The sequence below is a fragment of the Nicotiana tomentosiformis genome, chromosome 12, assembly GCF_000390325.3.
Source record: "Nicotiana tomentosiformis chromosome 12, ASM39032v3, whole genome shotgun sequence".
Lineage (NCBI taxonomy): Eukaryota > Viridiplantae > Streptophyta > Magnoliopsida > Solanales > Solanaceae > Nicotiana > Nicotiana tomentosiformis.
The window spans coordinates 130,940,194-130,993,339 of record NC_090823.1 but is presented as its reverse complement, the minus strand read 5'-3'; the positions used below and the strand labels follow the sequence as shown (position 1 = coordinate 130,993,339).

Genomic DNA, 53,146 nt, shown 5'->3' with positions numbered 1-53,146 from the left:
ATCAGCTTACTTAGTCTTAGAGACTAAGTGCCATCACGACGCCTGTGGTCGGATTTTGGGTCGTGACAAGTTGGTATCAGAGCTCTAGCTGCATAGGTTCTACGAGTCATGAACGAGTTTAGTAGAGTCTTGCGGATCGGTACGGAGATGTCTGTACTTATCTTCGAGAGGCTACAGAGCTAGTAGGAAAATTTCCACTTCTTTCATTCCTTATCGTGCGGCATTTATTGAGCTTGAAGCATATATCTTATGTTTTTTTGCATCCACTCGTGTATGAAATTGCGCACTCGGTATCAACTATGCGCCAACGGTTTGTGATACTACAGAGGGGTTATAAGGGAGCTAAGGTTTCTCAACCATTGTTATAACGTGTCGTCCAGATCGAGGATGCGAAAGTATTGAGAGATCATTCAGTTGTGCACATGGAAGTGTAATAGGTTCTGACATTTGGTTGATAAGTACGATCTTAAGAAGGTTTAATTAGTTTCCTAATCGTTACAATCATGGTTTGGTCATAGGGTGGATGTAGTTGTGAAGATAGTTGGTGGTATTAGGGACTATGTGGTTTGTATGGTATTTCCATTTAGTGATGGGTACATACTAGTAATCAAGTCACTGGAGGAAGCGAGTTTAACTGTCACGAGGACGACATGAGCCAAATAAATGGCTTGAGGTGTCTTATGACTGGTGCTGTACGAGCGGTGAAGGTTAGTATTGTGGATCATCGGATTATGTCCTATGACTTCGTGCCAAGTGAAGGGAGTACACTATCAACGATCAGATTGCGGGGTCATGTGTTATATCAATTTTGGCCTGAGATGTATTTATGCGGCATTGAAAGTTCCTCCGAAACTTGTATATGATTAAGAGCTGATATTTGTATAGGATGATGTTGGGACTTACGGTGTTCCCGCGTCCTTAATAATTCTACATTTCAGTATCAACGGGGTCATGAAAACAATTTCAGAATACTCGGAGTGTTCCAGTAAGTCCTTTTAATGCACCATCGACATGGGGTTCCTATAATGGTTATTCCAGTTATCCGGCACATACTCAGTATGAGCAGCCGAACCCGCAGAGGGGTTGTTACGAGTGTGGTGATACTAGACATATCAAGAGAAATTGTCCCAGACTTGGGAGGGGTAGATTTTATCAGAGCACTCAAGCTACAAGCTTTATTCCAGTTAATACTCCACGTGCACAACGAGTTAGAGGTGGAGGACATGCGGGTAAAGGGTTCCCTAGAAGAGGAGGCCAGCCCGTTGATATATTTGCTATGGTGTGGCTGAAGCCACTACACCAGATGGTGTCGTTACAGGTATGATCCTGATCTGTAATAAAAGAATATTTTTCCTTAATTTGATTCGGTTCTGAATATTGAGGCGAGTCCTCCTATTATGCCTCGCTTATGGATGAGCTTCGTAATTTTGTGAATCACTTATATGTTATCCCTGTTGGGAGATTCGATGAGGTTAGCCCATGTCTATCATTTTTATTTTGTACACCATTGAGGACTATAAGTCCAAAAGTGACTTTCTATTACTCTCTACAATGGGTTTTGATGTGATTTCAAAATAATTGAGTTCAATTTTATGAATTATATGCCCTATCGGTATGAGAGTTCATTATGTATTGTGAAAATTATTTACGAAATTTATTGAAAAGAAGAAAGAAAGGAAATTAAAAAAATATTCAGTTGGCACGATGTGCAAAATACTTGTGATTCAGAACTGAGGACGAGATCCTCGCATTTTAATATAAATTGATATGTTTAAACCGGGCTACGAGCTGCGGTAAAAGTTATATAAAGACGAGACCCTTGTGAGAAAAATTCTTGTGTTTAGGTTCTCCCTTGTGAAATTAAATTTGTACTATAGTACTAATAGGGAGCCATGCCTGTTAGGCTTATTTGAAAATTCTTATATGAAATTCTCTGTTGCATACTTGCCAAATTCGTGTTATAATTATTGAGTTTTAACCTACGAGGTAGGTGCCCGCCCAGGCGGCGTTAGATTGGCTCGTTAACCCGAGTAAATAATTATGAGGTATTCATGCCTCGCGTGTTACCGTCAGTGTTGTGAAAATTAGATGTGAGATTTTGGTTAAGAAAAGATTAATTGAGGATGCTGAAGTTAATTATAAACAGCTATTATGACCAGAGATGTGGTTATGGACATACATATGATGTGTTTCATGTCCAGATATCATTATGATAATACAGTGCTTGTAATACTGAGATTAGTGTTATTGATATATACATTGTGGTGCTTTGTTGGGTTGTGGATGTGTTGTTAGGAGTTGTTTTTGTATTACTTTGACAGGTGGATATGCCCAATTACAGGGGAGACTCTGCCGAAATTTCTGAAAAATTTGGGAGTTAGTAAAATTTGGGAGATTGAGACGTGCGAAGGAAGAGATAAGTTATGTTATGTGTTTGAGGGAGGACTCTACTTCTCATTCAAGGGCAAATGATCCTAATTGGGGGAGAATGTAACACCCCGAAATACTTCAACACTATCAAGAAAGTTGATGTGTGCGTAGGCACGAGTTACTATAGCCAGTTGAGACTAATATCGTGCGTTGATGTGAAAATCAGGCCTTTTGAAAATGTTTGGAGTGTAAGAAATTGATTTTAAAGTTTATAAGTATGGATAAAAGAAATAATCTCAACTAAGATGGTGTTATCGGATCCATGTTAAATTGCAAAACATAGAATCACCCGTGGGTATGTGTGTAATAATACACTCGGTAATTTAATGTCCTCAGAATAATTCTTGGCACGTTCGAGGTCGAACGTATGTTTCAAGAGGGGGAGAATGTAACGACCCGACTTGTCATTTTAAGAATCTATGTGACGTTCAGCGACGTAAGGTCCCGAGTAACTTCGTAATATGTATTATGACTTGCGTGTACAGTCGAGTTTGGTTTTCGGAAGATTCAGAATTTAATTTAAAGAACAATTCTCATTTTTGAAGCTTAAATGGAAAGAGTTGACCGGAGAGTTGACTTTTGAGCAAACGACCCCGGAATAGAATTTTAATGATTCTAATAACTCAGTATGGTGATTTTGGACTTAGGAGCGTGTCCGAAATTTTATTTGAAAGTCCGTAGTTAAATTAGGCTTGAAATGGCTAAAATAGAAATTTAAGTTTGGAAGTTTGACCGGGGAGTTGACTTTTTGATATCGGGGTCGGAATCCAGTTCCGAAAATTTTTATAGCTTTGTTATGTCATTTATGACTTGTGTGCAAAATTTTAGGTCAATCAGACTTGATTTGATAGGTTTTAGTGTCAAATGTAGAAGTTGAAATTTCTTAGTTTCATTAAGGTTGAATTGGGATATGATTCATGGTTTTAGCATTGTTTGATATGATTTGAGATTTTGACTAAGTTCGTATGATGTTTTAGGACTTGTTGGTATATTTGGTTGAGGTCCCGAGGGGCTTGGGTGTATTTTATTTTTTTGATCATTGGTGGAGAGACTAGTAAGGTTAAGAAATCTGGGAGTTTGACCATGGTCAATATCGGGGCAAATGATCTCTTTTCAGTATTTTGAGTGCGCGATCAGATCCGTCGAGTGTTTTATGATTGAAATTCATATATTGTTTGTGTTCGGGTGAGTTTCGGATGGTTAACGGATCAAAAGTTGGACTTAAACAGTTGCTGTAATTTTTATTCTGCTGGAAATTCGAAGGCCAAAGACCGAGGTCTAGTATCGAGGCCGGGGGTCGAAGGTCGAAGATCGAGGCCGAATATCGAGGCCAAGGATCAAGGCCGAGGATCGAGGCCGAGGGTCGAAGGCCGAAGATCGAGGCCGAGGATCGGAGGCCGAGGATCGAGGCCCAGGATCGAGGGCCGAGGACCGAGGGCCAAGGGCAGCCTGGACAGAAATGTCACTTATAAAACAGGTCGTCCCATTTTCTATTTTTAACATATTTGGAGCTATGGAGCTCGGATTGAAGCGATTTTTGAGGCAATTTTCACCATATGGATTGGAGTAAGTGTTCTATATCCAAAGGTGATTATATTTCATAAATCCATGGTTATATTCATCATTTATCTCGGATTTAAATGGACGAAATCAAGATTTTTGAAAAAAACGTTTCAAGAACTAAAATTTTAGATTTGGAGGTCGAGTTGTTATCGGAATTTGATAAAATTGGAATGGGTGGACTCGTAATTGAATGGGTTGTTGGATTTTGTGAGTTTCGTCTGATTCCGAGACGTGGGCCCACAGACAATTTTTGAGTTAAATTTTAGATTTTTGTTGGAAAATTAGTATTTTCATATGGAATTAATTCCTATAATTAGTATTTACTGAATTGAATTAATTTGGTTAAATTTGAGCTATCGGAGGCCAATTCAAGCAAGAAGACGATTTTGGAATATCGGCCTAACTTCAAAAAAGGTAAGTATCTTGCCTAACCTTGAGTGGGGGAATTACCCCTTAGGCATTGAGTCTTATGTAGAAATTGTGTTATTGAAAATCCATGTACGCGACCGAGTACGTACTTGGTTTATATGTGCAAATTACATTGGTTGAAATTCGTAGACGCCCGTATGTATTAGATTGGAAAATTGTTGGAACTTAGTTAATCCTTGATTTGAAATGCCTCATTTCTTGTTTGTTGAATTTGTTTTTATATGATAATTTGGTGTGATTGTCACTTTTGATTTTTATGTGAATCCCGTATTTTTGTTGAGTTGTTATTTCTTGGAGATAATTTTATTATGGATCTTTCATCTGCATATAATTAATAAAATTTGTGATATGTTGTAATATTTGAGCACTTGATGAGCCATTTGTGATATGTGAGCACTTGATGTGCAGTTGTTGAAATCATATTTACTTTGGGACTACAGAATGGTAATCCGGGAGATCCCCCTGCATATTTACTTTGGGACTACGGAACGGTATTCTGGGAGATCCCCCTGTCCTGCATATTTACTTTGGGACTACGGAACGGTATTCCGAGAGATCCCCCTGCGCTGCATATTTACTTTGGGATTACGGAACGGTATTCCGAGAGATCCCTCTGTCTTGCATATTTACTTTTGGGACTACGAGATGGTACCTCGGGAGATCCTCCTGTCTTGAATATTTACTTTTGGGACAATGAGGCGGTACCTCGGGAGTGCCCTTTTGTTGATATTTTTCTATGGATGCACTTGCCTTTGGTTATTTTATTTTTTCGTGATATGTAAATTCTTGTCTTCTTCGGTGATTTACTAGTTGACTTTATTATTATATGTTTTGTGCTCCTTGTTGTATTGTGTTGGCTTGGGTTTTTTAGTACGAAACTCTGAAGATTTATATTTCTGGTTTTTACTGATTTTTGATGACTGAATTGTTTTAAATAAAAGAAAATTTCTATTATGTTTTAAATTTATAAGCATTACATACAAATCAGTAGTTTATCTAATGCTTTAATTTAAGTGCAAATATTATTTTTTCTTCACTCAAACTATTTCTATAGTAAATTGATCGTGCAGATTCTTTTATATATTGATATTTTTGGTACGTGAGTTGTCCGTGCAGTTGTGATAGAAACATGGGCACGAGGTGCCGTGAAAATATGAAAGGGGTTGAGATCCATATTTTTAGGAATATGAAATGAGGTGTCACAAGGTGACTTTTATTTGAAAGAATTATATTCAAAATATTATTGGAAAGAATTATATTCGAAAGATATCTATTTGAAGGAATTATATTAGAAAGAGATTTATTTGAAAGAATTTTATTCTGAAGATTATTATTTGAGAAGCATATAGGCGAAAGATTTATATTTGAAGGACTTTATTTAATTGGATGTACTTGTATTTATTATTTGTTGAGCAATATTAATGGTGTTCTTGTTGCCATATTGTGCATATCACTGGTTGATTTGTGTTGCCCTTATTGTTATTTGTTTCCTATTATTTTGTATATTATATTGCACAGGTTATTAGACTAGTGAGTGTCTTGACTGTACCTCATCTCTACTTCACTGAGGTTAGTCTTGATACTTACTGGGTAACGACTGTAGTGTACTCATACTACACTTCTGCACATTTTTGTGCAGAGCCAGGCATTGGAGATATCAGACTCAGACAGAGTTAGAGTGTGATCGCAAGGATTCAAGATAGAGCTGCTTGGTCGTCGCAGTACCTTGGAGTCTTTCCATTTTATTGTACTGTTAATTATTAATCAAATAGTATTGAGTATTCGATCCTTGAGATCATTTCATGTATTCAGTTAGAGTTCGTGACTCAGTATTACCAGTCTTGGGAGGTTAATAGAATTATTTCCGTTGTTGGTTTGACACTAGTATTTAATTATATATAATTTTTTAAAAATGGCTTGAATTATAATTATAATCGGCTTACTTAGTCTTTGAGACTAAGTGCCATCACGACGCCTGTGGTGGGATTTTGGGTCGTGACACGAAGAGGTACCCGATTTTAGAAGTAGTTCTTTTTCAATCTCAGATACGAAGGCCGGCGTAAAGTCAACCACGAAGTCCGTCAAGATTTGAGATTTGATGGAATTTCAGGGTCGTTACTCAATATCGTACCCACTAATTTCTATGGCCCATTTGGCCAATCGACCCTAAAGTTCGGGTTTGTGTAAAATATTTCAAAGAGGGTAAGTTCTTACAACACATATCGGATGATATTGAAAATATGGTTTTAGTTTTCTAGAGGCGCTTATTAAAGCAAACGCTAAGTTTTCTAAGTGTGGATATCTAGTTTCGGCCTCGCCTAAGGTCCGACTGACATAATAAATAGGGAATTGCATACCTCGTTCTTCTCGAACCAGGACTCTCCGAGACAGCTAAGTACAGGTAAAGCTGCTTTTCCACTTTCAGGGTATAAAGCAGCGGCGGGCTCGATAAATATCGCTTTAGTTCCTCCAAAGCCTGCTGGCATTCCGGAGTCCATGTAAAGTTGCTCTTCTTCTTAAGTAGTGAGAAATATCAGTGGCTCCTATCTGAGGATCTCGAAATGAATCGTCTTAGGGCGGATATCCGTCCCGTTAGCCTCTGCACGGCCTTTACATTATTCACTACCGTGATATCCTCGATAGCTTTGATTTTATCGGGGTTGATCTCGATTCCCCGATTGGACACCATGAAACCCAAAAACTTGCCCGAGCCAACTCCGAATGCACATTTTTTTGGGGTTGAGCTTCATATTGTACTCCCTTAGTATATCGAAAGTTTCCTGCAAATGCTTTAAATGGTCCTCTGCTCGCAGGGACTTAACTAACACGTCATCAATATAAACTTCCATTGATTTTCCTATTTTCTTTTCAAACATTCAGTTTACTAGGCATTGATAAGTTGCACCAGCATTTTTTAGACCGAATGGCATTACATTATAACAGTAGGTACCGTAGATAGTGATAAACGAGGTCTTTTCCTGGTCCTACGGGTTCATCTGTATCTGATTGTACCCGGAGTAGGCATCGAGAAAACTGAGAGTCTCGTGGCCGGCCGTGGTATCGATCATACGATCGATATTAGGCAAAGGAAAAGAATCCTTAGGGCATGCTTTATTCAGGTCTTTATAATCTATACACATTCTATGTTTGTTTCCCTTCTTAGGGACTACCACCACATTTGCTAGCCATTCATGGTATTTTACTTCTCGAATGGATCCTATTTTAAGAAGTTTGGTTACCTCGTCCTTGATGAATGCATGCTTTACCGTATGGAATTTCGGATCCAAGCTTAGTCTGTGAGTGGTTATTTTCGGTGGGATCCCTGTCATGTCAAGATGGGATCAAGCGAAACAGTCCATGTTAGCTATAGGAAATTGAATAAGCTTTTTCCTGAGCTCGGGATTTAACCCCGTGCCCAGGTATACCTTTTGCTCAGGCAGATGTTCGATTAGCGTGAATTGCTCCAGTTCTTCGACCGTTGATTTGGTAGCGTCGGAATCATCGGGGACCATGAAGGATCGAGGGATCCCATAATCATCATTTGTCAGTTTTCTGCTTCTTTAGTTGGGTCGAGGCTGACGTTTGTGATTTCTATTTGGTATCCCGTTTCTCCTTCGAACCTGATCCCTTTGTCGATGATAGTGATGATATCGGAATCACTTCATCGATGGAGAACATTTCCTTTGGGGCCGGTAGCTCCCCGTAGACCGTTTTGATTCCCTCTGGTGTTGGGAATTTTAGAACCTGGTGAAGGGTCGAGGTTACTGCTCTCATGTTGTGGATCCACGGCCTCCCGAACAGGGCATTATATCTCATGTCGCCCTCGATCACGTGGAACTTCATTTCTTGGATGGTCCCAGCCACGTTTACTGGCAAAATTATCTTGCCCTTAGTAGTTTCGCACGCCATATTGAATCCGTTTAGTACTAGGGTTGCGGGCACGACCTGATCCTGTAGACCGAGTTGCTCTACGACCTTTGATCGGATGATGTTGGCCGAACTACCTGGATCAATTAACACACGCTTAAATTGAATTTTATTCATAAGTAAAGATATTACCAGTGCATCGTTATGGGGCTGCATGATTCCTTTCGCGTCTTCCTCACTAAAGGACAAGGTTGTATGTAATCCTGAGTTCGAGATCGCTTCTCTATTATAATCGACATCTTAGTGTGTTTAAGCACCGGCCCCTGGGGGACATCGATCCCTCCGATGATCATGTGGATCATGTGTTGTGGCTCTTCTTGTTCGTTTTGTCTATTGAATTCTCTATTTTTGAAATGGTTCTTAGCCCGGTCACTTAAAAACTCTCGAAGGTGCCCTTCATTGAATAATTGGGCTACCTCCTCTCTCAACTGCCTGCAATCTTCCGTTCTGTGGTCATGGGTGCCATGATACTTGCACATTTGATTGGGATTTCTCTAGGCTGGATCGGACTGCAGAGGTCGAGGCAATTTAGTATCTTTGATGCGTCTGATAGACGACACAATGGCGGATGCATCAATGTTGAAGTTATATTCTGATAACTGCAGTGCTTCCTTAGGCCCGGTATGCCTGTCGAATCCATTCTTGTTCATCATCCCTCGAGACCCTTGGCCCCGTACGGAGTTACGTCCCCGTTCGCTACCCCTACGATCTCCGTTATACGGCTGGTATCGGTCCCTGTTAGACCTTGGTTCTCGGTCGATGTCCCTTTTAATAACAGACCCAGAACCCAGTTGCTCATCTTCGATCCTAATCTTCGATTGATATCGATTGTGTACATCTGCCCAAGTAATAGCTAGGTACTCGATCAAGTTTTGCTTCAACTGTCGTGAAGCCATCGAGCTTCGTTCGTTCAGTCCTTGGGTGAAATCTTGAACGACCCAATCGACCGCGATCGGTGGTAGATCCATTCGTTCCTTTTGGAAACGAGATACGAGCTCTCTTAGCATCTCATTATCTTTTTGCCTTACCTTGAAAAGGTCTGACTTCCTGGTTTCGACCTTTATGGCTCCGGCATGTGCTTTTACGAAAGAATCTGCAAGCATAGAAAAAGAATCAATAGAGTTAGTCTGTAAATTATGATACCATATCATTACTCCCTTTGACAGGGTTTCCCCGAACTTCTTTACTAATACAGATTCGATCTCGTCGTCTTCTAGATCATTCCCTTTAATGGCATATGTGTAAGAGGTGACGTGTTCATTAGGGTTGGTCGTTCCATTATATTTAGGAATTTCGGGCATGCAGAACTTCTTGGGGATCAGTTTTGGAGCTGCGCTCGGGGGGGAAAGGCTTTTGTACGAATTATTTGGAATCCAAGCCCTTCAATATTGGTGGTGCCCCCGGGATCTGATCAACCCTGGAGTTATAAGTTTTCATCTTTTTATCGTTTGCTTTAATCTTCCTTTCTCCTGACTATATTCGTTTTGTCAGTTCCTCGAGCATCTTAATAATTTCGTGATTAGTCCCCGATTCTTGTTCATTTGACCTTACTACAACTGGCCCCATTTTGTGGGTGACTTCTCGGGGTGGACCGGGCTCGGGCTTGCTCGGTGCCTGGGTTTGGCTCTGCAACTGAATTATCGCTACCTGATGAGCTTGCAACATTTCGAAAATCATACGCTGGATGATCCCGTCTTCTCCAACATTTTGGGTGTTTCGAACTGCAGAACGAATTCCACCATGAATGTTGTTTTCGGGGTCGAAATATTGGTTCGCCTCAATGGCCTCTACTGCCTGAGTTCCAACGGGGTCAACGGGTGGCCTTTCATCTCCGGGTGTCAGGTTGTTATTCTCATTTTGAAGGCCAGCTTCGTTGTCGATAGGTAGGGCCATTAATTTAGAGTTCGTCATTTTTAACCTGAAATCAAAGACACTTCCAAGAGCAAGTGTAAAATAGTATATTTTACAGAGATTCGTATCAAATAACCACTATTATCCTTAGCCCCACGGAGAGCGCCAAACTGTTTACCCGAAAAATGGATTGAGTTGAATTTATACGTAGTTCTAAGGATATGTAGTATAAATTGGTACAAATTGGAAAAATAAGTGAAGATATATCGGATTTTAACTGTAAAAAGAATGAATACAAACTCAAATTGAATAGAGAGTGATTGATAAGAGAACAAGATGAATCAATATCCAAGCCCAAAAAGGATAATACTTGCTAGATGTAATGGAAATCTCAGTGAATCTGAACGTGCATGAATCAATGTCCCGTTGTACATATGATAACAACTCTTGATAGAGTGGGGGAATCCTACTTTGTATATAATAAAAAATACATAGTGGGGATCCCATGATAGATTAATTAATTAGCTTTTCATTGATTTAAGTCGTGATTTCCGCCGAAATTCTCTCCCCAAATGCGGCTATAACGGCTTTTTGCTCCTTGACTCAGTCTCAGTCTTGGCCGGTCTTGGTATTGATCGGTCTCTGGGTTTCGAACTCGACAACCCAACTTCACATCACCGCTCGATATCATAATGACGAATCTCGGTCCATCATGCTCCAATCTTGATTAGTCACACGAAGGGCAAACTCGGTTTTGACCGTATACAACTTATTTTCAGCATTTTATATTCAGAAATATTTAATGATTTCCAGGCATTTCAACTGGTACATATTTTGGACATAGCATAATTATTTATCATTTCACTTGGAAATAAATAGATCTAGACAAGACAAAATAAAAAAAAAACAATAATTGAAGTTTCACAGTACGTTTATATAATCAATCACCAAGTTGACAATTTGTTTAGTATCTTTTAAAATGAGAAAGAAAAAGTCTAGAAATATTATAAGACTGCTCATATAACTATAGTTCAACTTGGAGGGAGGTAGTAAGAAGATAAAATAGAGAGAGAGATTAGGGACAAAAATATTGTGTTAGAGAGAACCAACAACCTGGAAATAAATTTAAAAAAAAGAAGCAAAAATGACATTGCATAGCCACTCTCAAAATAATAACCGAAAAAATATATATGTTTTCTATATATATACATTCTGTATATTATATACAAAAATTATATAAATTTTATACACCTTTTTCGTTACGGAATGTAAAATAATTTCTGAGGCGGACAAAAAGTAAAAAAAGCCCAATAAAAAATTACTCCCTCCGTTTCAATTTATGTGAACCCATTTGACTGGGCACGGAGTTTAAGAAAAGAGATAAAACTTTTGAACTTGTGGTGTAAAATAAGGCACATATATTTTGTGTGGCTATAAATCATTGCATAAAGGTAAATTGTTTCCAAATAAGGAAAGAAGTCATTCTTTTTGGCACAGACTAAAAAGAAATTAAGTTCACATAAATTGAAACGGAGGGAGTATAATATAAGGAACTAAACAATAAGCAGTATGGAATCATTCTACAACTTATGCGGCTTTTATTTCCAAGTCTTTTTTATAAATCTACTTGTTTTGTTTTGTAAAATCTAATATGTTCCCCCTCTTCATCAAATGTATTGGTAGCCCAATGTTGTCACCGAGTCAGCAACTTGGACTCCATTATCAGATGTAGATCCAGGATTTAAATTATATTAGTTTAATATTGTAAGGTGCTTAGCATTGAATCCATTATGTTTTTAAAGTCATAAGTTCATATCTACTCCTTTTTATAATTGAAATAAATTTTTACATATAAATTTATATCGAAAGTTATGATTTCAATTGAACCCGTATTTATACGGCTACATCCGCCACTGATTATGGATCACTTCAGACCTCAACTTACGGTTTGAGTTGAGTTGTGTTGGTTCTTAATTATAGAATATGAACTATTTCACACATTTCACCAAACAGATTAGGGGCATCTCAATACCGACTAAGCAAGTAAAATAATCTGTTTAAATGTGATAAAGATGACGCGACCAGAAACAATGTAATTCCACTTGTCAATTACATTAACCAATTAAAAGACTAAGAGCCGTTTGGATTAGCTGATTGTAAATAGCTGATAAACTTGTAGTGCTGAAAAATTTTTTTAAGTGCTGAAACTGATTTTTAAAATAAGCATTTACGTGTTTGGATAGAAGTGCTGAAACTAATAATAAGCAGTTGATGTGTTTGATTAAAAAGTATTGATAAACTATTCTTTTGTTAAAATGACTAAAATACCCTTGAATTTTTTTCAAAAGATTATAAATTAAAAATTTCTTTGTAAAGAAAAGAACTAATAACAAATACGGAATGAAGAGAAAGTCAAGAAATTTATTTTGGGAAAAGTATTTTGTAAATTAGAAAATATTATTAAGGATAAACCAGTAAAAGTGTTGGTCAAACTAAAAGTGCTTATAAGCTGAAAAGCCATAAGTTGGGGGTGACCAGCTTATGACTGATTTTAGCTTATAAGCACTTTGAGTGTTTACCTAACGCGTAGATAAGCCAAAAGGTGCTTATAAGCCAATTTAACTAGCTTATAAGCTTAGCCAAACACTCTCTAAGCTTTTACCTTGTTTTTTGTGAGGCACAATTATAGGCGGAGGAAGACAAATTGCGTCAAAGCCATTTAGCTTTTTTTAGTTGGTAATGGTGTAGAAGAGTTGGAGTAGATGGTTTAACAATTTAACTTGAAGTACTAGAATGGACAAGGAAAATGACACTATATAGCTGTTCTCAAAATAATAGTCGAATATATAACTTTTATATATCGGTCACCGAATGTAAATAGTTTATGGCGCAGACTAAAAGTGAAAAAAGTCCGACAATTATATGAAAGCAATAACTAATTAGTGGACAATTTTATATTATTTGTTTAATAATAACCTAATCGTAGGAGATCGAAACACTAAGTATAAACCATCCATGTTATCTTGATCCACATAGGTAAAAGCTTTGAAAGCAAAATGATCTGAGCAATTTTTGAGCCCGTTTGGACATAAGAAAAATTTTACTTTTTTTCGAAATCAGTGTTTGGCCATAAATTTTTAAATTTTCACTCGAAGATGGATTTTGGAATTTTTCGAAAATTTGAAAAACTCCAAAAAACTGTTTTTTCAAAATTTTCACTCAAATCACTCACAAAAATTAAAAAACAACCCAAAATTATATTCATGTCCAAACACAACTCTAGTTTACAAATATCATTTTCACTTGAATTTATTTTTCATTTTTTCCCGAAATTTTACAATTCTTATGTCCATACGCCCAGTATAAGTACTTTCTCATAACACTAGAAGAATATCGAAGTAAAATAGACATGTAGTACTAAACATTAAACACAAATAACAACTTAGCCTAAACCAAAGAAAAAATTACAAGATTCAATTGTTTCCATCAGAAACCTTAAATGAATATGGAAAGCCTCAAGGTTTAGAAATAGAAGAAAAAAAAAGAGATCGCACTAGCTTAAAAGTTCACGATCTTCCAAATTGTGTTGTCTAATACTCATCCTCCACTTCCTCCTCCTCCTCCCTCAGCTGGTTATAAGAGCAAAGGACTGAAAATCTTGTGTCAGTGGTTCGAATCCACTTCTAAGCAGGCTGGTACTTGGCGGCTCACGAGCAACATATAGACGAAGGTTGCCCATCACTCCCTCGCTCTTTTTTGAAGGCCCTTTCAATTCTCTTTCAAGTATAATTCCTCCATAAGAACACTGAACGCCCCTCCTCCTCCTCCTCCTCATCATCATCGTCATCACCACCACCATCATCATCATCAACACCGTCATTATCATAATCATCATCGCCATCATCATTACCATCATCAACATTGTCATTGTTACCATCATCAACTAGCTTACCTCTATCTACTCTTGTAAAGATGGCATGGATATACCCTCCTTCAATTGTAATCTCTTCAAATGTAGCAATAAAAGCGTGACTCGTTTAAGGTAAAAAAGAATCTCGCTAGGTCTTGAAGTATTTAGATTTACTAGGACTCTTTTTGGTTGAATTTATTCGTTGTTCTCTTCTAGTGTTTTTATTGCTTTTGATGTTTCATTTGAAAATCAGGAAGAGGCATCTGCCACACAAGTGAATATGCTGCTATACTGCCTTCTGTTTTATTTTAACAAAAGAAGTAACAAGCTAACATATTGATTTAAAAAACTAGCAGAGAACAATACATGTGGCTTGCACATTTGTTGATGTGGGGAAAGAGTTCAAACTTAATCCGAAAATACTTACCTCAACATAATGGAGCTTAAAATACTCAATACTCAGAGAGGTTTTTTCTTAATATAATCCTTAACGATCGAAAGTTGAAAGTCTTCACCCATGACGAACCATGAGTGAAAGAGATCTGAACTTCCGCAAATATACTCCTAACTACTAGAGCATAAGTTAACCACCGGCTACTTTACTGCTTTGACCCATTCTTTAGCTAGTAGCTAGGATTTTGTTAGTCTTTTATTTTCTCAAATAAATCTCCTTATTCAAGGAATTTGTTTAGCAAGTAGTTTAGTCCAGTTAGTTTAGGGAATTAGTTTTTCACTCTTGTATTTAAAGGTTGCTTTGATTTAATAAACATATCAGCTTTTTGTGTTTATCTTGTTCTTATATGGTATCAAGAGCCTCAACAAACTCTAACGAGTAAGATCCTATATTTTTTCTCTCCCACCCACCCTCCACAAATGGCCAACACTACTGGAGTTGTTATAGCCTGTTTGGCCAAACTTCTTTTTGGGCCAAAACTATATTTTTGGCCAAAAATTGAGGTGTTTGGCCAAACTTTTGGAAGGAAAAAAGTGCTTTTGAGGAGAAGCAGAAGCAATTTTTGAGAAGCAGAAAAAAGTAGCTTCTCTTCAAAAGCACTTTTCGGAGAAGCACTTTTGAGAAATATACACTTAGAAGCAGTTTTCAAAAGTTTGGCCAAATACTAATTACTGCTCAAAAGTGCTTTTCAAATTAATTAGCCAAATACAAACTACTTCTCCCCAAAAGTACTTTTTAAAAAAATACTTTTGAGAAAAGCACTTCTCAAAATAAGCTGATTTTAGAAGCTTGGCCAAACAGGCTATTAATGCTGATAACAATAGTGGTGTGATGGTCGTCCAATTTAATCCTGCATCACAATTGCCAATAAAATTACAAAGCAGCCGCAACTTTGCAACTTGGAAGGCGCAATTTTTCATGCTTATGCATGGTCATGATCTTTATGGTCATCTAGATGGGTCTCCCCTTGCTCCATCTCGCACTATCACAACTGGCACAGTCCTTAGTGCCAATCCTGCATTTGTTCTTTGGTTTCGTCAAGACCAACTCATTCAAAATGCACATATGGCATCCGTTGATCCAACAATTGCCACTACTGTTGCAGCTGTTGATTCAGCAAAAAATGCCTGGGATGCATTGCACACTGCATATGCTAACAAGTCCCAAACCAGAATTTTCAGTCTTTGCGATCGACTTGCGCGACTCACAAAAGACTCCCAACCAGTCACTAAATATTTGCAAAATATTCGATCCATGGCTGACAATCTCTCTACTACTGGTGCCCCTGTCACAAACTCTGAACTCATTGTTAAGATCCTGAGTGGTTGAGGACAGAGTTTCGTGAGATCTCGTGCTCGTGACTCCACTATTACGTATGAAGAACTCTATGAGAAGCTTCTTGATCATGAGCTTTTCCTTAGACATGAAGAGTCAAAGAAAGCTCATAGCCAGATTATTGCTGCTACTGCTACTGCTACATTCAATAAATCTGAAAACTCGAACAATCGCAACAATCGTCGCTCCAACAATAACAATGGCAGCAACCAACAATGGCGATTTAACAATCGCTTTAATTCACAAAATTAGGGGCGATCTTCGAACACCAACAACTCTTATGATGGTGTTCGCTGATAGTTGTGCAACAAACCAGGTCATGTTGCAAGTGTATGCAGATCTAGATCTCATAATCATTTTGAGGCCAAGGCCAACTATGTTTCGGGAATGCACGCATCAGCAAATCCCTGGATTCTTGACTCTGGAGCATCTCACCACATAACTGATAATCCTCACAACTTGCAGGAATACAATGGCATGGAGCAGGTCTCCATGGGCGATGGTAACAAAATACCAATAACTCACACTGGTTTAACTCAATTACATGCATCAAAAATGCTTTTAAACTTTTTAACACTCTCTGTGCTCCTAGAATTAAACGTAACTTACTCTCCGTTTCTAAATTTTGTCAAGATAACCTAACCTCTATTGAATTCTTTTCGTTTTACTTTTCTGTGAAGGACCTCGAAACGCGGAATCCGTTGGTGCACGGTCGGAGTAGAGACGGTCTCTATGAGTGACCAACCTCACCTTCCATATCTTCTTCCTAAAGTACATTTGGCCTCCACTAACACATCCATCTTCACCTGGCATCGTCGATTGGGTCATCCGCATGCAAGAGTTTTAAATTTTGTTTTGAATAAATTCTCGCTACCTTGCTCGCGAGATAAATTTTTAGTTTGTAATTCTTGTTCATCGAATAAGGCTCATCGCCATCCTTTTCAGAATCTTACTTTATCAAGTTCCAAACCGTTTCAAACAATATTTAGTGATTTATGGGGTCCCTTTCCGATTTTATCAATTGACAAAAAATCATACTACTGCATTTTTGTTGATCAATATACCAAATATACGTGGCTATATAAATTGAAAAGTAAAAGTGAGGTTAAAGACCTTTTCAAAAATTATCAAGCATTAATGGAACTTCGTTTCAATACAAAAATTCTTTCTATCTATACAGATGGTGGTGGTGAATATAAAAGTCTTGATCCATACCTAAGTTCTCAGGGTATTGAACATCTTTTATCTCCCCCATACACCCCCCAAAGAGTCGCTTTTGCCGAAAGACATCACAGACATATTATTGAAACGACAAGAACTTTACTTCACGAAGCTTCGCTTCCAGCGACTCTTTGGTCTTTTGCTTGTCAACATGCGGTTTATCTTATAAATCGCTTGCCAACTTCACTTATACAAAATAAATCACCTTTTCAAATATTGTTTGGTAACGATCCAGATTATAATTTTTTAAATATTTTCGGGTGTCTCTGTTATCCCTGGCTCAAACCCTATTCAAAAAATAAATTAGAGCCACGGTCAACACCTTGTGTCTATTTAAGTTATTCTTTAAATTATTATTGTCATCAATGTTTTGATCTGAAATCTTCCAAAATATACTCTCGAGATGTAAAATTTTTTGAAAATAATTTTCTTTTCAGAATATCTTTTCAAATATTTTCTTAAATTTTAAAACTCTGGGAAAACCTAACTGAAACTAACCCAACAAAATCTACTATTTTTTCTCCTCCCAGAATTAGTGAATTACCCAACCCTATACTTATTCCAAATATCGAAACCCGCGCTCACAAAGACACCATATCCTCTGCCTGCGCTCCAACAGAATCTGCAACTACAAGTACGTCTTCTACTTCTCCTCCTACAAATTCTGTTGTTCCTCCTGATCTTAATGATACCCAATCTTATCCCCCATTACCATCCCCAATAGTTATCCCAAGAAATTCAAATGTCTCCTCTCCCCCACAATCACTACGTACATTATCACCACCCCCTTCCTCAAAACCTATATATTCTCAACAACCATTCACCTCAGTCCCATAACCTCAACCACCATCTTTTCCAATTGTATACAGTTGCAGAATGACCAAAATGACATCTACTGGCCAAACCACTATTGCTCGTACCACTGCCTCAACTCCACAACCTACACAACTTTCTCTCCCTTCTCCAAATCGTGTTGTGACTCGTTCACAAAATAACATTCACAAACCGAAAACAATCCTTGACTTCATGGCTCACTTATCGCCCACCATCATCCCTACCAATTTTAAATAAGTTAACAAACACCCAGAGTGGCAGAGATCAATGAAAAGTGAATTTGATCCATTATTAAATAATCAGATATGGGAATTGGTACCATATGACCCCAAAAAAAATATTGTTTCGTGTAAGTGGTTATACAGGTTAAAGAGAAAAGCTGATGAGACAATCAATCGTTACAAGGCTCGTCTTGTTGTAAAGGGGTTTACACAACGCCCTGGAATTGACTTTCATGCTACTTTTAGTCCGGTTGTCAAACCAACTACTGTGCGCTTGGTGTTTTCGATTGCTGTCCAGCAGAATTGGCCCATATGTCAGCTTGGTTTCAACAACACGTTCTTGCAGGGTCACCTAGAAGAAGAAGTCTACATGATCCAACCTCCGGGTTTTGAAGACGAGCAGTTCCCCTCACATATATGTCGCCTAAAGAAAGCTATATACGGACTCAAGCAAGCTCATCGGGCCTGGTACAATGAACTTAAGACGTTCCTTCTTTATTTGGGATTTGTCAAGTCCGAATCTGATGCATCAGTTTTCATTCGCAAAGTGTCGAACTACGTGTTGTATGTGCTGGTTTATGTCGACGATATCATCATCACCGGAAGCCATAGCTCATATGTAAATCAGGCTATATATTGTATTGCTGTCCGTTTTTCCATTAAGGATCTCGAAAACCTTAATTTTTTTCTCGGAGTTGAGGTGCTTTATGTTGTAGATGGAATTACTCTATCACAATCCAATTACATCAGTGAAATCCTCTCTGAAGAAAATATGAAAGACTGTAATTCCGCAAAAACTCCAATGAGTTCCAGTGAAGTGTCAACAAAATGATGGAGCGGAACTAACTGATGCCACTCGCTACATGAGAGTTCTTGGAAAACTACAGTACTTGTCGTTTACTCGTCCAGACATAAGTTTCTCTGTGAACAAATTGTCTCAATTTATGCACTCCCCATCTAAAGTACGCTGGAAAGCACTCAAACGAGTACTCAGGTATCTTCAAGGAACAATTCAGTTTGGTCTTCACATTCAAAGAGATAATGATTTCAAGCTACACATATATTCTGATGCGGATTGGGCAGGAGATGCGAGTGATCGAGCCTCCACTACTGGCTACATGCTGTTTTTTGGCCAAAATCCTGTGATCTGGTCATCCAAGAAACAAAGAACAGTTGCTCGCTCATCAACCGAAGCAGAGTATCGAGCGGTTGCAAGTGCACTTGCTGAAACAAATTGGGTGACGAATCTGCTAAATGAACTACATGTTTCACTTCCACAAGCACCAACCATTTACTATGACAATGTTGGTGCAACTTATTTGTGCGAAAATCCAGTCTTCCATAGCCGCATGAATCATATTGCAGTGGACTTTCACTTTGTTCGAAAGCAAGTCCAACAGAATCAAGGTCGCATTGTTCATATTCATACTGCAGATCAGCTCGCGGATACTCTCACCAAAGCACTACCAAAGCTAGCCTTTGACAGACACTTATTCAAGCTAGGCATAGTTACACACTGCCTAACTTGAGGGGAGTGTATTAGAGCATAAGTTAACCACCAGCTACTTTACTGCTTTGACCCATTCTTTAGCTAGTAGTTAGGATTTTGTTAGTCCTTTATTTTCTCAAAATAAATCTCCTTATTCAAGGAGTTTGTTTAGCAAGTAGTTTAGTCCTCCTCTTCCAGAGGAGTTAGTTTAGGGAATTGATTTTTCACTCTTGTATTTAAAGGTTGCTTTGATTCAATAAACATATCAGCTTTTTGTGTTTCTCTTGTTCTTATACTAACCACAGGGAAAAATTTCGAAGGCACATTATGCTTCTTCATAAGGTACACAAAGGACTTGCAACAAATGCATCCTTCATCTTCCTCTGCCTCCTCCCAAGACTATTAATTAACATACGACATCCCACCATTTGAAGTTGACGTTGAACGTGTAGCCTGGCAACTTAAACACACACAACTTGCACCATTTGGTCCTTTCAGCATAGGAGGACCCATGTTAGCCTCGGCAATTTCAACTGCAAATATCTCTTTCCAAATGTTATAATATTCGGGCCCTTTATTTAGAAATTTTCTATTACCCCAAGGGACCTGTGAAAGAAAACAAATTAGAAAAATGCATAGAGTAAAAGCTTAACCCTAAAAATATTATAAAACTAAGTTACATGACGGTTAGACTGCCATGTGACATCGCTACAATTGACAATGCTTGTATCACAATCCCAATTAAAACATTTGATCTTCAAAAGGCTTGAGAAGAGAAGCACATCCTGTTCAATTTTGGCGTAGATTCTTAAGAGTTTCTTTAAAGTAACTTCATGCTCATTATGACTATTGTGCCGACGAGTAATATTGTCCCAGTTCAGGGATGTCAGGAGTTTTCCCTTAACTACAACTTTGTGGTATAATCTGCCCCTCAACCATTGAATCGTTTTTTGATGTTGCTCATTCTTTTCTGCTTCTTAATATAGACAACAACAATAAATTATGAACTTGAAACTATTGATGTTCGTTAATGCAACTAACACAAATGCAAAACATAAATAATTACCTTGTTTCGAGGAACATGATTATTTGCTGATAATCTATCTAAAATTTTAGGGAGAGATGTTGACGTAAGAATTAAGAATTATAGGACAATGTAAGTTATACTTCCTGAGCAGAAAAGAGCATGTTGAGTTACAACATATGCTAGAAGATAGTAACGTAGCACTCTTAATTACGAACACAGTAAATTACATATAAACGCTTTGTCGCTTAAAGCGGTGATGCAAGGTGAGGCGAGGCCATGTGCTTCACATAAATGTGCGCTTCAAAAGGTGATGTTCAAAGTGTCCCTATGAGAAACGGTTCTTTAAACCTCAACTTTGAAGAGTCTGATTAATAAATTGAATGCCAAAATTTGATTAGTATAGTAATACTTTCATATATATGTGGCATTTTTTAATTTCCGTAAGTAGTGCGCTTCATTTTTCGTTTTTCGCTTTAAGCCCCATTGACCTTATCGCTTCTTTGCGCTTTTAAAACACTGCAATGCACCAAATGACTACTCATATTGTACTAGTGCAAGATTTTCTCTCTTTTCTGCAATATAACAAAAACCTTGCAACTTCATCAATCACCAGCAAATGTCATAACCAACATCTACTCTACTTATGCGTATCTATCCATTTAGCAATTAAAAAATGGAATAAATAAAGTGTGGCAAGTGTCGATAGATTCAATTCTTGGTCACAAAGCTGTGTGCAATACAGTGGCAGAAGCAAAGATTTTTCTTTTTTTTTTGGTTATTTCAGCCTCTTATGTGAGTAAGGTTTTCCTTTAACTTCCTCCTATTTATTATCATCTCTATATCTTGATGTATAACTAGATAAATTGATGCTCAATTCACAGGTTGAGGTAGCACTCCAATCAAACAGAAACAGTGTAAGACCATCTAAAAGCTAAAGAACCATTGATCAATTTTAGAACATCACTATGTAAAATAAAACACCAGCAAACTATAAAACAATATTACTGGACAGCAAAAAAGATTGCCGTTCCCTTCAAATAACTGCTAGAATGATGCTTGATAAGCAACATCCGGACTTAACATTGCTTACTTGGCAACACTAGCAAACCCATTAAAGTTTATAGTTTAATCGGTTGCTTTTTATGAGTGTAGATAGAGATTGAAAATGGGAAAAGGCCTTGTTTTTTAGCAGATTTAGAAAGAGAAAGGAGAGTGAAGAACGAGAAAGCTGTGATTACCCGTAAGAAGAACCGTAGGGATGGCCAATGGGGCGGGGCAGGACAAAACCTAAATGGGGCAGGGCAGGGGAGCATCTAAATGGGGCGGGACAGGACAAAACCTTTATGGGGCAGGGCAGGGGAGCATCTAAATGGGGCGGGGCGGGGCGGACGGGGCGGGACAAGGCAAAACTTCATTTCTAGAAAATTCAAATGGGGGAGGGCAGGTAGCAAGTCAAAATTTTATCCAAAAATAAGGTTTCCTCTTAGGAAAAACATGATTTACAGCTTGTTTTCATGAGCTCGCAAATGGGCCTTTCATCAGAATCTCCCAAATGGGTCTTGCGTCAGAATATTTTGAATTGGATATATCACTTATACATTGAGCATTTCTTCTAAGCAACTTAAATGTTTGAATCAAATAGGACTTTCTTGTAACTTTTTCTTCATCTTTTAATTAGGTTATGCAAATTGCCACACCATCACAATAAGAAAAGTAACAATTTAAGCAAGAATATGTTGATTTTGGAAATAAAATGAAATGGGTATGAGAATAAAATTTCACCATCTTGACTTAGGAAGTAATTCATTAAATGAGAGTAAATTCATTAATGAAAACAAATGGGTAGGAGTAAAAAATTCACTATCTCCTCCTCTAATTCGATTTCACGGAGATGGGAGAATAAAGAGTGAGTTGGCAACGGGACACACTCTCTCTTTTCTTTTCTCTTCAATTATCTAACATAGTCCTAGTGGTTAGTGGTATGAGTGAATTGCTCTAGTGATAAGCACATTCCACTTCCAACCAAGATGTTGTGAGTTCGAGTCATCCTAAGAGCAAGATGGGGGGAGTTATTGGAGGGATGAAGCCGAGGGTCTATCGGAAACAGTCTCTCTACCCCATGGTAGGGGTAAGGTCTGCGTACACACTATCCTCCTCAGACCCCACCAGTGAAATTATACTGGGTTGTTATTGTTGTATTGTTGTATCTAACATAGTCCCTATTATACTATGAAAAAAATTAAAACTATGAAAAGGGACCTATAGTTACAATTTACTCCCTCCGGTTCATAATAAGTGATTTTTTGGCCTTTTTGTTTTTGTCTAAAATAAGCGATTTTTCTAGATTTTCAGAATGAATTAATTATTTTTTTCTTACATTACCCTTGAAGTAAATAATGTTAGAGTACGTGTTAGGGATGTTTACGTGAAGATATAATAAATATTAATATGATTAATTTCATTGTTAATTAATCTTAAAAAGTGAATTTCTTAATTTATATGAAAACATCTAAAAAAAATTACTTATTATGAACCGGAGAAAATAACAGTTATAAAAATAAAAATGGACCACATTTCCATACATAGAACCAACAAAAACAGTAGTAATCTATTTCCCATAAACAATTCGGCACCCAAAACCCAATACAACCATAAACCACATAAAATTACACATGCAAATAAAATATAAACTAAAACAGTACGCCAACCAGCATAAAACACATATAAATAAAGAAATTTTTAGATTTGATCCAGCACCCAAAACCTTAGAATCTGAAATTCATAAAAAATTTAGCTGAATCCCTAACAGAAATTATACAGTTTCAGAACTACTTAAAACTTAAACAAAGATTGTATCAAGTAAATTTCTTACCTTTGTAGTTGAAACCCTAAGCAGCAGACATGAGCCTTTCTTTCTGATACAAAGGAAAAAGAAATTTTCAGAAATCACTATTGTTTAATAACTATTAACTTGTTATAACTATCATTTACTTAATTACTTCCTATAGCTATCTTTTCAGTTGTTATGGAATGTATTCGATGTATTCAAGCTACTGTATTCATGAATACAGTAGCAAAACTCGGCGAAAAAATAGGACAGTCCAGCTATCATCCGTTGTATTCATATGTATTCGCGAGATGTATTCAAGAATACAGTAACGACAATCTGCATAAAAATAGGCCTCTCCAGCTGTTTAAAAACGAAAAGTGAATCAATTAACGTGATAAACTCCTAATATAACTCAACAAACTCAATTATAACACGCAAAATTATTAATCCAGTTAATGAAAACATTTCTCAGACGAAAAACACCCAAAAAACAGAGCAATCTTCAGAGATTCAGTCCATCTTTTTTTTCGTCGTATCGTTCGAGGAATTTTTATCGCGTTGATATTGTACGAGGTTCTGCTAGGAATTCATACAAGTATCTACAGAAATAGACTGAAATTCGATTTTTCAGAAGGCAAGTTTAACCGTGCTACTGCGTCATTCTGGCAAATGGAACATTGAGAATAGCTATGTCGATTATTCGATTGATGGGATACTGATAAAGGAGTATGCGTTGTACAATGATTTGGTTGCTTCAATTTCGAAGCAACTTGCCATAGATTTGAGCTCAAAGTCAATTAAAATTGAATACAAAGTGGAAGAAAATTGCACGCCAATGAAAATACACAACGACATGGGTTACAGGGTGTATGTATAGTTGAAAAAGGAGAACAAAGAATTCGGGATGTATCCATTGTGTATAACAACAATGGGTAAAAAAATTGTAGCCGGAGAAAGCTTAATTCAACGCAACCTAGTGCAACTAGACGAAATAGATGGGGTGAATAAATTTAATACACTTGCTCTTGAGTTAGTAAACTCAGGTGAACCAATTGAGGTTTTCGAACCGGAAAGGGATTTGATTATTTCAAAAACTAATCAAAGAGAGATCATGGCTGGACAAGTATATAAGGATAAGGCCACATTGAAGGCGGTGATGGAGCAATATGCAATTGCTGAAAGGTTTCAATTCCGGGTTGATAGGTCTAATGCTATCAGGTTCGAGTGTTTTTACTTTCAACCTCTTTACCAATATGTTGTATTCAACTGTATGGATATGTATTCTCTAGTTGTATAATGTATTCATGGTAGAATTTTAAAAAATACAGCATATATAATCTTGTATTCATAATATATGCTTTCTTTCATGTTATGTTTCTGTATCAGTATTTTTGTAATTGAGTGTTTTGAAACATTTATATGAGAACTTAACTATTTATATTAATGTATGTTTATATATTTTTTTATGCAATGTATTCAAAAAATAATTATAGTATATTTAATAAGCATACATTGTATTTTGTTGTATGTTTTTATATACAAAAATTTATTGGCAAATGAAAATGTTGTGTGTATGTAGCCAAATCAGTTGTAGGATCTATTTATATTTTATATCCATATATAACCAATCGTATGTATAACACAAATGTATTTGCAGCTATATATTATTATGTATTTCAGAGGATTGTGAATGGAGATTTAAGTCTTCTAGTATTAACAAATCACAAATGTTCAAAGTGAGGGAGTTCAATGATAAGCATACATGTCCGTTGAAGGATAAGGTGTATGAGCAATGTCAAGCAACTAGTAGGTTGATTGGTGGTATGATTAGGTCTAAGTTTATTAATCATAAGAGGAAATACACGCCAAAGGATATAATTGATGATGTGAAATCAGACTTTGGTGTAGATGTTAGTTACATGTTGGTGTGGCATGCTAAAGAAAAGGCAGTGAATTTTTTGAGAGGTGAACCAGTTGATTCATACAATTAATTATCAGGGTACTTGTATACACTGGATATGACATATCCTAGTTCGCATAATAAAATGGTAAAATCACAGAAAAATGAGTTAATGTATTTGTATATATCGTTGTATGCTTTTATAAAGGGGTTCGATTACTGTAGACCCATCGTGGTTGTGGATGGCAGCCACCTAAAATCGGCATACATAGAGACATTCGTCTCGGCTAGCACGTTGAATGGTGCAGGTGAATTAGTTAAAAAAAATATATACAGATTAACATAAAATATTATAATTTGACTTCTCAATACAACTTGAATGAAATTCTTTTTTTTTATATATATATACAATTATATTTACATGACATATATTGCCACTGGCATATGGTGTTATTGATTCAGAGAACGATGCTGCTTGGTTGTGGTTCTTTAAGCAATTCAAGGTAGCTTATGGTGAGCGGGAAAATATGTACATCGTTTCAGATAGGAATGAGAGTATCATCAAATCTGTATCGAGAGTGTATCATACGGTACCCCATTTTGCTTGTATATGGCATCTATGGAACAACGTATATAAGAAATTCAAAAAGAGTCATGCAAAGTTGAGCGAGGTATACTTCTCGATGGCAAAAACATACACTCAGGATGAATTTGATAGTCTAATGGAAAAGATGGAGAAGGTAGATATTCAGGTGAAAGAATACTTGAAATTAGCTGGATATAAAAAGTGGGCTAGGTTGTATGTACCCGTTAACCGGGGATGGACTATGACGTCAAATATTGCTGAGTCAATCAATTCCGCACTTGTATCAGCAAGAGAATTGCCAATATACGACTTGCTATAAAAAGTTAGGAAGATGTTTGGACGTTGGAATTGCAGCAATCGGAAAGAAGCTTCACACACGTACACAACGCTTGAGAAAAAAATACCAGGAGATCCTTACTTTGAATGAGGCATTGTCTACACGCATGACTGTAAGTTTGTTTTTGCTACAAGTCCTCGCATCATGTATTTATGCCTGATATATCATGTATTTATGCCTGATACAATCTTTACTATTAACATACTGCATGCTTTTATTATAATAGCACTTGTGCAAGTATTCTATTTTATGAAACGGTTGTAAAAACTGCTTATTATATGTTGATAATACATGTTACTACAATTGTATTTCATTAGTTGTATTCAATGGTTTTATTTTTGTACTGACAGTATTTTACTGTATTTCACAAATAAATGTATTCACTTTTTCTGTCTGTTAAAATAGTGTTTTTATTTAGTGTATTTTAAATATATTTTCATTGTATACATGTATATTGTATGTCATTGTATTTCATACATACGTGTATTAAATTTAATATTCTGTCAGATTAATATTTGTTGACATTTAGTGTATTTTAAATGTTTTTTTATTGTATACATATATACTGTATTTAATACGTTTGGTCTTTGATAGATACATGACTTTTACAAAAGTCCACAGCTTATATTTCTTTGTTTAATGTAGGTTGTACCATCGACTGAACACTTACATATGGTGAATGATGAAGGAAGATATTGCATCGTTTGCCTCCTAGAGAAAAAAATACAATTGTGGGCGGTTCCAAGTTGACAAATTACCATGCCCACATACTTGGGATGTCTTGAAAAGCAATCTCTAATGCCGAAAGATTATTGCTCGGACTATTACAAACCAAAGTATGTTGTAATGTTATACGAGGTGCCCGTATATCCACTGCCTGACCGAAGTGAATGGAATATACCAGCACATATATCAGAGGAAGTTGTCTTACCACTCAAATGGAAAAGACCTCCTGGAAGGCCAAAGAAGAAGCGCGATAAGCCGTTAAGTAAATTATTTCAGAAGAAAAATCAACATTCGTGTAGTATATGTGGGTAGGGAGGACATAATAAGCGTAATTGTAGAAATGCTCCACGTAGGAATTAGTTCATGTTCTAATTTTAATTACTGCAATAACGATATGTCATAGATTTGTTCAATTACATATTGATTTATTAGTGTATTGGATTCTTACGGGATGATTTTTTTAAGTTCATATTATTAAATTGAACGATATTATTTTTCGTGGTATCTTTACAAATTGATTTATATACAAGTGTGAGGTATAGCAGGACATGTATAGTGCAATACATTAAATACATATTGCTTATACATCTGAATACATATATACATCTGAATATATAACTTGTATTAATTGAAAAAAATATGAATACATTCTATAATACATTAAATACATACTGTTGAATACATATTGCTGGACAAAACAGTGAAACAAAGTGAAGCTTGAGATAAAGTACAGACTTTGAATATAGTGAATTACATTGAATACAGTGAAATACAATGAATACATTAAAAAAAATAGAAAACACTAAGTACAATGAATACAGTGAAATACAGTGAATACAACGAAATACATTGAATACAGTGAATATATTAAAAACAGAGAAAAACTAAATACAATGCATAAAGTGAATACATGACTTGTGATACAAATTTATTGTTGAAACACAGTGAAGCTTTAGATAAAGTGAATACACTGAATATAACATAATATATCAATTAATAGCATAACATAAAGGTTGTTATGTTGTAACGACCCGACCGGTCGTTTTGAGAATTACAACCTCATTTCTCAATTTACTGCTCAAATTATACTTTACAGTTATTGTGTGAATTGTCGGGATAATTGGTTCGGGTCCGGTGAGGTTTTGTAATGAATTGGAACACTTAGTTCCAAGGTTTAAAGCTTAAGTTAAAATAGTGATCGGATATTGACTTATGTGTAAACGACCCCGGAATGGACTTCTGATGATTCCAATAGCTCTGTATGGTGATTTTGGACTTAGGAGCGTGTCCAGAAAATTATTTGGAGGTACGTAGTAGAATTAGGCTTGAAATGCTGAAAGTTGAATTTTTGGGAAGTTTGACCGGGGGGTTGACTTTTTGATATCGGGTTTGGAATCCGATTCTTAAAATTGGGATAGGTCCATAATGTGAAATGTGTCTTGTGTGCAAAATGTGAGGTCAATCGGGCTTGATTTGATAGGTTTCGACGTTGTTTGTAGAATTTAGAAATTTCAAAGTTTATTAGGCTTGAATTGGAGTGTGATTTGTAATTTTGACGTTGTTTGATGTAATTTGAGACTTCGAGCAGGTCCGTATTATGTTATGGGACTTGTTGGTATGTTCGGACAGGGTTCCGAGGGGCTCGGGTGAGTTTCGGACGAGGTTCAGAGCATTTTGGAAGTTTTGGCTAAGGCTGAAAGTTTTCTGGTTCTGGTGTGGCTGCATCTGCGGAGTGTTGGGCGCAGGTGCGGAGCCGCAAAATCGGCAGTGCCATCGCAGAAGCATGGAGGGAGCTGGGCGTGAGGACCGCAAATGCGGGTGCTTGGACGCACCTGCGCAATCGCAGATGTGACCATGGCCATCGCAGAACCGGCCAGCCTCGCAAATGCGCGCCTTCTTCTGCAAAAGCGAGGGTCGCAGGTGCGACCTGTTGTCCGTATCTGCGAAAGTGCTGGACAAAACCCTTTAAGTTCGGGGTTTCCCTATTTTTCACCATTTTCGGATTTTGGAGCTCGGTTTGGGCGATTTTGGAGAGGAAGTTTTTCACACAACTTGGGGTAAGTGTTCTTGATTCCCTTGTGATTATATTTCATGAATTAATCTTAATTTTGGTGTAAGATTATCGAATCTTCAAGAGAAATAGAAGGAAATTTCTATAATGTCACAAAACAAAATTTTCAAGTTTGAATAACGATTCGGAGTGAGATTTGAGTGAAATTAGTATGGTTGAACTTGTAATTGGATGGGTTATCGTATTTTGTGAGTTTCGTCGGATTCCGAGACGTGGGCTCCACGGGTGAATTTTGGGGCGTAATTTCGGATTTTATGAAAAATATTAGTATTTTAATATGGAAGTAATTCCTATAAATTGTGTGGACTGAATCAAATTAATTGTGACTAGATTCGAGTCGTTCGGAAGTTGTTACGCGCATAATAAAATTTCTGGAGCATTGTTTAGCTTGCTCGACATTGGATTCGGCTTGTTCGAGGTAAGTAACTCTTCTAATCTTGGAGCTGAGGGTATGGACCCTGAATATATGTATTTTGTAAATTGTTAGGAGGTAACGCACATGCTAGGTGATAGGCGTATGGGCGTGCACTATAGAAATTGTGACATAATTATTTCTGTGAAATTTTTGTAGTTAAATAATCTTGGCATCTTCCATGCGGTTATATGTGTTAAAGAAATTAAGCTGAAAAGTATATTAAAAATCATGTTGAGGCTATGTGCCAGTATTATTGGGACCCACAGAGGTCATATTGCTGTGAATTATTTGTTTTATATTAAAAATTCATATTCAGTCATATTCATGTCATTACATATCATATCTCAGTCCCTGTTGTTATTTATTGATACATCGTATCATCATTTTCGAGCTATTTTCATGACATTGTGAGCCCATGAGAGAGAGACCAGAGAGAATGATGACTGAGTGAGGCCGAGGGCCTGATTGTGAGGTTAATTATGGGATCGGACTGCACGCCGCAACATGCCAGATTGGCTTTATTATAGCAAGTGAGTTGTCCGCACGGATTCGGATATTATTATAACACGTGAGTTGTCCGTGCGGATCCAGATATTATTATAGCACGTGAGTTATCCGTGCAACATGTGAGTTGTCCGTGTAGATTATAGCGCTTGGGCTGAAGGAGCCCCTTCGGAGTCTGTACACACCCTTAGTGAGCGCAGGTACCTACTGAGTGCGAGTGCCGAGTGCGAGTGCTGAGCGATTGGGAGGACTAAGTGACTGGGAGGACTGAGTGAAATGATACTCTGAGAGTATGCATATGATTTTATCACTGAGTTGCATCGCATTGACATGCACACATGACATACAGGCATAAAGATGGATTTTTCTCATGCTGTACAGTATCACATCATTCATAATTTCTCACATATGTTGACAGATGGGCAAAGTGATGTATTTTTTTTATACGGGTTATCTGGAAAGAAAATGAAACATCTCATTTATTATTTAAAGGATTTTGGGAAAATCACAGTTTTCAGACTTACTCATATTTTGGTGATTTTAGTGAAATGAATTGAGTTTTACTATTATACTTGAAAAGAAAATATTTATTTTTCCGGAACTGTGAACGAACTGAGCATTTTATTATTGAGTTATTCTTCGTATTGCCTCAATTTTTATTGTTATGAGATTTTTTCTGGATATTGTTTTGGGCTATTGGTTTTGGACCCGACTTTGGTAAAAGCTCGTCACTACTTTCAACCTAAGGCTATGTTTGTTACTTACTCAATGCATGGGGTCGGTTGTACTGATACTACACTTCTGCACATTGCGTGCAGATGTTGCTATGTTCGTTGGGAGTTGGATCTGAAGATGTACGTGTGCTCCTATTGTAGCTGCCTCTTGTTCATGGCACCTTTAGATTATAAAAAAACTCTGTTTATTTACTTTTCAAATAGAAGATGTATCTACTTCATATCCGCTTTGTAAATTCTATTCTTAGAAGCTCATAATTTATACTACCGGTTCTTGGGGGAATGCATAAGATTAATATCTTTATTTAATTAAACAGCTTTAATAATTGTTATTGGAATTGGATAGTTGAAAGTTGTCTTACCTAGCGGCTTGGATTTGGTGCCATCACGGCTAGTTGGATTTTGGGTCGTGACATATGTCACGACCCAAACCGATGGGCCGCGACGGGCACCCGGTACCTTACTCAACCGAGTACCAACGTAACGTATCCTTCTTATTACTTCATCATATACACGTGACATACGGGCCTAATAGGCCAACATGATCATTTATAAATTCAAAACATAGGCCGACAAGACCGTACAATCTTTCACGTACATGACATTTGTCTACAAGCCTCTAAGAGCACATAATTGTCATAAAGGTCTGGACAGAGCCCCGCCATACCAAACCATATACATCTAAATCATACTGACCAAACAAGCAACTCCGGAGCAACGGAGTGCACCAATATCTTCTGCTGAGTTGATCGCCTACTCGGAGGACTCTCGACCTGTCCATCGAGACCTGCGGGCATGAAACGCAGCGTCCCTAGGTAAAAGGGATGTCAGTACAAATAATGTACCGAGTATGTAAGGAATGAAAATCAGTAAATAATAGACATGAGAGAAACATGGAGTAAAAGACTCGACATGTACGTCTGCATAGCTCTGTGAATCATTTTATTTTTATAATGTCATGCATATGTGTGTAAATTTCATACCATGCATAGGTATATATGTTCATAACATCATCAAGCCTCTGAGGGCATCCAATCACATCAATTCGGCCACTGTGGACAAATCATCAACGTATACCAACTGATCAGGTAGTGGTGCGTATATAACGCCATAACCTTTTCCCATATCCCATATATATATATATATATATATATAATATACGCGTATATAACGCCATCAGGTCATGGGTCAATGTACATATACAAATGCATGAAATGCATAAGAAATACGTTAATAAGACTTTCTCGGAATGTCATAAATATAACATGCCCGTCGGATAAATTTTATCAAATATGTATTTTTCTGAGACCCATGAACAGAAGATATAATAATAATTCACATGGGGAATCAAGAATATAGACACCCCTAATATTTCTATGAATAGATTCATTTATGAAAATTGTGCATTTGCTCGTTTCGTTTGTATCGTATTGATCATGCCAAAAGAAAGAAGGGATGGCCTTAACATACCTGAGCCGATTCTCTTGACAATCCCTCTAACACACGTCTTATCCTTACTTCTGTCATAAAACCTTGTCGCTTTACTATACATTAGCTTACGACCTATATATATCTATTTATATTACTCGCAACCTTCCTTCAACTTGTTTGCACCATAGATTTTCTTATGTTATTTTGGAACATCAAGCGAGACATCACATCGTCTCTAACTCTTCTTTACTCTCTTGGCTAGATCTCTCGGTACCTAGAAATCATAGGCTGGAAGATATGCCACTGATGATGCCGCTATCATTCCTTGATATTGAATCCCTACGCTTCTAGCCCGAAGTATGGACTATTCACAACCTTCTGCATTTGAGTATCTCGTACGTTGTTCACCTTCACTTTACATACCTTAGAATCTCGCATCACATCTTCTATCTCTTTCATGACCTCCCTTCCACACATGTATAATTTATATCCACAACTTGAAACTTTATTATAATACTTGCACCTCTGGTGCATACACAATTCGGTGGAAGCTTCGTACTGACTTCTTATGAGGCTGGTACTTTTTCAACTGGCTTTATCGTAGGCCGTTATAGAACATGATTGTTGTACTTTCTCTCTTGTACCTCTGATATTAAGAGTGATCTTGCAATGTTCTCAATCATGATTTTTATAATTTTTGGGTCCAATAATTAGATTCCTAATTTACTTGGTTGACGTAACTCTTTGGTTTCCTCTTCCTTCTGATCAACCTTTATGTAGGCTTAAGCTATCTTCCGATCTGCGGGTCCTGTTATTAGTTATTACTTTAGCCTTTCATGGGCGTTATGGAATATCCATGATACAATCTTCTAACAACTCAATCCTTTGTCTATGCCCTGGGCTTAATTCCTTCCTTTAACTTTTACCAGAGTCTTCTATGTCTGTATGATTGTTAACATACATGTTGCATGTATAAAAACTCTAAACTCATGCGTTCATAACGTAACTAACTCTGGATTATCAATCAAATGATTCTTTCCATTCCTTCTCAGCTTTCTTTAAATGTAAGCAATTACTTTTCCTGGTCTTCCTACCCCTTGTTGCGTGCATACTTAGCTTACCTTAGTGACAATACATATTGAATTCCATACAACTCATGTGATCTTGAATATCACTTCTGATTTTTTTTTCCCGTTCATTAGGCACGGTAGGTGCCACTTTCTTATGGAGTGCATACATCGTTATTGTGAAACTGTTGTTATAAGATCACTTTCTCTTTAAGTCACTGAGCTCAGGTTGAAGCCTTCTTCCTTACTCCCTGAGCTAGTCTTTCATTGTAGTACTTAGGGAGGACCCTCTGACTCTTGTAAAGCTGCGAGCTTATTACATCGTATACTCGACGAACCTTTTGATGTCCTTCCTTGCCTATAATTATCCGTAGTTATTTACCTCCACGCCCTTATGTTTGTAGGGCTGCTTCTGAACTAATATTTTGAAAGTCTTCCCGGTGGCATTCTCTTTTATTTTCGTAATACTCATACGATACCTTTAACTACCCCAACTCCTATTTGAATATATCTCAAGTATTACAATGTCATATTTGCGAGACTGAATCTCCCATGTTGGGGTTTAATATGTTCGTCTTGCACAATCGATTGATTTGTCTGTGTTCCTCTTGTTTAGCCATAACTAGGCTCTTCCTGAATCAACTACTAATTGCTCGTTGGTCCATTTTCATATATGTATTCCACGTAATCCCTCTTGGGTTATTCCCTTTGTCTTAACTTACATCTTGCATTGTCTCCTTATTTATCAATAACATCTCGGGTAGGAACCCTTACTTCCTTTCCTTGACATCGTGTTTGCATAATGTTTTGGAACCGTAGCATATCTAAAGGATTTGGATTAGTACAATCTCATTCCTTTTGGGTTGATAAATAATGTTTTGGAACCGTAGCATATCTAAAGGAATTTCATATATGTATTCCACGTAATCCCTCTTGGGTTATTCCCTTTGTCTTAACTTACATCTTGCACTGGCTCCTTATTTATCAATAACATCTCGGGTAGGAACCCTTACTTCCTTTCCTTGACATCGTGTTTGCATAATATTTTGGAATCGTAGCATATCTAAAGGATTTGGATCAGTGCAATCTCATTCCTTTTCTTATTTCTTTTCGCATTCTTTTACCATTCCATAGTTACTAGAACCGCTTAATTCTTACTTAATGCCACATCACTCCATATTTCCCCCTTTAGGGGAGCACTAAGATTTAGTGTTACGATGATCTACGTATAGATGTTTTACCTTCTCATCTTTGGCATCGTTTCACATCATCTATGATCCTTACTTGCCTCGCGGAAATCCTTCTGTACCAAGGATAACAAAATTCCTTACTCGCGAGGGTGACACTTAGTGTAACTGGAACATACCATCCCTTAAGATGAACTTTGCTCACATTGCTTGCTTTAGGGAAGCGTTTTCCTGAATGACCATTCTCTGAGTTTCTTATGAATCTTCTCCTGTTGTCCATTCTATTATCGCCTGATTGAAATCTGAAATTCTCATGATGTCGACCATTATCAAATCATCCAATCTCTAATTCATGTTTAGTTTATCTTGTTCATCAGCCCATACTGATTTCTATTACTCTGGGGTCTAACTTTTCCTTTTGGTAGTCGCGTTGGAGTCACGAACTTATTGAGGATATGACTTTATGGCCTATACTCTTTCGTTGTCTCAAGGCCTGTCACTTCTCATCCTTTTCTTCACTTGACTATAGACTCTGTAATACTGTCATCTTTTTGATCTACCATTGTCATCCATGTATCACATCTTACTTATAATGCTTCATTAATTCTCTTCTTATTTCCCACAAACATTTATGTCTATCACTTTATTCTGAAAACTCGAATAAGGCATTCTTTTGCTTTTAGCTCCCCTTGCTCCATCTACTGGCTCTTTGGGTTGCCTATCATTCTTTCTCCACTAGGGACAGGAGCTAGACTAAGGTAATATTTATCCCTTCAAATCTTCCAGTGCCTATCTTTGTAGTATTGGGCGCCTCGTACCCTTCTTCATCTTGCCTCTTTTACTTGTTAAAACTTGTATCTACCTTTCGATTCTCTTATTCCTTCTTACCATAAGAGGGGATAGACATTTTTGCCTTAGGGATTCTTATCAAGAAGTTTTACACATCTAAGTATACACATGATCGGCTGAAGACCTCACATTTACTCATCATAAGTATCACAAAAAAATCGAGTTCCTCTGACTCAACTCTTTCACAGTTATATCTCTTACCAACCGTCTTTTTGGATATAGGCATCATTGTATTATGAATAATATAGAGTTTAAAAAATTGAGTTCTTACAACTGAGCTCTACCACACGATCTAGAGTAAGAAGAAAGAGTGACAGTCCTAAATCTCATGTAGCCTCCTGCTTATAAGTGTGGTGCACAACACACCCATAACCAAGACTCTAGTAGATACGGCTTGTAGACTCCCTAAGACAGAACTGCTCTGATACCACTTTTGTCACGACCCAAACCGATGGGCCGCGATAGGAACCCGGTACCTTACTCAACTAAGTACCAACATAACGTATACTTCTTATTACTTCATCATATACGCATGACATACGGGCCTAATAGGCCAACATGATCATTTATAATTTCAAAACATAGGCCGACAAGGCTATACAATCTTTCATGTACACGACATTTGTCTTCAAGCCTCTAAGAGCACATAATTATCATAAAAATTGGGATAGAGCCCCGCCATACCAAACCATACACATTAAATCATACTGACCAAACAAGCAACTCCGGAGCAAATGGAGTGCACCAATATCTTCTGCTGAGTTGATCGCCTACTTGGAGGACTCTCGACCTGTCTATCGAGACCTGCGAGCATGAAACACAGCATCCCCAGGCAAAAGGGACGTCAGTACAAATAATGTACCGAGTATGTAAGGAATGAAAATTAGTAAATAATAGACATGAGAGAAACATGGAGTAAAAGACTCGACATGTACGTCTGCATAGCTCTGTGAATCATTTTATTTTTATAATGTCATGCGTATGCATATAAATGTCATACCATACATAGGTATATGTGTTCATAACATCATCAAGCCTCTGAGGGCATCCCATCATATCATTTCGGCCACTGTGGGCAAATCATCAACGTATGCCAGCTGATCAGGTGGTGGTACGTATATAACGCCATAACCTTTTCCCTTATTCCATATACATATAATATAAGTGTATATAATGCTATCTGGTCATGGGTCAATGTATATGTATAAATGCATGAAATGCATAAGAAATACGTTAATAAGACTTTCTCGGAATGTCATAAAAATAATATGCATGTCGGATAAATTTTATCAAATACGTATTTTTTTGAGACCCATGAACATAAGATATAATAATAATTCACATGGGGAATCAAGAATATAGACACCCCTAATATTTCTATGAATAGAGTCATTTATGAAAATTGTGCATTTGCTTGTTTCGTTTGTATCGTATTGATCATGCCAAAAAGAAAGAAGGGATCTTAACATACCTGAGCCGATTCTCTTGACAATCCCTCTAACACACGTCTTTTGCGACGAAACACATAACGGCGAGATCGAAATAGGGAACAATCCGTATGAAATGCTCAAAGTAATAACGTTGCTATTGCAAAATCATCTTTGTCGAAACCCTTTCTCAAGAGATTTAGAATTAATGTTGTGTAATGGAAATCTTGCTGAAACTCTTCTTAAGAGTTTAGGAATAATGTTACATGAAAATGAAAAGCTTGGTTGAGCTCTCTTAGAAAGAACGTTATTGTGTTCTTTTCTTAAGAGATTTGAAGATAAATGTTGAATTTGGAAAGTTATCCTTAATTATTAGGTGGACCCCACATGTCTAGTTTTGTGTCACTTAGTTCTTCAAGTGTGACACCTTTTATTCCTAATATAGGAGTCACAACTCTTGGAATGGGGCTGCCACGTTTTTGGCTTGGTCTTTATCCAAAAGACTTTAGTTAATCAACTACTAATTAATAATTAACTAGTTAATTCCCCCATTAACTAATAATTAACCAATTATTCACATAATTAAGAATCATCTCAAATTATTTAAAATACTACTCACTTTTAACACGCCTTATACACCTTACTATTATGGTCATGTGGTATCTTTTATGGTACTAGTCCATAAATACCGGGTATTATAGCTCAGACCGTATTTTATCCCAAATTGACAAATTTCGACAAAACTTATTTTCTTCGATCCGCTTACCCTCTCACCTTCACGAATTTACTCATAACTTGTCTGAATAGCATAATGCTTATAATCCTAAAATAATCTCATTCTCGAACTTATATCAATTTACTTATGGTGTACTTCCATATACGAAAACATGGGGTGTAACAACATATGTATTCCTTAATTAACGTCTCAAAGAAAAAAAAGACATTCATGTATTTAAAAAATAATAAAGGTTGAGTATAACCATCATGTATTCAGTAATAAGCTTAAAAAAAGTCCGTTTTACAGAAAACTATTCTAAAACTATCTTCACAGAAATATCCAAATCTGTGATTTGCCTAACAATCTTTGTGGGTGCTTCATTGTCGCTTATGGCATCAACGTCTATCTTCCGCATAGCATAGTCCCAAATGAGGGCATCATATCTTTGACGGAGTAAATTGGCATCAAATGTTGTTTGTGGAACTAATCCATAAGTGCTCAAACACTCTGCGTATGTCGCGACATGCAACCCACAATCCCTGAAAAAGTAGATTGACACAGTTAAATATAATTCATATATTTAGTATTATAAATGATACAAGAATAAGAAAAAGGATTGTATTCATACATGCTCCCAGCTTTTTGTTGAGGCACATTCAAAATAAAAACAACATCAAAGGGCTCAGTTTGTGGCTTGTCATTGTATGCTGGTTCAAGAGACCAATCTATGCCTTGCTTATCTCTATAAAAATCACTAATCGATAGGTACAGAGGTACAAGCTTAGCAAGCTTATCTATCTTAGAACTCAAATAAGCATCATGACCTACTGATCGGTAGGAGTAATATACGTTGATACATCTCTCCTTTAATGAGACAACTGCCAATATCCAATAAAGTTTGTCCTTCAAGTTGACTGGTATTAAGACATTGTCAACCGTATGCCATGGTACATTAGCTAGCAATCTGTAGCCCCTTATGTATTCAAATATAACATCTTCCTCATTGGCTACACTTGCATCATTATCTGTATCATTATACTTGTCGAAGATTTCAGCAATTCTTGTCTTGAATATACAATCAACTGTGGTATATTTGAATGTGGTGGTTTGGTTGTACTTGCCCTTCTTTCTCAGTAGTAAAATATGATATCAATATGCTATATATAAAATTGAATACATAGCGTCAGTACATTGAATTATCTGTATCATTATACTTGTCGAAGATTTCAGCAATTCTTGTCTTGAATATACAATCAACAGTGGTATATTTGAATATGGTGGTTTGGTTGTACTTGCCCTTCTTTTTCAGGTAGTAAAATATGACATCAATATGCTGTATATAAAATTGAATACATAGCGTCAGTACATTGAATTAAAAATAAGGAAAACAAACTTCATTGAAGAAACTAGAAATATGCAGGTATTGTATATTGAAGAAACTGAATTTAGAACTCAATACAATTAATTTATTGATTACAAACATACTGCAATACTTTGGGAATAACTTAACATACTGCTGAAAATAAATTGCTAGATAAAACATTGAAACACAGTGAAGTTTGAGATAAAGTAAAGTCACTGAATATAGTGCATACTAGTGTACTATACTAGTGTCATCTTTTACTGTATTTCTGTTAATATATAATACATCTGAATACACTATGAAAAAAACGTGAATACGGTGAATCTAGAATTTGTATGACAAGAACAAAACAGTGAAACACAAATTTTGACAAACCATGTATAAAATATATAAATAAATTGAATGTACAAGGGTTATATCTTACATCGTTATTCCATAGTTGACCGTATAGTGATAGAAGGTAAAATCAATTTTTTGAAGTGACTTCATGAACTCAAAAATCCAACGGTATAGGCAGTATTGACTTGTGTTTCTTGTAATGGTCTTCCTTATCCATTCTACAAGGATTTGAAAAAAATATTATAATCACATTATAAAGGGTAAAACCATACATTATAGATCGAAAAAAGAAACTTATTTTTGATCATGTTTAGCAAACAGACCATCACGAACCCATTTCTCGAATTCTTGAATGACTAAAGTATGATGTGGCCCCGATATTAAATCATCTTCAAAGGGGTATTTTTTGTCAAATATGGGAGTCAACTTTACTGAGGTACCTGTAGTTTATCGGTGTCAATAATAGCGACATTTAATTATAGTTAACATGAAAAAATATATCATAACTTTATAAAACATAGTTTTTGTATAAAACTTTACTAACCGACAGAGTCGAAGTTTGACTCGTAAGGCGAAGAATTCCATCGACTTGGACGTTGAGTCCTATGAGAGGGTAAAGGCGTTGAATCAATAAGTTTTGCTGGTTGATGTATCACAATTCTAGTCTCTGGAATTTGACTTGGAAGGTCCTCATCCGCCAACTCAAATTGTGATACATGTATTTCTCTGGATACATCCTCGCCAGTTTTAGGTGGTATGATGCACGACTCATCCGATGCAGTAGGCCCCTCATTTCTTACTTCACCACAAATATGATTATCCTCTATAGATTCATTTAATGTGTCTCCAGTTAAAATAGCATGTGGATGTTCATCGACATGAATGTCTGTATTCAGCTTCCTTTCCATAGCCTTAACATACACCCAATAGAATACATTAATATAGCATATATTTTAAAGAATTGTATTTATCAGATTAGATTAAAAATATTTCTTCACAAATTCATAGTATGTGTACAGACTTGTATTCTGTCAATGTATTCACATGTTTATGAGTGTATTCTAAATCATGTTTGTTGTTGTATACATGATTAAACTGAAGAATAGTAAAAGCTGTTTTACAATATGTATTTAGAAAATCATGAATAGAGATATAACAATGTATTTATATGTATATAAGTGTATTCTGAAACATTTATGTTGTTGTATACATGATTAAACTGAAGAATAATAAAAGCTGTTTTACAATATGTATTTAGAAAATCATGAATACAGATATAACACTGTATTCACATGTATATAAGTATATTCTGAAAATTATGAATATAGTTATAACAACATATAAATACAATGATTACACATGTATCACTATACTACATATATACTAAAGATGTTAAAAAATGTTAACCTATGAATTCTCCCCAACAGTTATATCATGTTGTACTTGGCCTTTGGGATTATCATGCAAGTTGACCTCGGTTGGTATTTGAATACCACCATCATGTCTCCCAGTATATTTCTTTCTTTGGTATACCCTTTCTGTATTCTGATTGGCTTTAACATGTTCAGAAAGCTTTTTAAAATTTTTATTGATCAATGATCGTAGAGAAATAAACTCGCCCATCGCCTAGTAAATACACAAAAAATTAGATAGGGGTTAGAAACATATATGAAAGTTAATACATAAAATTTAAAGTTGAATATGTTTTAACAATACTTATATAATCCTTGAATGAATTTAGGTCCTACCTCAAAGTTGACAAATCATCAGATTTAGAATCAGTTGGCTTCTTAACACTCAATATAGTTTCCTTGATTTCAATCTTAGAAGTAGGAGGAAACTTGGCTTGAGGTATTACGGACACATGTGGAATTGGACTCTCTGTAGTTGAGGGATCAATTAGCTGTTGTTTGCGTTTTTGTGAGGTGGTGATGAAGATAGACCATCGCTTGCATCATGTTTCTTCTTAGGCTAAAGATGCGGTGTAGGACTAAAGTCATCAGAATCATCTTCATTGTTGTTTGTATGAATAAGAATTTTGTCTACATCAACGCCATCCGGAGGAACCTGAATAACAGCAAGCTCTCTAGCGTTTGGCTGAATGTTGCTGTATTTGATCTGAAAATAGAAATACACTCAATGTAAATCACACTTGTTGTATGATTACTAATGTAATATTCTTTATGTATATGGGAAATTATCTATATAAATGTATTCAGTTGTATTGTATACAAAATTAACAACATTGAATTAACTGTGCAACTGTAAACTATATTATGCATTCCACTGTATTCCAATTAATTTTGAAAAGTAAGCATTGATGTATGATATATGCAACTATATTTAATTTTTAATCTTAATACTGTATTATGTATTCTGCTGTATTCCAGTTAATTATAAAAACAGGGAAATTGATGTATGATGTATTAAATTGTATTTTATTTTTAATTTCAACACTATTTTTATTAACAGAAATATATGTTGACTAAAATAGCAGTCAATTAAATAATAGTAAATTACCAAGTTCCCCTAGTCGTTGAACATGCAGTTCATCAAGTAAGCATAAGTTGGATGGTTGACAGTGGATTTCCAATTGAGTATTCTGGGAATCCGGTTATCAACTCGGAGTGCAATTTTGGGGTCAACCTTTGAACAACACTCGTAGAACCATACTTGCATAGCGAGAGGCATCCCAGCTATCCTGTAATACTTCTTCTGAAAATCCATCTTCTTGCTAATAGATCTAATAAGGTCCTGAAATGCATCCTTACCCCATAGATAATTAGAATATCTCCCACTCTCAACCAAGTCAAAATGTAGTCTTGGGATGGTTATGTAGTTCTTCACGGTGGATAATATGAAAGTATGTATGAAATACAACACAACTATTTTAATGGCATCTCCATCGTTGTCATAACCCCAATTCTTGTCATCAAAGCATTTCAACAAATCTTTCTTCTTGACATTCTTTGCACCGCCAAAGTATATATCCACAATCCTGTTAGGCATCTTTGTGTTAAACTGAAAATCTTCAGCGTCACTAACACAATTGAGACCAGTAACTACCGTAAACTCCCTGATTAAAAAGCATAATGTTGTATCATTCACATATATTGAAAATGAATCATCATGACTTTCTTCTAGCTGCAGAACCATGAAGCACCTGAACAATTGATGTTGAACCTCACAGTGCTTCATATCGAGGAAACTTCCAAAACAAGTAGTACCAAATATTTTGTACTGCTCTAGAGTATGCTTTTCTTTTAGGTCGGAGACTATGTATGTGTTAGTGTAGGAACTGATATGCGATGATAAAATATGTGTGTTAGTGTAGGAATTGATATGCGGTGATAAAATAGGCAAGTGTTTAACAAAGAGTTTTATTTCCTGCATACAACAAAAATTAAAAAGATAAAAATAAATGTTTGAAAATATAGATGAATACAGTTATTTGAAATACATAACTCATTCATGATTTACAAACATAATGTGTTGATAATTACCACAAAAAATGTGAGTTATGACAATGACTGTTGTTTTAAATACAACAGAATACAGTTGGCCTGAGAATACAAATGAAAACACTTGATTGGAATATATAACTAAAACTAGAACAACTAATGTATTTAAAAAAGTTGTTGAATGAACTAAAATACATCTAAATATAATAGTCAAAAGTCAATGTAATAAGTAAAAATCAGTGTAGGCACTATTGAATACATATAAATACATCAACACATAAGAAGAGAAAACTATTGTAGAAGGTAAAATCAATGTATGCGGACTCAAATACATATAAATACATCTACAATTACCTTTTTGTTCGGTGTTTCTGAGCTAGTTCCTATATCGACCTCTTTTCCCTTACCCCCTGAAGCATCATCCATAAGTTTTCTTCTCTTTTCCGCATCAGGAAGTGTTGATTCTTTCGAATATTTCTCAAATTGGCCTTGTTTCGGTGTGTCATTGTGCATTTTTGTTATCCTTTATGCAACAGTTATTGCTGCTCAACCTGCAAATACATGTTCCGCTTGAGTGATTTGCAAATCGAAGGATGGCCCATCGAAATTGAGTGCTTTGGTGGGTATACCTCGGGTAACCCTCTTCTGAGTTGTTGAATCATCCATTGGAGAGAAAATTTCAAGTTTTCTAGTGAAAGCATAATAATGGTGAATATTTAAAAATAATTAGTAAAGAGAAAAAGAAGAAGCACATTACCAGCGAAAAGCTAACAACTTTAACACTCACCACAACTTTTTGGAGCAAAGAATATTGAAGATTGAGAGAGACAATGGAGATGACAAAAGGAGAATCGTGACTATAGAATGGGGAAGAAAATGGTGCTGTGAGAGAGAGATAGAGGAGAGAGATATCATGGAGAGAGAATTTTGATACTATACGGTGATTTTGGGAGAGAAAAAACTAAAAGAAGGAGAGAGAAAAATATTAGACAATATATTTAACGACTTAACGGTAGGAAGTAACCATAAATATATATTTTGCTATAAAAATTAAAAGGTAACTATAGAAAATAATATTTTAAAAGGGTTTTTATTTATAATAAATAAGGCGTAAAACTTTGCTATATGAGGTAAAATTTTCTAAAGGAAAAGGAAAGGTGGTTTTTTTACGTTTTGTTTTAAGTTTGGAAGTTGGGTCGGGTTTAGGGTAAATGAATCAGGCATAGAAAAAGGTTGGGTCATTTTAATTTGGTGAAGCCACGTGGCAATTCATCCAAATCAAATTATGGTCTAAGTTATTTAGATTATGTAACTTTAAAATATAAACCTTCTAATCTTTAGATATAGATAATCATTATCTAAACTTTAAATAAATATAGATAATCATTAGAAATTAATAAAGAAACGGTATAAAAAAAATTACCGCTTATTTCATATTTTTCTTTTGGCTTTATCGAATTAACCTAAATAGGTGCTCACCCAACTATGATGACCCAAAAGGTCATCTTATGTTTTAGAACTCGAATTTGCGCTCTTAAGCCTTAAAAATCTCATTTTTACCTTCTTCGATTTACGTGTGCAGTCCGGACAGGTTTCCGAAAAGCTTTTATGTTGAAAACTAATGAAAATAAGAATTTATGCCTTAAAAAGTTAATTTTAGTTGACTTCGGTCAATATTTTTGGTAAACGGGCCCGGGTCCGTATTTTGACGGTCCCGGTGGGTCCGTATTGAATTATGGGACCTGAGCGTATGCCCGGAATCGAATTCAGAGGTCCCTAGCTCAAGGTATGAATTTTTGATGAAAATTAAAAGTTTAAAAATTAATTATTTTTAAGAATTGATTGTTGTTTGACATTATTAGTGCCGGGTCCGTATTCTGGTTTCAGAGCCCGGCACATGTTCATTATGATATTTAAGACTTGTTTGTGAAATTTGGTGAGAAACGAAGTTGATTTGACGCGATTCAGACGTCTAGTTGAGAAAATAAAAATTTTAAAGTGTTCTTGAGAATTTCATTTGATTTGGTGCTAAATTCGTAGTTTTAGGTATTATTTTGGAGATTTGATCGCGCGAGCAAGTTCGTATGATGTTTTTAGACTTGTGTGCATGTTTGGTTTGGAGCCCGAGGGCTCGGGTGAGTTTCGGAGAGGCCACGGGATGTTTTGAACTTAAGAAATTTTGCTGGTATAACTGAACCTGTTGCAGGCCTCTGATCTCGCAGTCGCAAATGCGAACATAGCAGGGTCCACAATTGCGATCAGAAGTCAGGGCCAGCAGTTCTCGCATTTGCGAGGTTATCTTCGCAATTGCGAAGGGAGTCTAGGAAGGGCAGGTTCGCAAATGCGAACATTTACTAGCATTTGCGAGGTTCAGTGGTCGCAAATGCGACACTTTCCTCGTATTTGCGAAGGCAGCGGGATTATAAAGGGTATCGCAATTGAGATTGTTCCTTCGCAATTGCGAGCTTCGCATTTGCGAAGCTCAGGTCGCAATTGCGACACCTACATTTGATCAAAATGACTTTTGGACGGGAATTTTCATTGATTTCCCAAATTTTCAAGACCTAAAACACAAGAGGCGATTTTTCCAAAGACCATTTCTTCCCCAAATCATAGGCAAGTTATTCTAAACTGGTTTCTTTCAATCTTTCACTATATTTTACAAAATTTCAACCTAAAATCTAAGGTTTTCATGGTAGAATTAGGGATTTTGGGTAGAAACTAGGGATTTCAAAAATTTGGGGATTTAGACCTCAATTTGAGGTCGGATTCCAAAAATAATTATATATTCGGGCTCGGGGGTGAATGGTTAAATAGATTTTGGTCCGAATCTCGGGTTTTGACCAAGCGGGTCCGGGGTCGGTTTTTGACTTTTGTCGGGAAAACTTAGGAAAACTGTAATTATGCATTAAAGTTGATTCCTTTAGCGATAGTTTATGATATTAAACTAATTATGATTAGATATTAGTGGGTTGGAGGTGAATTCTAAAGGGAAAGCGATACTTGAGCAATGAGTGGCTTGGGAAATTGAGGTAAGTGTTGTGTCCAACTTTGGCTTGAGGGAATAGGTATTGTGTGAGTATTTGCTACGTGTTTTGTTGTTGAATACGATGTATAGTTGAGGTGACTAGCATATATACGTTGTGGTCGAGTCATAGCATGCGAGTGAAAATTTCATTCTTGCAAATTTGTAGTCTTAAATCTTGTTATCCATGCTTATTATTGTTGTTGAAATGTTGGGAGACTTGTATCCGGTTCCACCAAGGTCGATAAAATTGTGAATTTTGATTCGAGGTTGAGGTGTTAAATTGTGAAAGTAATCATTAAGGAAATATTGATTTCTTTGTGAAAACTTCTCTCTATCCGTTGTTATTGATTCTGTGAATTGTGAGGAAGAGTGTAAAGCACGAAGGGTGATGGCGTGCATGATTTATTTATATTGTGAGGAAGAGTGTAAAGCACGAAGGGTGATGCCGTGTATATTATGAGAGGTTTTATGCACGAAGGGTGATACTGTGTTGTTCTATTTATTTATTTGGGTGAGGTTGAGAGTAAAAGCACGAAGGGTGATGCCGTGCCGTTCTATTTATTTATTTGGTGAGGTTGAGAGTAAAAGCACGAAGGGTGATGCCGTGCAGTTTTCCTTTGTTGTTTTAATTGCTCAATTCGTTTAAGGATTTTCTGTTTAATTCTGTCTTTTCATTATTCTCACTCTTTATATTTTATTCCCCACTGTATGTTCCTTTCCCACTATTTTTGCGTTATTTCTTTATTTACTGTTGTTGCCACTAGCATGATTATAGTGTTCAGGTTATATGTAGGTGTTTTGTCCTAGCCTCGTCACTACTTCGCCGAGGTTAGGCTCAATACTTACCAGTACATGGGGTCGGTTGTACTGATGTTGCACTCTGCACTTTCTGTGCAAACTTTGATATCGGCTCAGGTTGATCGAGATTTTGCTATTGGTCCGCTGTCCGGAGACTCAAGGTAGATCTGTCGACGTTCACAGACCTTGAAGTCCTCGTCTACTTTTTACGTCACTGATGTTTTCTTTCATTCAGACAGTTGTATTTCTTCCAGACTATTACTTGTAGTAAATTCTAGAATGCTCGTGAATTGTGACTCCAGATCAGGGTGGTAGTAATTAATATAGTTTTATAAAATCCGTACCTCTTATATTTCATCTTAGTTAATTATTATTATTTACTGAATGGAAATAAAGAATTGGTTTAACATTTTTCTAACGTTGGCTTGCCTAGCAAGTAAAATGTTAGGCGCCATCACGGTTCCGTCGGTGGGAAATTTTGGGTCGTGACAGTTGGTATCAAAGCACTAGGTTACATAGGTCTCACGAGTCACGAGCAAACTTAGTAGAGTTACAGAGACATCTGTACTTATCTCTCAGAGGCTATGAAGTTTAGGAACAATATCACTTCTTTAATTCCTTATCGTGCGACATTGATTTTTGCTTGAAACCTATATCTCGTATTCCTTTGTATCCACTCGTGTATGACATTGCGCACTTGGTATCAGTTGTGTGTCGACGGTTCATGATGCCGCAGATGAACTACGAGGGAGCCAGAGATGCTCAACTATTGCCTCAACATGTGATTCCGACTGGAGATGCAGACATATTAAGAGATCACCCAGTGAATCAGGTGGGGGATGCAACGGACCTTGGCATCTGGTTGATTTATACAAGCTGTGAAGGTTAATTTTGTGGACCATCGGACGTGGTGAACTATGACTTCACGCCGAGTGGGGGGGGGGGAGTTCACTATCAATGGATGGATTGCGGGGTCGTGTGTTATATCAGTTTTGGCTTGAAATGTATATATGTGGTACTGAAAGGCTTCCAAAAAATTTACATGTGTTTAAGGCTTAAGATTTTGTAGAGGATAATGTTGGGACTTGCGGTATGTCCGCCTCCATAATAATTTTATACTTCAGTACCAAAGGAGTTAGAGAAACAACATTAAATTTACAGAAGGTCTACTCAGCGTGGACATCACAGTTGCGGATTTTAAGGGGTGCTTCGGAGGAAGTACAGTGGTTGACGAGATTCCGGACTATGTGGTTTGTGCCAAGATTTGTCTGTATGGAGCTCTAATTTTGTGATCGTTGTGTATAATAGGGGTAAGAGTTACCTCTGAGAAATATTGAAGAGTATGTTAATAAACAGGTCAACTCAACAGTGCTGAGTCAGTATAACAAAAGAAGAAATTAGCCTTGGGAGAGATAATTCTCCACAGGTGTCCGTGGCAAGCCTATGAAGAGGGTAGACCAGTCAATATAACACCGCCCACTTGGCTCGGTTCTCAGAAATGCTTTTGAAAGAGTTTGTTTCCAGGACTCTCCGTAATGCATGGCGCATAGAGTTTGAACGATTGCGTCAGGTCACTATGACGGTGTCATAATATGCCATCGGGCTCAATAAGTTAGCCCGTCATATTCCTACTTTGCTTTCTACAGCCAGAGAGCGAGTCCACAGACTCATTAAAGGACTTAATTATGATCGTAAAATTTTGTATGACTCGGGAGCTACAGGCTAATACTTTATTTCCACTAGTGGTAGAAATTGCCAAGATATTAGAACGTGTTCGGGGTGAGAAAAAAGGAAACTAAGGAGACTAAGACGTCTCGAGGTTCTGGGGGATTCAGTGGATGCTACTGTGCGAGTATAAATCATTATGACGGGGGCTCGGGTAGTCGGCCAACCCAGTTCGCACATCGGATTAATCGAGGTGCTCCGGTAAGTTCTTTTAATGCACCACTAACATGAGTTTCCCACAATGGTTATTCCAGTTATCTGGCACACACTCAATATGAGCAACCAAACCCGCAAAGGGGTTGTTATGAATACGGCGATACTAGGCACATAATGAGAAAATTGTCCCGAACTTGGGAGAGGCATACTTCATCAAAGCACTCAGGCTACGTGCCCCATTGCAGTTACTACACCACCCACACGATCAGTTAAGGGTGGAGGACAGGCGGGTAGAAGGCGTCCTAGAGGTGGAGACCCAGCCGTTGTTATATTTGTTTTATGGTATGGTGGAGGTCGTTACATCAGATGGTGTCGTTATAGGTACGACCTCGATTTAAATAAAGGAATAATTTCCTTAACTTGATTCGATTCTGAGTATCAAGACGAGTCCTCCTATTGTGCTCCACTTATGAGTGAGCTTCGTAATTCTATAATCTACTTATGTGTTTACTTCTGTTGGGAGGTTTTATGGAGATAACTACACTTATCATTCCATGATGGACTCTAATAAGATCTGTGAGGCTAAAGGTGCCTTTCTAGTACTTATTTCGGTATATTTTGATGTATTTTCGGATAATTAATTACAAATTATAAATTATATGTCGTACCGGTGTGGGGTTCATTATGTGTTATGATTTTGTTTAACGAAAGTTATTTAAAAGGAAAAAAAATAAAAAATGGAAAGTTTCGATTGGCAAGATGTGTATATTACTTGTGATTCAGAACTGAGGCTGAGGTCCTCATACTTTAAAATAAATTGATATGTTTAAACCGGGCTATGAGCTGTGGTGGAAGTTATATAAGGACGAGATCCTTGTGATAAAAATTCTTGTGTTTAAATTCTCCATTGTGAAATTAAATTTGTACAATAGTACTAATAGGGAGTCATGCCTTCTAGGCTTATTTAAAAATATTTTTATGAAATTCTCTGTGCGTACTTGCCAAATTCATGTTGTAATATTGAGTTGTAACTTACGAGGTAGGTGCCCGCCCAACTGACGTTAAATGTGACTCGTTAATTCGGGTAAATAATTATGAGGTCTTCATGCCTCGCATCTCGTTATTAGTATTGTGAAGGTTTAAAACGAGATTTTTGTTAACATGAAGTTAATTGACGATTCTATAATTGATTATGAACAACTATTAAGAACAGATTGACCCAGAAGAGTTCCCCATTTAGATGGTCAGACAAGTGTAAGTTGAGCTTTCAGAAGCTCAAGACCGTTTTGACTACAACGCTAGTGTTGGTATTACCCACAAGTTCAGGATCATATACGGTATATTGTGACACCTCTCACATTGGGCTTGGTGCAGTATTAATGCAAGATGGCAAGGTAATTGCATATGCGTCGCGGCAATTGAAAGTTCACGAGAAGAATTATCCTGTTCATGACTTAGAACTGGCAACCATTGTTCATGTGCTGAAGATTTGGAGGCACTACCTCTACGGTGTCTCGTATGAGGTATTTACTGATCATCGTTGCCTTCAGTACCTGTTCAAACAAAAAGATCTTAATTTGAGGCAGAGAAGATGGTTGGAGTTGTTGAAATACTATGATATCACCATTTTGTATCACCCCGGAAAGGCCAATGTGGTGGCCGATGCTTTGAGTAGAAAGACTGTGAGTATGTGCAATCTTGCATATATTCCGGTTGGTGAGAGGCCATTAACTGCATATGTTCAGACTCTAGCTAACCAATTCGTGAGGTTAGATGTTTCAGAACCCAGTCGAGTTCTAGCTTGCACAGTCGCTCGATATTCTTTATATAAGCGTATTAGAGAGAGGCTGTATGATGATCCTCGTTTACTTGTCCTCAAGGACACGGTGCGGCACGGTGATGCCAAACAGGTTGCTGTGGGGGAAGATGGAGTTCTGCGAATGCAGGGTTGTATTTTTGTGCCTAATGTGGATGGGCTTCGTGAATTAATTCTTGAAGAGGCACACAGTTCCAAGTATTCTATTCATCCAGGTATCGCCAAAATGTATCAAGATTTGCGGCAACATTATTGGTGGAGGAGAATGAAAAAGGATATAGTTGCATATGTAGCTCGGTGTCTGAATTGTCAGCAAGTTAAGTATGAGCATCAGAGACCTAGTAGGTTGCTTAAGAAGTTAGAAATTCCTGAATGGAAATGGGAGCATATCACTATGAATTTTGTTGTTAGACTCCCACGGACTCAGAGACATAGTGGTTTGTTTCAAAAGTTAGAAATTCCTGAGTGGAAGTGGGAGCGTATCACTATGGAATATTTTGTTGGGCTCCCACGGACTCAGAGAAAGTTTGACGCAGTTTGGGTCATTGTGGACAGGTTGACCAAGTCAGCACATTTCATTCCAGTGGCAGTTACCTATTCTTCAGAAAGGTTGGCTGAAATTTACATTTGTGAGATTGTCTGCCTTCACGGGATGCCCGTGTCTATTATTTCAGATCGAGGTACACAGTTTACCTTGCACTTTTGGAGGGTAGTACATCGTGAGTTTGGTACGCGGGTTGAGTTGAGCACGACATTCCATCTTTAGACGGACGGGTAGTCCGAGCGTACTATTCAGATCTTGGAGTATATGCTCCGCGCCTGTGTTATTGACTATGGAGGTTCTTGGGATCAGTTCTTGCCGTTAGCGGAGTTTGCCTACAATAACAGCTACCAATCGAGTATTCAGATGGCTCCATATGAGGCATTTTATGGAAGGCGATGTCGTTCGCCAGTTGGCTGGTTTGAACCGGGAGAGGTTCGATTATTGGGTACCGATTTGGTACAAGATGCCTTGGATAAGGTCAAGCTTATTCAGGATCGACTTCGCACAGCTCAGTCTAGGCAAAGGAGTTATGCCGACCGTAAATTTCGTGATATTGCTTTCATGGTTGGAGAAAGAATATTGCTTCGGGTATCGCCCATGAAAGGTGTTATGAGATTTGGGAAGAAGGGCAAGTTGAGCCCTAGGTATATCGGGCCATTTGAGATCCTAGAGAGAGTGGGGGCGGTAGCTTATAGACTTGCGTTTCCTCCAGGGTTATCCTCAGTTCATCCGGTATTCCATGTGTCTATGCTCCAAAAATATCATGATGACCCGCCAGTTGAGATCAAAGAGTTACCCTTCAGTTCGAGTGCAGTGGAGAGGCCAGCCTATTGAGGCAGCTACTTGGGAGTCCGAGTCCGATATGCGAAGTACATATCCCCACCTTTTCACCAGCCCAGGTACTTTTCTATGTCTGTTCGAGGACGAACGGTTGTTTTAGAGGTGGAGAATGTGATGACCCAAAAGGTCATCTTATATTTTAGAACTCGAATCTGCGCTCTTAAGCCTTAAAAATCTTATTTTTACCCTCCTCGATTTGCGTGCGCAGTTCGGACAGGTTTCCGAAAAGCTTTTATGTTGAAAACTAATGAAAATAAGTATTTATGCCTTAAAAGTTGATTTTAGTTGACTTTGGTCAATAATTTTGGTAAACGGGCCCGGATCCATATTTTGACGGTCTCGGTGGGTCCGTATTGAATTATGGGACCTAGGCGTATGCCCGGAATCGAATTCGGAGGTCCCTAGGTCAAGTTATGAATTTTTGATAAAAATTAAAAGTCTGAAAATTAATTATTTTTAAGAATTGATTAATGTTTGGCATTATTAGTGCCGGGTCCGTATTCTTGTTCCAGAGCCCGGTATAGGTTCATTAGTATATTTAAGACTTGTCTGTGAAATTTGGTGAGAAACGGAGTTGATTTGACGTGATTCGGACTACTAGTTGAGAAAATAGAAATTTTAAAGTGTTCTTGAGAATTTCATTTGATTTGGTGCTAAATTTGTAGTTCTAGGTATTATTTTGGCGATTTGATCGCACAATCAAGTTCGTATGATGTTTTTTTTTACTTGTGTGCATGTTTGATTTGGAGCCCCGAGGGCTCAGGTGAGTTTCGGATAGGCCACGAGATGTTTTGAACTTAGAAATTTTGCTGGTATAACTGAACTTGTTACAGCCTCTGATCTCGCAATTGCGAGATCAGGCATCGCAAATACGAACATAGCAGTGTCCGCAATTGCGAGGCTTTCATCACAATTTCGATCAGAAGCCTGGGCCAGCAGTTCTCGCATTTGCGAGGTTACCTTCGCAATTGCGAAGGGAGTCTGGGAAGGGCAGGTTTGCAAATGCGAACATTTACTCGCATTTACGAGGTTCAGTGGTCGCAAATGTGACACTTTCCTCGTATTTGCGAAGGCAGCGGGATTATAAAGGGTATCGCAATTGCGATTGTTCCTTCGCAATTGCGAGCTTCGCATTTGCGAAGCTCAGGTCGCAATTGCGACACCTGCATCTGATCAAAATGACTTTTGGACGGGAATTTTCATTGATTTCCCAAATTTTCAAGACCTAAAACACAAGAGGCGATTTTTTCAAAGACCATTTCTTCCCCAAATCATAGGCAAGTGATTCTAAACTGGTTTCTTTCAATCTTTCACTATATTTTACAAAATTTCAACCTAAAATCTAAGGTTTTCATGGTAGAATTAGGGGTTTTGGGTAAAAACTAGGGATTTCGGAAATTTGGGGATTTAGACCTCAATTTGAGGTCGGATTTCAAAACCAATTATATATTCAGGCTCGGGGGTGAATGGTTAAATGGATTTTGATCCGAACCTCGGGTTTTGACCAAGCGGGCCCGGGGTCAGTTTTTGACTGTAATTATGCATTAAAGTTGATTCCTTTAGCTATAGTTGATGATATTAAACTAATTATGATTAGATATGA

At 37.0% G+C, this 53,146-nt stretch overlaps 2 protein-coding genes and 1 long non-coding RNA gene across 3 annotated transcripts; all 3 read left to right on the top strand.

Annotated features, from left to right (window-relative positions):
• The first annotated feature begins 15,395 nt into the window (after positions 1–15,395).
• Positions 15,396–15,893, top strand: LOC138903408 (uncharacterized). Its single transcript, XM_070191382.1, has one exon. The coding sequence runs from the start codon at positions 15,396–15,398 to the stop codon at positions 15,891–15,893; it is 498 nt and encodes a 165-aa protein (XP_070047483.1).
• A 26-nt stretch (positions 15,894–15,919) lies between these two features.
• On the top strand, positions 15,920–16,846 carry LOC138903707 (uncharacterized). The gene is made up of 2 exons (XR_011413063.1): positions 15,920–16,401; positions 16,580–16,846. It is a non-coding gene; the product is annotated as an uncharacterized lncRNA (long non-coding RNA).
• Positions 16,847–24,449: 7,603 nt separating this feature from the next.
• On the top strand, positions 24,450–26,326 carry LOC138903407 (uncharacterized). Its single transcript, XM_070191381.1, has 3 exons — positions 24,450–24,739; positions 25,179–25,486; positions 25,884–26,326. Exons 1-3 carry the CDS (start codon positions 24,450–24,452, stop codon positions 26,324–26,326), a joined length of 1,041 nt encoding a protein of 346 aa, XP_070047482.1.
• Positions 26,327–53,146: the final 26,820 nt, after the last annotated feature.

What these genes read in the sequence shown, in the direction of transcription:
- LOC138903408 (XM_070191382.1), top strand. Translation starts at nt 15,396, where the DNA reads ATGGTCGTCCAATTTAATCCTGCATCACAATTGCCAATAAAATTACAA.
- LOC138903407 (XM_070191381.1), top strand. Translation starts at nt 24,450, where the DNA reads ATGGGTAAAAAAATTGTAGCCGGAGAAAGCTTAATTCAACGCAACCTA. An exon ending in GATAGGTCTAATGCTATCAG is followed by an intron (nt 24,740 to 25,178) that starts GTTCGAGTGTTT and finishes ATGTATTTGCAG; the next exon opens with CTATATATTATTATGTATTT. An exon ending in GGCAGTGAATTTTTTGAGAG is followed by an intron (nt 25,487 to 25,883) that starts GTGAACCAGTTG and finishes TTATTGATTCAG; the next exon opens with AGAACGATGCTGCTTGGTTG.